At 45.2% G+C, this 67,500-nt stretch overlaps 2 protein-coding genes and 1 non-coding gene across 6 annotated transcripts in view; all 3 read left to right on the plus strand.

The window, feature by feature from the left end:
* The window catches only part of LOC140365199 (tensin-2-like), a 55,437-nt gene extending 54,946 nt beyond the window's left edge, over window positions 1–491 (plus strand). For all 4 annotated transcript variants that reach the window (XM_072451480.1, XM_072451478.1, XM_072451479.1 and 1 more), the window contains one exon: window positions 1–491. This exon is cut by the window's left edge and continues 634 nt beyond it. The gene's annotated coding sequence lies outside the window, so the exon portion shown is untranslated.
* Window positions 492–6,589: 6,098 nt separating this feature from the next.
* trnaq-uug (transfer RNA glutamine (anticodon UUG)) lies at window positions 6,590–6,661 on the plus strand. Its single transcript has one exon. It is a non-coding gene; the product is annotated as a tRNA-Gln (tRNA).
* Window positions 6,662–30,549: 23,888 nt separating this feature from the next.
* Window positions 30,550–58,592, plus strand: LOC140365195 (vitamin D3 receptor B). The gene is made up of 10 exons (XM_072451469.1): window positions 30,550–30,915; window positions 33,650–33,722; window positions 44,430–44,577; window positions 46,668–46,798; window positions 50,121–50,317; window positions 50,641–50,740; window positions 52,300–52,477; window positions 56,223–56,374; window positions 56,443–56,559; window positions 58,317–58,592. The coding sequence occupies exons 3-10, from the start codon at window positions 44,432–44,434 to the stop codon at window positions 58,568–58,570; spliced, it is 1,275 nt and encodes a 424-aa protein (XP_072307570.1). The 5' UTR covers window positions 30,550–30,915; window positions 33,650–33,722; window positions 44,430–44,431; the 3' UTR covers window positions 58,571–58,592.
* Window positions 58,593–67,500: the final 8,908 nt, after the last annotated feature.

The raw sequence follows: 67,500 nt of genomic DNA on the forward strand, positions 1-67,500 counted from the left end.
CGTTTGAATCATTTTAAAGAAATGACTTTTGCACAATATCAAATATGCAAAAACTGGAATATTTATATGTATTTACATTTCTCTTGCAAAACGCTAAGATTTCATTTTCCAAAGCGTTCTTGTAAATAAAGACATTAAATATGTCGACACTAAAGATGGGAAAAGTTTAGTTTATGTAATAATTAGAAAACTGATGCCAAATGTTTAATGATATAGAAATAATAATAATAGAACATGTGTTGAACTCAAAAAGTGCTTTAAAAAGTATAAAACTGGGTCCAAGTGTTAAAACGCATTTATTAAAGTATTTGTGTATTTTTTCTGATGCAGGTTTAAACTGTTGCTTTTTCACTGTTTTCTCTGGCGCAGTATTAGACGCACAGCACACATTATTTACTACTTTCATATTTGTATTTGTACTTTAAGAACCTAATATATTTTACACTTTTGTGGTGGATGAGAATGAATAAAGTTGTTGTACAAACTGTGAATGTACGTCTTAGTATTTTGTCCTTCATACTCTTCTATTTATAAGCTTTATTTAACCTTTAGGCGCTAAGCGCCGAACCTCAGAGCGCCGTGAGCTTCACGTCTATAATAGGTTTTCTCCCCTCAGCGATCACACGCCCGCTGAACACACGAGAGAAACTCTTGTAATCGGGAGTTCTATTGTTAGAGACGTGAAGCTGCCAGCTGCTAGCGTTAGGTGTTATCCGGGGGCCAGAATGGGTGACATCGAAGGAAACCTTAGGATCTTAAAGCGGAGTAGGACCCGTTTCCGGCGAGTCGTGGTTCACGCAGGCGGTAACGACGCCCGGCGGAGACAATCAGAGGTGCTCAAAGTTCAAGTAGCCGCGGTGTGTGACCTAGCGAAGTCGATGTCGGACACTGTAATATTTTCTGGTCCTCTGCCCAATCGGATCAATGCTGAATTGTACAGCCGTCTCTCAGCATTCAACAACTGGTTATCCAGATGGTGCCCTCAAAACAACGTTGTCTTTATTGATAACTGGAGTGCGTTTTGGGGAAAGCCCGGGCTCATACGCAGGGATGGCATCCATCCGACTTCGGAGGGTACATCCCTATTAGTTCGGAATTTGACCGATAGTCTTAGTCGTGTTAAGTGACCATCTAGGGATGAGCCCCGGGCGCAGAGCAGCAGTTTAAGACGCTCCTCTGTCGCTGAACTCTCGCCCGTTCTGTTACATGTGAAGTGTTCAGATTCAAGACAGATAGAGACTGTGTGTGTCCCTCGTGTTCCTCGTACAAATAATGCCAAAAAGTCACATCTCAGAAAAAATATTTCAGGCGTCAGACCAAATAACTTAAGGAAAATAACAATCACAAATGACACAAATACACAAATGAATAAACACGTAAAATGTGGACTGCTAAACATTAGAGCAATTTCCTCCAAATCGCTCTTAGTTAATGAATTAATTAGTGACTATAACATAGATCTTCTAGCTCTAACTGAAACATGGCTTCAACAAGACGACTACGTCAGACTAAATGAGTCCACCCCACCCACCCATGTTAACTTTCAGACTGCCAGGAGCACAGGCCGAGGTGGTGGTGTGGCAGTGATCTCCCACTCAAGCCTACTTATGAGCCCTAAAACTAACAATGCATTTCACTCATTTGAAAGCCTTATGCTGTCAATCACATGTCCAAATATGAAAAACCCAAAAGGAGTTTTGTTCATAGTTATCTACCGACCCCCTGGTCCCTATTCAGAGTTTTTAACAGAGTTTTCTGACTTTATATCAAACTTAGTGTTAGCCTGGGATAAAATAGTTATAGTTGGAGACTTTAATATCCACGTGAACATGAGTGATGACGCTCTCAGTAATGCCTTCAGCGCCTTGTTAGACAGCATTGGTTTCACTCAGAATGTAAATAAACCGACTCACACTCACAAGAACACTCTGGATCTTGTCCTAACGTATGGAACAGAGATTAGTGACCTCAGTGTCCTCCCTCAAAACCCTATATTGTCAGATCATTTCCTAATTACCTTTCAGTTTATTCTTAAAGATCATCCAGTCCCACAAAATAAAGTTATAATGAAAAGGACAATATCTGAAAAATCTATCTCAAAATTCAAAGAAATAATAGAGCCAATATTCAGTGACATGTCATGTGATCCTGCTGAGAACAGCTTTAGTCCCAGTTTAAGTGATCAATGTGTCGACTTGACCATGAATTCTCTGAAGTCTGCTCTTGACGTTGTAGCGCCGTTAAAACAGAAGGTCATTAGGCCAAAGCGCGCCTCCCCATGGTACAACCAAGAACTGCGTTCACATAAACAAAGAGTTAGAAAGTTAGAGGGATTATTTCGTCGCTCTCACACCGAAGAATCCCTAAAAGCATGGAAAAGTTGCCTGCTGTCCTATAAGCAGGCTCTGCGTAAGGCCCTAACCAGATATTATTCAAATCTAATAGAAGTCAACAAAAGTAACACTAAATTCCTTTTCAGCACTGTAGCTAGGCTAACAAACTGTCACAGTGCAGTAGAGCCCTCAATCCCAGCTACACTTAGCTCTGATGATTTCCTCCTATTTTTTAATAATAAAATAAAAACAATCAGAGATAAATTAGATGAAATTACCCCCGCTATTAGCCCTGAACTAGCCCAAGCTGTAAATCTAACGTCCCATATAAATCCACCTGTAAACCTAGAAAGGTTCACAGCTGTTGATCAAGCAGAGATAACTTCAGCCATTATGTCCTCTAAAAGCTCAACTTGTGTCCTAGACCCCATTCCAAGCAGACTCCTCAAAGACATTCTCCCCCTAATTATAGACCCTATTCTTAGTATAATAAATACTTCACTCGAAAGTGGCTATGTTCCACAGTCCTTCAAACATGCAGTCATTAAACCTCTTCTGAAAAAGCCTAATCTAGACCCCGACCTATTGGTAAACTACAGACCTATTTCAAATCTTCCCTTCGTCTCTAAAATCCTTGAAAAAGTTGTAGTAAAACAGCTTTGTCGCCACCTGCAGGACAATAACTTATTTGAAGTTTTCCAGTCAGGGTTCAGAGCCCACCACAGCACTGAAACTGCACTAGTTAAAGTCACAAATGATTTGTTATTAGCCGCTGACGATGGACTGGTCTCAATCCTGGTTCTGTTGGACCTCAGCGCAGCGTTTGACACCATTGACCACAACATTCTACTGCAGAGGTTAGAATGTGATGTAGGTGTTAGAGGAACAGCCCTCAGCTGGTTTAAATCCTATCTATCTGATAGGTTCCAATTTGTTAATGTAAACCAGAGCTCCTCACCAAGCTCTAAAGTAATTTACGGTGTGCCACAGGGTTCGGTACTCGGTCCAATTCTGTTTACTCTTTATATGCTGCCATTAGGCAACATTATCAGAAAGCATGACATTAACTTCCACTGCTATGCAGACGACACTCAGCTGTATTTATCAATGAAACCTGATCAGAGCGATCAAGTAGACAGACTTAGTACTTGTGTGAAGGAGATAAAAACCTGGATGACACTAAACTACCTGCTTCTTAACCCTGAAAAAACCGAGGTCATTGTGCTTGGCCCTAAGCATCTACGAGACGCTCTATCTGAGCAGATAGTCACACTGGACAATGTCAGTGTAGCCTCCAGTTCTACTGTAAGAAACCTTGGAGTCTTATTTGACCAGGAGCTCTCATATAAAGCTCATATAAATCAAGCTTGTAAAACAGCCTATTTCCATTTGCGCAACATCGCCAAAATCAGAAGAATCCTGCCTAAAAGTGATGCCGAAAAACTTATCCATGCATTTGTAACGACTAGATTAGACTACTGTAACTCCCTGCTTGCAGCGTGTCCTAAAAGCTCCATAAAAAGCTTTCAACTGGTTCAAAATGCAGCAGCAAGATTACTAACAGGAACAAAAAGAAGAGAGCACATTACGCCAGTGCTGAAGTCTCTTCACTGGCTCCCCGTCGAGTCTAGAATCAAATTCAAAATTCTACTCTTGACCTACAAAGCCATAAATGACATGGCCCCATCCTACCTCAAAGATGCTATAGAACCATATCATCCAAACAGAGCTCTTCGCTCTCAGAATGCTGGCCTTCTGGTGGTGCCAAGAGTCTCTAAAAGTACAGTAGGAGGTAGAGCGTTTAGCTACCAAGCTCCTGTGTTATGGAATCAGCTCCCGACCCATGTTAAATATGCTGACACAGTCTCTTCATTTAAGTCCAGGCTTAAAACGTTCCTCTTCGAAATCGCTTATGGTCAGAGTAGTTAGGAACAGAAAGATAAACCCACAGCTTCAGCTACGCTGCCCTAGGAGTAACTATGCTGGGGGAAGTATGACAGCTTGAGCACTATCCTCTTCTTCTTCTGACTACTTATGCTATCAAACAATATTTATTTTTTGATTCCACTTGCAAACTGTTCACCGCCTTCTTTTCTTTCTCTCACTCCTGAGGACCTGTGGACCCAGATGCCCCTCTCCTGGTGAAGTGGTCCCTGCCCTGTGTGGACGGTCCCTCATCTGCCTGAAGAGTGGCTCCAGTTCGCCTCAGTCGGTCCCTCTTCTGCCTGAAGAGTGGGTCCAGCTCGCCTCCGACGGTCCCTCATCTGCCTGAAGAGTGGGTCCAGCTCGACTCAGACGGTCCCTCTTCTGCCTGAAGAGTGGGTCCAGCTCGACTCAGACGGTCCCTCATCTGCCTGAAGAGTGGGTCCAGCTCGACTCAGACGGTCCCTCTTCTGCCTGAAGAGTGGGTCCAGCTCCAGTCTCCTCGTGTCCGTCTGTCCGTCTGTGAGAGTCGGATCTCTCCTTCACTGGAACTCCTCCAGGCTTCTACGCTTTTTTCCCAAAGAGGTTTTTTTTGTAGTTTTTCCTGGTCCAGAAGGAGAGTCTAAGGACAGAGGACCCTGGGACATCGTCCCTCGCCACCACAGACATTGTCTGACTTCATCGCCACCACAGACATTGTTGATTCATTTCTCCCTGTGGCCCTCAGAGGCAACTGTTGTTGTGATTTTGGGCCTTACAAAAATAAATTGATTTGATGATGATTTGATTTGACTTTAGTTTTTAGACCTTTTCCACATTGAGGAGCAGAAAACTTTGAGATCTCAGACAAACAGTTGAATAAATGCTCAAAGATCTGGAGGAACAGACCCAGAATTCACTCGTAAACAAACAAACAAACAGTGGTTGAGCCGGAGAGTGTCCTGTACAGACCAACAACACTGATGAATGACCTTCAGTGTGTGATGATGAATGACCTTCAGTGTGTGATGATGAATGACCTTCAGTGTGTGATGATGAATGACCTTCAGTGTGTGATGATGAATGACCTTCAGTGTTTGATGATGAATGACCTTCAGTGTGTGATGATGAATGACCTTCAGTGTTTCATGATGAATGACCGTCAGTGTTTGATGATGAATGACCGTCAGTGTTTCATGATGAATGACCTTCAGTGTTTGCTGATGAATGACCTTCAGTGTTTGCTGATGAATGACCTTCAGTGTGAGATGATGAATGACCGTCAGTGTTTCATGATGAATGACCTTCAGTGTTTGCTGATGAATGACCTTCCGTGTTTGCTGATGAATGACCTTCAGTGTTTCATGATGAATGACCTTCAGTGTTTGCTGATGAATGACCTTCCGTGTTTGCTGATGAATGACCTTCAGTGTTTCATGATGAATGACCGTCAGTGTTTGATGATGAATGACCGTCAGTGTTTCATGATGAATGACCTTCAGTGTTTGCTGATGAATGACCTTCAGTGTTTCATGATGAATGACCTTCAGTGTTTCATGATGAATGACCTTCAGTGTTTCATGATGAATGACCTTCAGTGTTTCATGATGAATGACCTTCAGTGTTTGATGATGAATGACCTTCAGTGTTTCATGAACTCTCTCGTCCTCGTTACGGCAGATTCGTCCTCAAAAGGCAAAATGAGCTGAACCTTTGGACTCTAAACGATTGTGTTTTTGTGAATCTGACTCTGATTTACTCTGATTATACTTTTCACAAGCTCCAGACAAACTGCACATTTTAAATAGTGTCTTTTAGTAAATATAATGGAAGTAAAGCTGCAGTTGAAGGAGCGACAGACTGTAAACTGAGACTTTCAGAGCGGAATACAACAAGATACAACATTTCTGAAGTTTTATTTTGAAGTTCCAGCTTTTGTATTGAAAGGTTACGTCACGTCGCGTCAAATACGGATCGTGGCTAGCGCAGCGGCTAACGTTGTTTATTTACGTTTCACAACCACAGTTTACCACAGTTTTATTTGATTACACCGCGAGTACAAGTGAGAGGCGCATTTCACTTCATGAACGCGGCGTTGGTTTAGTTTGTCGGTGTTTTTAGCGTTTAAAGCGGTTAAAAGAATCATGTTGCAGGTTTAACGCTTTGCGTGAGGCGACGTCAGAGGCGAAGCTAGTTCTCCGACCGCAGATCAATTCTAACGCGTTTCGTCTGAGAAATGTAAAGATATAAACGCATGTCATGAAGTAAACGCGTTCTAAAGACATTCTGCAGGACACAGCGCGGAACATGACGGCGCGATCTTATAGTGTGATTCGTACGTTACGGACGTATCTGGTCCCATGGTGTAATGGTTAGCACTCTGGACTTTGAATCCAGCGATCCGAGTTCAAATCTCGGTGGGACCTCGTCCTTTTGACAACATTTATAGTGTTTTAAAAAAAATAATCACAATTTTTTACATTTTTTAAACAAAAACATTTTGAATTCCAGAATAGAAGCAAAAGTTTCAGTGGAACACAATGTGGTTCTAACGAAGAAACTGGAATTTACAGAATATAACGTTTACAGAGGAGTGATGTTCGTTTTTCACTGTCACTTTCCGAGAACAACCGCTGTTGTGATTTTAGGCGATGCAAAAATAAATATGAAATTGAATATGAAAAATATAAATTGAATGTTAGAGCCTGGTTTATTTCACTTAGTATAAAACTATTGCACCACGAGGATAGCAGTATTCCACATGATTATGACAGTATTGCATATGAGTGTGACAGTATTGCACGTGAGTATGACAAGTATTGCATGTGAGTATGACAGTATTGCACTTGATTATTACAGTATTGCACATGAGTATTGCACATGATTATGACAGTATTGCACATGAGTATAACAGTATTGCACATGAGTGTGACAGTATTGCACATGAGTATGACAGTATTGCACTTGATTATGACAGTATTGCACATGAGTATAACAGTATTGCACATGAGTGTGACAGTATTGCACATGAGTATGACAGTATTGCACTTGATTATTACAGTATTGCACATGAGTATTGCACATGATTATGACAGTATTGCACATGAGTATAACAGTATTGCACATGGGTGTGACAGTATTGCACCGGCGTTTCCGTGTCCGATCACCGGCTCCACCACGAGCGCCACGCACCGCCACGAGCCGCACGCGGCTCCGCTTCTCCTCCGCTGCACCGGCGTTTCCACGCCCGAACACCGGCTCCGCGCTCCCGCACCCGCCGCCCCGGAGGTCTGTACCTGGGCGAAGGTGTGGCCCCAGCCCGCCACAGGAGCAGGCACGGAGAGCGGGGCACCGGCTCCACCCGGAGAAAAGCAGCCCCATACAACCAAGGTACAGCCCCGTTTCTCTGCTTTCCCCGCTCCACAGACGGGGGCGATCTGGTCACAAAACTGGACTCAAATGCGTCTTGATTGGGCTAGAGCAACGCCGGCGTCTGGTATGTGGACTGCCGCTTCTGTCCCAACGTCTTTGTTTTGTTAGTCGTTTCCATTGTTTTGTTTTGTTCCCGCGTCTCTGTGTTGTCTTCTGTCTACATCCCTGTTCCTTAACTTCATCGGACATTACTGCACCGTCCATCACTCATCTCCTCCCTCACTCCTGGACTATCTACTGCCCTAGCTGCCAGCTAACAGCTGGCTTAACACCTGCTGAGGTCCGTCATGGTATCGCTGGGCCTCCCTGCCGTGCAGACAAGGTCTGGGGCAACCAACGCCACTCACTCCACCAGCTTCAACACCCGGTCCACTGCTGCTTTTTCACAACTCTCTGCCCACCAGCTTCTAGTTAACCAGCTTCTAGCCACCGCCAACATACTAACTGGATTACTCTCATCTGCTGCTACGTTCCATCTCCTCCTCGGACTATCACTCCCGCGCCTCCAGGCCACCGCTCCACCAACTTCTCGCCTACTCACCTACACCGCTGCTGACCTTCACCTCCTCAACCATAACCACCGTCTCCCAGCTGCTGCTGCCTCTGCAGCTAGCTCAGCTGGGATCCTTTGCCGGCCCCGCTACATCCACAGGGGCTCTGGTCTCTCCCATAACCACCACTCCAACGACGGCTCACCTATCCCCTCACTCTGGACTAGTTTTCGCCCCCCCGTCACCCCCACCTGCCGCACTGCCAACCTCAGCAACCTCCGCCCCCCCACCCCTGCGCCCCCATCCATCTCCGCGCCCCCATCCATCTCCCTTGCACTACTGAACTGCCGCTCCCTCTCCAACAAATCACCTGTTATATCTGAACTGCTACTGGACAATAACATTGACCTGCTTCTCCTCTGTGAAACATGGCAACAGCCCCTGGACTTCTATGCTCTCAACCAAGCCACTCCCTCCAACTACACTTACACTGCCAAACCCCGCCTCTCCGGGCGTGGGGGAGGTCTTGCTGTTATTCATAAAAAATCTACATCCATCACTGAACTGAACCTCAACCTTCCATCCATCTCATCATTTGAATACCTCGCCTTCTCCCTCCCCAACTCTATCACCGCTATCCTGATCTATCGTCCCCCAAAGCCCCACCCCTCTTTCCTCACTGAATTGTCTGAACTCCTCACCATCGCATCCTCTCTCTCTGCCCGCCTCCTACTCACTGGTGACTTCAACATCCACATTGACTGCCCCAACGCCCCACTGACATCCGACTTCCTCTCTCTCCTGGACTGCTTCCATCTCACCCAACATATTGACTTCCCCACCCATACCAAAGGCCACACTCTGGACTTAGTCTGTTCCTCTCTCCTATCCATATCTAAGCCCCACCCCCTCCCCTTCCCACTCTCTGATCATCTCTGCATCCTTTTCTCCGCCCCCCTACCCTCGCCCCACAACCCCAAAAAACGCACCATCACCTACCGCAATATCAAGTCAGTCAACCCCCTCACGCTCTCCCAGCTCATATCCTCTGCTTTCCCCCCTGACTCCCCCCCCTCTTCCCCCGACGACTATGCTGTCATGCTCAACACCACCCTCTCCGACTCCCTTGACTCCCTAGCCCCCTGGAAAACCTCCTCCGTCTCATACATCAACCCCGCCCCCTGGTACACCCCTGAACTCCGCACCATGAAGCAGACTGGCCGCCAACTCGAACGACTCCTCAAAAGAACCCGCCTCACCGTCCACGCCGAAGCTTTCAAATTACACATCTCCTCCTACCGTGACGCTCTCCAAGCCGCCAAATCTGCCCACCTCTCCACCCTCATCAACAGCTCCCACCGGAGCCCTCGCACCCTGTTCTCCACCGTCAACAAGCTGCGTCAACAAGCTGCTCCAGCCACCGGACATCACTCCACCCTCCTCCCCTGACCTCTGCAACTCTTTCCTCCTTGCCTTCAATGACAAAATTTCCAAAATCAACAGCTCCATGACTGCCGTCTCCATTAACTCCATCACCACCCCCACCCCTGCCCCCCCTCCTCTCCCTGACCACCCACCCTTCCCTCCCCTCACCACCTTCTCCTCTGTTAACTCCTCTCATATCATAGACCTCATCACCGCTTCCAAAACCACCACCTGCTCTCTCGACCCCCTCCCAACGACTCTAACCAAGGCCTGCCTCCCTGCTCTCATCCCCCATCTCACCACCCTCTTCAACCAGTCTTTATCCCTCGGCCATGTTCCTTCCATCCACAAACTGGCCTCCATCACCCCCATCCTCAAAAAACCCACCCTAGACTCCGCCAACCTCTCCAACTACCGCCCCATCTCCAACCTGCCGTTCCTCTCAAAAACGCTGGAACGCATCGTCGCCGCCCAACTTCACACTTCTATGAACCCCTCCAATCTGGCTTCCGCCCACTTCACAGCACTGAAACAGCCCTGGTCAAAGTACTCAACGATCTCCTCACCTCTGCAGACTCCGGGGCCCTCAACATCCTTTTACTACTAGACCTCAGCGCAGCCTTTGACACTATAAACCATTCCATCCTCCTACAAAGGCTGCGCCAACTGGGTGTTGAGGGCTCTGCACTTGACTGGCTCACATCCTACCTCACCAATAGGCAAGAGTTCATTTCCCTCTCCGGTCACTCATCCACCCTCTCCCCAGTAACGCAGGGGTCCCCCAGGGCTCAGTCCTCGGCCCCCTCCTCTTCATCTGCTACATCTTCCCCCTTGGTCACATCCTCCGCCAACTCAACCTGGACTTTCACTGCTACGCTGACGACACCCAAATATACCTCACCACCAAATCCACCCAAAACCCTCCCCTCAGCCACATCGAAACCTGCATCTCTACAATAAAATCATGGCTCACTCTCAACTTCCTCAAACTGAACAGTGACAAAACAGAGCTCCTCCTCATTGGCACCAAATCCACTCTCAATAAAACTGGTCCCTTTTCACTCAGCATCGACACCTCGACCATCACCCCCTCTACCCTGGTACGCAATCTCGGTGTCATCATGGACCCCACCCTCTCCTTCACTCCCCATGTCAGCCACATCGTCAAGACCTCATACTTCCACCTCCGCCGCATCGCCAAAATCCGACACTGCCACCACCTTGCCCCCCCCTACCTGTCTGACCTCCTCATCCCCCACCGCCCCACCCGAGCTCTCCGATCCTCCTCCTCTCTCACCCTGACTGCACCAACATCCCGACTCAAAACTTTTGGCGACAGAGCATTCTCCCGAACAGCACCCCGACTCTGGAACTCCCTCCCCCAACCTGTCCGCCACTCTCCCTCACTCACAACATTCAAATCCCGCCTAAAAACATACCTCTTCACCCAAGCCTATGACCTCCCCTACCCCTAGCCTCCTCTACCCCATTGCCTACTCTTCTACCCCCTGTTACATCCCCATCATTTTCTCTCTACTTCTTCTGTCTTGTTCATTTTATCTGTATATTAATGTGTATTGTACGTGTTGTCCCCCCTGTCTGTAAATACCCCCCCCCTTTTTTTTATTATGTTCAGCGTCTTTGGGTCACTGAAAAGCGCTATATAAATAAAAGTTAATATTATTATTATTATTATTGCACATGAGTATAACAGTATTGCACATGAGTATGACAGTATTGCACATGAGTATGACAGTATTGCATATGAGTATTGCACTTGATTATGACAGTATTGCACATGAGTATAACAGTATTGCACATGAATGTGACAGTATTGCACATCAGTATGACAGTATTGCACATGAGTATAACAGTATTGCACATGAATGTGACAGTATTGCACATGAGTATGACAGTATTGCACATGAGTATAACAGTATTGCACATGAGTATGACAGTATTGGATGTGAGTATAACAGTATTGCACATGAGTATGACAGTATTGCAAGTGAGTATAACAGTATTGCATGTTAGTATGACAGTATTGCACATGAGTATAACAGTATTGCACATGAGTATGACAGTATTGCAAGTGAGTATAACAGTATTGCATGTTAGTATGACAGTATTGCACATGAGTGCAGCACATTTAGATCTTTCTTTAAATGTAAACAAACAAAGACAAAGCTGAAACCCACCACATTCTTACAATCGTCACTTTTCCAGGGACATAAATATATATAGTTAGTCTTTTAAATCTTTTTGTATTTTAATGATGACTGTCTGAACTTTAAAGTTAATATTGGACAATGAATGAAGAAATTAAAGCTGAAAATTTACTTTTACTTATCCGAGCTTTGTTTGTTTTTTAATGCAAAAAGAAGATTATTGTGGTTTATGTGAATGTGGTCATGCTGTATTTATTCGGCAGGGGGCGCCAGAGATTCACACACATAATGTCATTTACTGCTTTTGAAAAAGCTCCAACCAATATTAACCAATTATAATACAATATAATACTTCTTATATATATATATATATATATATATATATATATATATATATATATATATATATATATATATATATATATATATATTACTTCTTTATCCATCTTATGAACAAGAAGCTCCTTCTTATCTTATCTTATCTTGTTGTATTCCGCTCTGAAAGTCTCAGTTTACAGTCTGTCGCTCCTTCAACTGCAGCTTTACTTCCATTATATTTACTAAAAGACACTATTTAAAATGTGCAGTTTGTCTGGAGCTTGTGAAAAGTATAATCAGAGTAAATCAGAGTCAGATTCACAAAAACACAATCGTTTAGAGTCCAAAGGTTCAGCTCATTTTGCCTTTTGAGGACGAATCTGCCGTAACGAGGACGAGAGAGTTCATGAAACACTGAAGGTCATTCATCATCAAACACTGAAGGTCATTCATCATCAAACACTGAAGGTCATTCATCATCAAACACTGACGGTCATTCATCATGAAACACTGAAGGTCATTCATCATCAAACACTGAAGGTCATTCATCATGAACCACTGAAGGTCATTCATCATCAAACACTGAATATTAACTTTAAAGTTCATCATCACACACTGAAGGTCATTCATCATCAAACACTGACGGTCATTCATCATGAAACACTGAAGGTCATTCATCATCAAACACTGAATATTAACTTTAAAGTTCATCATCACACACTGAAGGTCATTCATCATCAAAACACTGAAGGTCATTCATCATGAACCACTGAAGATCATTCATCATTAACCACTGAAGGTCATTCATCATCAAACACTGACGGTCATTCATCATGAAACACTGAAGATCATTCATCATCAAAACACTGAAGGTCATTCATCATGAACCACTGAAGATCATTCATCATTAACCACTGAAGGTCATTCATCATCAAACACTGAAGGTCATTCATCATGAACCACTGAAGGTCATTCATCATCAAACACTGAAGGTCATTCATCATGAACCACTGAAGGTCATTCATCATCAAACACTGAAGGTCATTCATCATCAAACACTGAAGGTCATTCATCATCAAACACTGATGGTCATTCATCATGAAACACTGAAGGTCATTCATCATGAAACACTGAAGGTCATTCATCATCAAACACTGAAGGTCATTCACCAGTGTCGTTGGCCTTAAAGGTTCTGCCACAGTTTGTCACGAAACAGCAGAACGCTTGAGGCTCGTTTCCTGTTTGTCTGTTTGTTGTGAAATACTGTTGGCGTCGGCCTCGGGCGCCATGGAAACAGCCTCGAGTCAATATTGAAAGAAAACAAAGACATTCCGGACGCGCTCGGAACAACGACAGCAAACGATGAGCTTTACTTTGATTCTGTTCTTTTCTTAAACGTTTCTGAGGCAGTTGTGGCTACATAGGAGATGGTGGTGGACTTCCACAGACGCCACTCCACTGCCCTCACCAGTGAACATCCAGGGAATACAAGTACCTGGGTGTTCATCTGAACCACAAACTGGACTGGACTCATAACACAGACACACTGTACAGGAAGAGCCAGAGTCGGCTCTACCTCCTGAGGAGACTCAGGTCTTTTGGAGTGACAGGGCCACTCCTGAAGACCTTCTACGATTCTGTGGTGGCATCAGCTCCTGTAGATGTGGCCTGCTGGAGCAGCAGCATCACAGAGAGGGAGAGGAAGAGGCTGGACAAAGCTCCGTCCTGGGCTGTGCTCTGGACTCGGTGCAGGAGGTGGGGGACAGGAGGGTCCTGGCTAAACTCACATCTGTGCTGGACCATGAGTGTTGCCCCCTGCAGGACACTCTGTCCACTCTGGAGAGCAGCTTCAGTGAGAGACTGATCCACCCTCGCTGTGTGAAGGAGACGTTTCACAGGTCTTTCCTTCTGCTGCTGTCAGACTTTATAACAAACACGGTTAGCCCTAAACACGTGTAACTGTCATACTCATGTGCAATACAGACATATTCATACGCAATACTGTCATATTCATGTGCATATAGCTGCTGTACATAGGGATGCGTACCGCTACGACGGACTGGATCTGGACTTGTAAAAACGTTTGACCGGTGATTCGGTTCTGGACTCACATAAAATATAGCACTGACATACTATATCCTTTTTGTTCTAGAATCTAAACCATCTTAAACCTTCCATTGATCGTGAAATTCGCGCTGGTAAAGACGTAAACACTGCCATGCGCCGCCGTCAATAGTGCACACGGACCCTAATTTGCGACGCACGCGTCTTCTGGGCATAAGTTGAAGCCGGCGAAATAAGTTTAAAGATGCGAGAGACGGGAGCGCCTCGTACGTGTCGCGCGAATGTGAACACTGAAGCCGGTAAGATCGCTGGCTTTGTTTGAACTGTTTTAAGCTGTGGCCGCCGCGTGCGATGTTGTGATGGTTAATGTGCTGCGTGCGTCGCCGCGTGTTAAAGGGGCGGGGTCAGCGTGGTCTTGTCTGGGTCTTTGGTCTTTGTGTAAATATGAATGAAATAACTTAAGTGTTATGTTGTGGTGTGATGTATTTGGCATTAAGTAAATACAAAGTAAAGTCAAAGTAATATTGCTTAATTGCTGAATACATTAATTGGAGTTTATATTTTGTATTTGTATTCTACAGTTGTTAAATATGGTCTGGTGTTTAATGCTGCTAATATGATGTATTATTTTGATGTGTTGTGTAAAATATTTTCATATTCTACTTTTGATACTGCTAAGTTGATTGATTTATAGTGATTCAAGTTGACTTTTATGCTAGTTTTTGTAACTCTGTTATTTTACACTGACTTAATTATTTACACTGGAGTATTGTCTGTTTGAAGGTTTTTACCTGACTTTTGATGCCAATGGATCTGAACATTAAAGAGTGGAAATGTGTCTAAAGGCAAAACGTTGTATCAGATGAAACAGCTGCTTTGACCCTTGACCCCGACTGACTCTGTCAACAATACTCAAAATGCTCTTGTTGTTGAATTGAGTCTTGAGTTGTTCCTCAAGTAATGTGTGTTAACTGTTAAAGGCGCAATGGACGATTTTTCGGCGATTTGAGAACACAGGCGGAAGTGCACATGCGCCCTCCTCCGTGTGGACTGATACAACACACACGTGCGTTTGTTTATTAGCGCGACGGAGCGGATCGCATCTCTCGTCTCCCGTAGAATTCTGTCCACTTCTGCGTCAGCTCGAACTGTCTTTCTCCGTCTTGATTTTGCCCCGTACACTGAGGGAACTATATTATGATAGATCCATGCGCTTAGGCACGCGGAAACGTGGGGACGATTGCAGGTGAGCGGTAGGTGCGTTTTATGATTGATACGTGGCAGGACAAATGATTCATCCACGCCACGAGGAAATATGATTAAAAAAAATTGCTGAAAAAAATCGTCCATTCCACCTTTAAGCCTTGTGTTTGATAGTCGTCCTTGTTCAAGTGTCTTCAACTTAATTTAGCGAAGCAGCTTGTGTTACGCAGTTGTAACATTATGTAAATATGGCATGGTTTCGAATCCAGAGGTTTAGGTTCAGGTCCGGACTCATTAGGTCCGGACCTGAACCTAAACCTCTGGATTCGAATCCGGACTTGAACCTGAACGCGGGTTTAGGTCTGCATCCCTAGCTGTATAAGAGGGTTACTTTTGTTACTATTATTATTATTGAGTGTCTGCTTATGATGTCATAAAGCAGACACTATGTTCTTGTATTTTAGGATTGTAGGAGCTTTGATACGTTTCCACTCCTTGACATTTTCACCGATTTCAACAAGTTATACCTCTTTACGATCGCTTTCACCGTCTTATTGCTGCTGTTGCTTTTGACATTTGTACATCTTGTACTTTTTTCAGTATTTGCTTATATTTTTTCAAGTCCTCAACACTGTCACCGATTTCAACAAGCTATTCCTCTTCACGATCGCTTTCACCGTCTTAGGGGGGCTATTGCTTTACACATTTTTACATACCAGAATATTTTTCAGTATTTGCAAAAGTAAATTGCTAATGCTAACGCTAATGCTAACGCTAATTCCTGCCTAGTAAAGTGTTCCTTGGATACGTGAGCTATGGCGTCAGGCCATATGTTCCGCCGCCCCTGCGTTGCTTTAAGTGCCAGCGCTTTGGGCACGGCTGCCAAGCAACGACATCAGTGGAAATATCAAAGCCTAAAGAATGAAGCCATAAATGGAGAGACGGGAGATGGCGGAGGAGAGTGGATCGGTGGTCGAAGACGTTCTGGACGGCGTGGAGGAGCAGCCTTTTCTGGCTGCACGTGCCCGGAAACGTAAAAAGTCCCTTAGCTCGTCCGAGGGTTCTGGGAATGAGCAGCAGGATGAGGCTGAAGCTATTGATATCCGGAGTGAGAGCAGAGACTGTAAGGTGATCATAAAGCTTGCACAGGATAGTGCATCCTTTAAGGAGTGGAATTCAGTGGCATTGTCAAAGAGCCTAACTGTAGCTGTGGGAGTGATCAAGAGTGCGAGTGTCCTTAGAGATGGCTCGCTGCTGGTCGTGTGCAAGGACGCGGCTCAGCAACGGAAGGCGATTGGAACTAAACGTCTGGGTGGAAAGGACATTCTTGTGTCTGATGCTGAAAGAAACACGGTCAGAGGAGTTATCGTAGGTGTCCCTACGGCGACGTCTGTGGATGAAGTTAAGGAGAATTTGACTGGAGCTAAGGTGGTGGACGCTAGGCGGTTGAAGGTGACCCGGTCTGGGGTAAGATGTGACAGTTTGTCGGTAATGGTAACACTTGAAGGGAGGTGCCTGCCTAGTAAGGTGTTCATTGGGTTCATGTGCCATGACGTTAGGCCATATGTTCCACCGCCCCTGCGTTGCTTTAAGTGCCAGCGCTTTGGGCATATTGCAGCGGTCTGTAGAGGGAGGCAAAGATGTGGTAAATGTGCAGGAGATCACGAGTATGGGAAGTGTGACGTGGGAGCAAAACTGAAGTGCTGTAACTGTGGGGAAGAACATAGCTCTGCCTACGGGGGATGCAGGTTTAGCAAAAGAGCTGCTGAGGTGCATAAAATAAAGGTCTCTCAAGGTGTATCCTATGCAGATGCAGTCAAGAAAGTTTCAAGTAACGAGTTTAGAGTAAATACAGAGAGAGGAGCCAGCGCTGCTCCCAGCCAGGGCGAAATGAGAAGGGCCAGCGTGGCTCCCAAGAAGTGTGAAGGTTTCAAGAGTGGAGGTCCCAAGTGTGCAGGTTCCAGAATTAATGAGAATACCCTGGTTGTGGATAGAGAGGATTTTGTACTCTTTATGGTGGATGTTGTAAACTGTGCTGCTCAGACTCAAAGCAGAACTGAAAGGATCAGGATCATTGCTAAAGCTGCAGGGAGATTCCTTGGAACAAAGGAGCTTGATTGGGCAGATATAGAAAACAGGCTAAAGGCGCTAAATGGGAGTCGGAGTGATGGGGGTCTGCTTTTGGGGAGTCAGGGTGATCAGAGTGACGAGATGGGGGTGGGGGTGGTCTCCTGTCCTCGCCCAGTCTCGTAGACGCACGGCTACCAAGCAGCGACATCAGTGGAAATATTAAAGCCTATAGAATGAAGCCTAAAGAATAAAGCTGTACGGTGGAAGCACCGAACGTCAAAGAAGGAGAGGAAGATGAAGAAGAGTCTCCCTGGAATAAAGCCGGTTGTTGTTGTTGTTGTTGTTGTTGTTGTTTTATGGCGGTTGGCATCCAATTGTTGCATTACCGCCAGACTGTATTCCTCAGACGTTTCGTAGTCCTCAGACTGTCGTAGTCCGTTGTTGTTGTTGTTGTTGTTTTATGGCGGTTGGCATCCGAGTGTTGCATTACCGCCAGACTGTATTCCTCAGACGTTTCGTAGTCCTCAGACTCTGTCGTAGTCCGTAAAAGTACTCCTCCCATTGCTTTGGCGTTACAAAGCCCATGAGGTCATGATGTGTTTTTGTGACTAGAATAGTTGTTGTGTCAGAGACCAACTGGCCTTATTCCAGGGAGACTCTTCTTCACCTTCCTCGCCCTCTTTGACGTTCGGTGCTTTGGAAGTACAAAGCCCATGAGGTCATGGGACGTCTTTGTCGTTTTATCCTTTAGAAGTCCTTCTTCCATCACTTTGGCGTTTCTAGGCCCATGAAGTCCAAGCGCGTTAGAACATCCTCTTGCTCCTCATCCTCGGCTCAGTCTCCAACACCCCCCACCTCTATAAACGTTTACCCAGCCCTGTGCTACATAAGTAAGCAACCACAGCCTGACACAAACCCTGTGACTGGATCGCCAGAACGTTCCGCAGATTGAACTCCCGCCCATTATTCCGAAACCACAAGGCCAACCCGGCCCTTTCCCTATCATAAGCCTCACAGCAAATCAGCACATGCTCGACAGTCTCTGGCACCCGACAGTGACCACACAGACCGGTCGGATGTTTGCCTATCCTACTCAGTGACCAATTGAGTCCAGTATGGCCAATCCTCATGCGGGCGAAGGCCCTTTCCTCCCACGCGTTCCTGCCCATAGACCCGCAAGGACCCACACTACCCTGTATGTGATAGAGATGCCGTCCAGTAACACAGTGGCTCCAAAATTCCTGCCAAAGGCCGACCACATGACTCTTGATAACGGGCTTGATTTCAGACTTGCCCAACTCAACCGCCACATCAATTGATGGCCGCCTAAGGGAACGTTTAGCCAGTGCATCAGCCATTTCGTTACCATCCACCCCCACATGCGCAGGGACCCAAATGAAGGAAACCCTTACATCCTTCCTGGACAGGGAGAGCATCAGACAGAAGATGCCATTCAACACATCCTGTCTGCAATCCGATTTCCCAGATTTAATGCTTTGCAATGCAGAAAGGCTGTCAGAGGCCACCACAATGCCGCAACACTGCAAAGCAGATTCCGCCCATTCCAACGCCAACCGTATCGCTATAAGTTCCGACGTGAAAACAGAAAGGCGATCTGTCAACCTCTTCTTGACCGCTAGCCCCAGGTCAGGCACAAAATAAGCGGCGCCAGTACGCCCACTCTCAGGATCCCTAGACCCGTCGGTATAAATAAACACATCACCTGAGTGCTTATCGATGAGCGCTTGAACGGCAAACTGCGGTGCCCTCCCAGCGACTCCTCTAAGCTTGCCATGCAAGCTAACATCAACAGGAGCCGGGACAAACTTCCACGGAGCTATAGCAGACAAAGCCACCGACGGGCTCACACGCAGATCACCAACCCCCGCAAGCCGCGCCTTCGCATTTCCTACCTGGCTGAAAATCATACCGCCAGCCCCCCCATCAACCCTGAGAAAGTCCCTCACCGGGTGAGAGCTCGTATGACCTTGCACATTCACCCAGTAAGCCAACAGAAGTTCTAGCCTCCGGAGCCGTAACGGCAATTCCCCCAACTCAACCTGCAGCGCCTAGACAGGGGAGGTCCTAAAAGCCCTACAGCAGATGCGCAAGGCCTGGGCTTGCTCCACATCAAGCTTCTTTAAGTTAGTCTCAGCCGCAGACATGTAGGCTATACAGCCATAATCAATAGCCGCCCTCATGACGGCCCGATAAATACCCAGGAACGACCTTCTGCTGGCCCCCCAGTCCTGGCCGGATAGACAACGAAGCAAGTTATTCACCCTTTTGCATTTACCACTGACCTCATCAATGTGCCGACGCCAACTAAGCCTCTCGTCAAAAGTGACCCCCAAGAACCTCACCTCCCTGACCTGTTCGAGCACCTGCCCATGCAGTCGAAGGGAGACGTCCCTATGCCCATTGAAGAAACAGATCACTTGAGACTTCCGTACGGACAGTTTAAACCCCCACTTCAGGGTCCACTGCTCCACCTGCTGTATTGCCCTTTGCAGTTTCGCCTCGTAAAACCGGAGATTCCTCCCTCTCACCCATAGAGCGCCATCGTCAGCATAAAGGCTCCTCCCAACAGACCCATCCACGTCGTCAAAGATGTCCTTAATCATAACATTGAACAAGATAGGGCTACACACACTCCCCTGCGGGATCCCATTCTCCACCCCATAGACCCCAGAGTAAGCAGCGCCCACTCTGGTTTGGATACGCCGGCCAGACAGAAAGCTCCGGACCCAGTTAAACAGTTTACCCTTCACACCACACTTCCGCAGCTTAATGAGGAGCCCATCCTTCCAAACCATATCGTACGCCTTCTCCACATCAAAGAGCACCGCAATAACCTTTTCTTTCTGAGCCCTGGCCAGCTGGATATCAGATTCCAAACACAACACGGAATCCATGGTGTTCCTGCCCCTACGGAAACCACTCTGGTGCGCGGGAAGCAAACCCTGACTCTCCAAGAAGTAATCCAACCACTCGGTAACCATGCGCTCCATCGTTTTCCCGAGCTGCGACGTCAAGGCAATCGGCCTATAACTTGAAGGGTCAGACGCTGGCCTACCCGGCTTCAGAACCGGCACCACCGTAGACTGTTTCCACGCAGATGGAACACAACCTGAATCCCAAACACGGTTGAAAAGACCCAGGACTAGCCCAAGCGTGTCATCAGTCAAATGAGAGAGCATGTCATAGCACACCTCATCTTTACCCGGGGCTGTCTGTTTCGCCTTAGAAAGTGCTCTCCTTAGCTCAAACAAACTAAACGGAAGGTCAAGGTCATCTTGAGTCGAAGGCTGGTGCCCAATCAGCTCAGAATTCTGGGCCAAAGTACTCTCCCTGTAGTGCCTTTCTGCAGGTGAGAGATTGTCAGAGCTGTGCACCGACACAAAGGTGCTGGCCAACAGTTCAGCTTTGTCAACGTCGCTGACTGCTTCAACACCATTCAGTATTAGGACCGGGGTCCCATGACGGCGCTCAACCCCATGCATCCGCTTAATCATCCCCCAAACATCCCCGAGACGCGTTTCTCTCCCAATTTTGGAACAATACCGCCTCCAATAGGCACTCTTGGCCGTTCTCACAGTTTTCCGCACAACAGCGCGGGCCCTCTTGTAGTCAATGAGGGCACCCTCAGTGTGGGCAACCCTTAGCCGGCGAAACGCCGCATTTCTCGCCCTAACAGCATGACCACATGCTTCAGTCCACCACGGCACCCGCTTCCTATGTCCACTACCACCACTCTTAGGAATCGTGCCTACCGCTGACTGCGTGATGAGCGAGACAATTGCACTATTGAGATCATCCACCTGAGTCAATCCTCCTTCCTGCAGAACCCTAGAACCATCATCAGCTTTCCTCAGGAAAGCCCCCCAGTTCGCCCTTGCCAACTGCCACCTCTGGATCCTCGTCCCCCTGACCACACAGCTCCCAAAGCCAATCACGGTGCGGACTAGATAGTGATCGCTACCAAAAGAAAGATTACCAAGAACCTCCCAACTACAAACACCAGCTAACTCCTTGGACACAAGTGTAAGATCTATTGCACTTTCCGCACCGGTCCCCATATCATAGCGGGTCCCACCCCCATCATTCAGACAAACCAACTCCCTTTGATTGATAAAACCCTCTACCACCTGCCCATACCTATCGGTACCACTACCGCCCCACAAAGCGCTATGCGCATTAAAATCCCCACACCACACGGCCTTTCCCCGAACATCCTTACCGATACTATGTAAGGACTCTAGCGTTAACTCACCACACGGATTATAAAGGTTAACCACAGTAACAGCTTCACCACCCAGCCAGACCCTCACCGCCAGGGCCTCCGGCGCTTTACTCACACTGACAACAACGTAATTTAGGTCATCTCGGACAAACACAGCCACACCTCCGCCTCTACCCTGCTCCCTATCATTCCTAACACACACATACCCTTGTATCCCAAAACCCCACCTAGGTCGTAACCAAGTCTCCTGCACGCACATAACGTGAGGTTTGTTCAACAAGGTAGAGACAAAATGCTTAAATTCCTGGCCATTAGCACGAAGACTACGCGCATTCCATTGCAAGACAACCACCGCCATTATGAGCCCCCGGAACCTGACGGCGCATCGGGAGCCCCCCCACTCCCACTGCCAGAATGGGGCAGGGCGCCCTCCCGCAGCGCATCCTCTATCTCCGTCCACTCGGGGCCCCCAGCTCCAAAGTACTTCCCTGCAGCCTTAGCGATGATCTTAGTCTTTTCGGATCTCTTCTTGGTTTGCCCAGTACAGTTAATCACTTCCACTATAAAGAGGAAGAAATCTTTCCTCTTCACAACCAGTACATCCTCCGCACCCACAGGGCCTCTGCCCGTGGAAGCCACACTCACAGACATCCCAGTGGGGACCTCCCCCTGGCCGCGGGCAACGCTGCCCCCTCCCCTGTCGCCTAGGACACCAGCAGCACTGGCAGCCCCCACTGCATCCACCGTCACCTGACTACCAGACACCTTCTTGACCGCATCCGCGTAGGATATGCCTTGAGAGGCTCTAACTTTTTGCACCTCAGCAGCCCTCTTGCTGAACACGCATCCCCCGTAGGCAGAGCTATGCTCTCCCCCACAGTTACAGCACTTGAGTTTTGCTCCGTCGTCACACTTCCCATACTCGTGGTCTCCTGCACATTTACCACACTTCTGCTTCCCTCTACAGACCGCTGCAATATGCCCAAAGCGCTGGCACTTGAAGCAACGCAGGGGCGGCAGAACATATGGGCGTACGCCATAGCGCATGTACCCAACGCACACCACACGAGGCAGGATCCCACCTTCAAATCTAATCATTATCGACAGGCTGTCACACCTTACCCCATCCCGGGTCATCTTCAACCGCCTAGCATCAACCACCTTAGCTCCAGTCAAATTCTCCTTTATGTCATCCACAGATGTCGTCGTAGGGACGCCTACTATAACTCCCCTGACCGTGCCTCTTACAGCATCAGACACAAGAATGTCCTTCCCCCCCAGACACTTAGCTTCAATCGCCTTCCTTTGCTGAGCCACGTCCTTGCACACGACCAGCAGCGAGCCATCCCTAAGGACACTCGCATGCTTGACCACTCCCACAGCTACAGTCAGGCTCCTTGTCAACGCCATCGGATCCCACCCCTTAAAGGACGCATTATCCTGCGCGAGCTTTATGAACACCTTACACTCTGAACTCACATCCCCGACATCTGCAACCCCCCCGCCCTGCTCCTCACTGAGAGAGCCCTCCATAGACGAGCAAGAAGACGCCCTACGCTGCACAGGATTAGTGGCTCCAGGGGAGTCCTCCCCGCTGTTCATATCGTCACCGACCAGGTCACGCTTCCTCTTCTTCTTCCCCGTCATACGGACCGAGGCGTTCCTCTATGTTGCCGTAATATCCAAACTGTTGTCTTTGTTGTTTTTTATGGCAGTTGGCATCCAAGTGCACGAGGTATTGTTGTTGTTGTTGTTGTTGCTGCTCTTCTCAGACTCGGCCTCGTCTTGTCTGTTACAAAGCCCATGAGGTCATGATCGTGCCTCTTGGTCTCTGAAACAACAACAACTATTCTAGTCACAAAGACATATCATGACCTCATGGGCTTTGTAACACCAAAGCAATGGAAGGAGTACTTTTACGGACTACGACAGTCTGAGGACTACGAAAAGTCTGAGGAATAAACTCTGGCGGTAATGCAATAATTGGATGCCAACCGCCATAAAACAACAACAACAACAACAACAACAACAGTCTGAGGACTACGAAAAGTCTGAGGAATAAAGTCTGGCGGTAATGCAACAATTGGATGCCAACCGCCATAAAACAACAACAACAACAACAACAACAACAACAAAGAAGGAGGGGAAGATGAAGAAGAGTCACCCCTGGAATTAACCCGCTCGGACTCTGAAAAATGAAGTCTTAAGAATAAAGTCTGCAGTAATGTAACACTTGGATGCCAACCGCCATAAAACAACAACAACAACAACAACAACAACAGCAACAACAACAACAACAGCAACAACAACAACAGCTCATTTTGGTTATAATCTGAATTCTGTCATAGATTTGAGCACAGAGAAATCTTCCATGGATGAAACGGATCAGGGCCAATCATATTAACATGAGGAGATGCCAGTGAAAGCTGTGAGTAATCGTACAAAGAATCTGACTGAATCTGTCTGAAGCACAGTCTGTTTTACTTTGCACTCGTCTGAATCAACCTGATGAACGTCTAACAGAAGACGTGGTTCCTGCCAAAATACCAAATGTGCCTGTTTCTTAAGTAAATAAGAACACTTTGGGTCATCAACCTGATTTACTCCAAACTGGGAAAAAGGTCTCAAAACACAAAAGGAGGAAATATCAACGCTCAAACGTTCAGAGTCTGATTTTGCAAAAGCGGAAAAGAACAAACCGAAGAAGAGTGACCTGACATACAAGGACGTACAGAAAAAGTACCATGAAAGAAGATACAAAAATGACTCCAAATTCAGAAAATTTGAATAATAGGAATAATATTCCTATTATTCCTATTCTTCATGTTCATACTCGGGCATATGTTTTGTATATATTGATGCGATATATATACTCAAATGATATAATTGTATAATGAACAAAAGCATGTATTCTTAGAAATGCAAGAGCTAAACGTATGTACACCTTGTACATGAATGTAGGTTTTAGACAGTGAGTATAACGTGTAGTAGTACTTTTACGCAAGAATGCAGACACTCGCAAGGGCTTCAGCCATTGCACAGAGTTTTTATAAGAGCTTTTCTATCAAGAGTGTTTGTTTTAAAGTTTTCTATAAGTTATCTGTTCTTTATTGTTTTCTTCTGTACCTACTTAGTGTTGCAACACTAAAATTTCCCCATTTTGGGACAAATAAAGGCTTTTCGTATAACTTTATATAATCAATACATTTTCAAATATTGAACTGTAGAGACACAAAGCCTTTGTTAAATGTACGATATTGTTAAAAAACACGTGCTGAATTACATAAACGGCAGAAGGAAACATTTAGTTCAACAATGGTTTAAACTGTCAGAAACTGTCGCACACTGATGACATCACAGAGGGACTCTACTTCCTGTCATTTTAAACTCTTGAACTGCAACCTAACGGAAGTAAAACTGTGATAAATATTTACCACAGGTTCTTTTCCACCAAACAGAGTGATAATGATAAAACCGCGAGGACCTTCTATGTGGACTTTAAGTGGACACCTTCTGGCCCGCGCATTAGTGGGTCAGTGGTGTGAGTCAGGATTTCCAGTTTCCAAGGTCTCCAGCAGAAACAACAGCTCCAAACTGAATCTGGAATCATTTAAGGACACAAAATGGCCGCTGATCGAGCCTCACAAATCCCAGTTCTGATGGAGCAGGAGAAAGAACCTGGAGCGAAGCCAAAACTGCAAAGGAACTGATCATCTGCCAGAGAAAACACACTGTGTTTAGACCTGTCCTTGTCCAAGCTTAGACCGAGTTTAGTCTGGTCGCTTTTTGGTCTAGGTTTAGTCCTTGTTTAGTCCTGGTTTAGACCTGGTTTAAACCTGGTTTAGACCTGGTTTAGTCCTGGTTTTGTCCTAGTTTAGACCTGGTTTAGACCTGATTTAGTCCTGGTTTAGTCCTAGTTTAGTCCTAGTTTAGACCTGGTTTAGACCTGATTTAGTCCTGGTTTAGTCCTAGTTTAGTCCTGGTTTAGACCTGGTTTAGTCCTAGTTTGGTCCTAGTTTAGTCCTGGTTTAGACCTGGTTCAGACCTAGTTTAGACCTGGTTTAGTCCTGGTTTAGACCTGATTTAGTCCTGGTTTAGACCTGGTTTAGACCTGATTTAGTCCTAGTTTAATCCTGGTTTAGTCCTGGTTTAGACCTGGTTTAGACCTGGTTCAGACCTAGTTTAGACCTAGTTTAGACCTGGTTTAGTCCTGGTTTAGGCCTGGTTTAGTCCTGGTTCAGACCTAGTTTAGACCTGGTTTAGTCCTGGTTTAGGCCTGGTTTAGTCCTGGTTTAGACCTGGTTTAGTCCTGGTTTAGTCCTGGTTTAGACCTGGTTTAGTCCTGGTTTAGTCCTGGTTTAGGCCTGGTTTAGGCCTGGTTTAGTCCTGGTTTAGACCTGGTTTAGTCCTGGTTTAGTCCTGGTTTAGTCCTGGTTTAGACCTGGTTTAGTCCTGGTTTAGACCTGGCCACAAAGTCTGAACTCTGATTGGCCTAGACTCTTTTTTTGAGTTGTTTTTCGTCCTCTCTTCAGATTCCTCTCTCTGTTTTGGCCTCGGTGTTTTCCTGGAGGACCTACAGGATGCACGGGGCCCCTCGCTCTCTGTTTACACTGGACACACCCATGACCTTCACCCGCTGGCCCCCTGCGCCTGACCCACTCTGCAACAACCATTACACGGCTTTAGTCCTCATGGTTCAGTCCAGACCTCCAGACAAGGTTTACAAGTCCTGATGAAGTCCATGAGCAGAAACTAAACCAGAAACTAAACCAGAAACTAAACCAGAAACTAAACCAGAAACTAAACCAGAAACTAAACCTGGGCTAGAACAGGTTTGAACAAGTACAAGAACAGGACCAAACCAAGTCCACCCCGGGACTAAAATGGGCTCAGTTTGGGGTCAAATAACGACATTTGTCCTGGTTTGGTCCTGGTGTGAGCCCAGTTTGAATCCTAATTTATTTAAACCTGTTTTTGTCCTGGTTTTGTCCTGGTTTAGTCCTGGTTTATTCCTGGTTTAGTCCTGGTTTAATCCTGGTCCAGTCCTGCTTTTGTTCTGGTTTAGTCCTTGCTTAGACCTGGTTTATTCCTGGTTTAGTCCTGGTTTAGTCCTTGTTTAGACCTGCTTTAGTCATGGTTTAGTCCTGCTTTAGTCCTTGTCTAGTCCTTGCTTAGTCCTGGTTTAGTCCTGCTTTAGACCTGGTTTAGTCCTGCTTTAGTCCTGGTGCATCATGTGAGCTGTCTCTGTTTGAAGCAGAACATGACAGAAATGTGCACTGATTATTATCAGCTTCTCCTAGACTTCCATCACCCCAGACTCTTCCTCCAGCTCCTCCGGGTGGATCCCAAAGCCTTTCTCAGGCCACAGAGAGACCTCGTCCTTCCAGGGCCTCCTCCCGGTGGGACCTCTCCAGGGAGATGTTCAGGAGGCTCCAGAAGAGACGAGGAAACTCATTTGGACCGCTTGTATCCTCGATCTTGTCCTTAGGGTCATTAAAGCTCATGACCATAGGTGAGGTCAGGAACGTAGACTGACCCGTAAATCCAGAGCTTTGTCTTTGGACTCAGCTCCTTCTTCACCACAACAGTCCCATGCAGCCCGATCTTTAATAATGTTGTTTCTGATTATAAATAACTGTTACTCATGCTTCTGTGTGAACGACCTGCCCATAACAACAAGAGAGAGGGGGAGGAGGGAGGGAGGGAGAGTGAAAGAGGGGAGCGGGAGGGAGAGGGCGAGAGAGGATGGCAGAGAGAGAGGGGGAGGGAGGGAGGGAGAGAGGGAGGTAGAGAATGGCAGAGAGGGAGGGGTGAGGGAGGGAGGAGGGAGGGAGAGTGGAAGAGAAAAGAGAGAGAATAGCAGACAGAAGGGGATAGAGAGTGAAAGAGGGGGGCGAGAGAGAGAGGGCGAGAGAGGATGGCAGAGAGAGAGAGGGGAGAGAGAGTGAAAGAGGGGCGGGAGAGAGAGGGAGAGAATGACAGAGAGAGAGGGGGGGCGGAGAGAGAGAGAATGGCAGAGAGAGAGAGAGAGAGAGAGCATGGCAGAGAGAGGGGGAGGGGTGAGAGAGAGGGACAGGAAGAGAGAGAGAGAGAGAGAGAATGGCAGAGAGGGAGGGGGGAGGGGGAAAGCTCCAGCCTACCACGCGCGGCGCAGCGGACACACCCCTCCTGCACTTCCGCTCCGCTGCACACGCTCCACAAACGTGTCAACATCACGAGTGCGTGTCCCACTTCTCCCGTCCACTGCGACACGGCGCGCGCTGGATGCATGACGGGAAATACGCCCGTACAGCTCAACAGCGCGTGCACGTCACGTACACGTGCGTGAGCGTGGATTCAGACACGTATGTATCACACGCGCTGCTGGGCGGTGACTGCGTTTATTTATGTATTTATTTATCTGCGCAATATTTGACCAGGCCAGTGACCACGTGACCAAGAAACGCAACAAGAAAAACGCAACAAGAAAAACACAAGAAAAACACGCAAGAAACACGCAAGAAACACACAAGAAACACACAAGAAACACGCAAGAAACACACAAGAAACACGCAAGAAACACGCAAGAAACACACAAGAAACACGCACAAATCATAATGTCTTTGAAACATTTGCATGAAATACATAGACGATGCCAAAAATATATATTCAGAATTTTGAGGTCGGAAACTGTACAACAAATAACTACAGTTAATAATAAATGTGCAATAATAAATGTGCAATAAAGCAGTTTTTTAATCCATTCAATCACATTTTACAGAAAGAGAATCTTACCAAACGAAAAAACAAAACAAAGTACAGGTTTATGTGCATGTGTATAAGTATGTGTGTATTTATATGTATAAATGTATATAAACGTGTATATAAGTGTATAAATGTATACATACGTGTATAAATGGCTCTGGCCCTCAGAGGCAACTGTTGTTGTGATTTTGGGCCTTACAAAAATAAATTGATTTGATAAATGTATATATATACCCGATATACACGTGTATAAATGTATATATACACGTGTATAAATGTATATATACGTGTATAAATGTATATATACGTGTATAAATGTATATACACGTGTATAAATGTATATATACGTGTATAAATGTATATATACGTGTATAAATGTATATATATATATACGTATATAAATGTATATACACGTGTATAAATGTATATATACGTGTATAAATGTATATATACGTGTATAAATGTATATATATATATATATACGTATATAAATGTATATACACGTGTATAAATGTATATATACGTGTACATATGCGCGGGTTCACACGGAGCAGGGCTGCGTCGCTTTAACGCTCACGCGGTCAGAGTTGTTTACCTCTCAGTTACCTCTGACGTCAGGACACACCCCTGCTACGGTGGGCGGGTCTGGGCGTGATGGACAGGGCCTCGTCCACTCGGAGCGGAGGAGCAGGGAGAGCTCGTCTGTGATTGGCTGCGGTAGGGGCTGGGTGGAAATCCCTGTTTTTTTCTCTCTGCTCTGGCGCTGAAGCCCAGGCGTTTGGTCCGGAGGTGCGGCGGCGCGTCACGGACTGTTGTTGACATCAGATCGCCTTAGAATGACTTTAATAATGACTTTAATAATGACTTTGACAATTACTTTAATATTAACTGTAATAATGACTTTGATAATCATTTTAATATACACTTTAATCATCAGAGAAGTAACTAAATACACGATGCGCCTAAAATACATATTTAAATGAGGCTTATGACTCTTTCATCTGCTGAATACTTTGTCGAGTTACAGAATACCTGCTTTAAAATGTATTTGTAACAGAGCTGTGTAATCTGAATACTTTTACATTGACTTATTTTATATTATAGTGTCAAAATCACGACATACAATTAAAATAACTGTATGTTTAATCACAGTTTGTGCCTAAAGAGCTGCGTTTTCTCTTTTTTTCTCCTTTAATACTGTGCCGTTTGAACCCAAAAACTGCAGGATGAATTACCACAAAGTACAGAACAGTATTCAGACTAACTGCAGGAAGTTACTCTAAATACATATATCCGGTACATGTATACGTTACTTCCCAAACACTGTTCAGAACACAGCCACTTTTCTCCAATTAAAGGGATTAAACTCGATTATGTCTCAAACTGCACGGTCAGTGAGAAGAAAATAAAACATCAGCTTGTGGTTTGTGCACGTACAATTTCCCCTTCTATAATTAGTCATATAATGTATTTAAAATGATGCTGTTTTAATCCGAGTGTCGCTTTTTTACTCTAATTATACAATGCAAAAGTACTGTAAGTATTCAGACCGTGTGTCACAGGCGAGTATTCAGAGTTCTGTATGTTATTTTAGTATTTAAGTATTCTTCAGTATTTTCAGCCTAATCCAGGTCCTGTCTTTGTTTTAAACCTGTTTTTGTATGAGCTCTATCAAAATAAGCCAAAGATTATTTTAAAAGACGACTAAACCTGGCAATTTCAATGCGGCACTGTCTATCATTGAGTCGTTTTTTACATATAAATATTGCGCTTTACACTCGAGAAAATGCAAAATAGTGCCCTACATTTGCTACAGTTTATTTCTAAGAGCTTCACCACAGCATCATAATATTTCCTCTTTAATGGCGCTCGAGTTGATTTAATATTGTCATTGTCTAGTTTAATTATATTAGTATTATCATTTGAATTGTCGCTTTCTTGTTCCGCGTTTTATTTAAAAAAAAAGCTTTAAAAACACAATAACAAGAGAACGCGCGTCGAATTGCCCAGGATCCAGCGCGTGCTCTCCGGAGAGAAGGGGGCGGGGCTTAGCGAAAGTGTAATGGCCATGTATTTGGGTCGCGCGGAACGAGGGACGCTTCTCCCCGCGCCGTAAGCTGCGTTTTAGAGCCTTTTCCGCGGCACGACCCGCGCGTTACCGACACCGCCTTCAACCGGCGGCCGCTCACGGACGTTTAACCGCCGCCGCGCGCCACGGAGCCGAGTGAAAAGCGACGCAAAACTCCGCCTCAAAGCAGCGAGCTAGCCACGGATGCTAACGTTAGCTTTCCACTACTAGCGCCCCTGGAGAAGAAGAAGAAGGGCGTTTTTCACTTTCCCCCCGCACGTTTTTCGGGGGAAACGCGTGGCTTTTTTGCGGGTTCGCCTCGTCGGGTTTTCCGCGTTTGCGTGGAGCGGCGGGAGACGGTGGTTTCCTGCGGGCATGAGAGCGACCAGAGCGGATTAAAAAGAGCAGCAGCAGCGGCCGAACTCCGGTCCCGATGGGGAAAAGTTGAGCCCAGGTACGGGGGGGGGGACACGCATGCACGGGGACACACGCACCGGGGGGACACACGGGACACACACACACACACACCGGGGACACAGTGGGGGGACACGCGCGGAGTTCGGGGCCGTCTGAAAGTCCCGTCCCAAAGTGTGTTGTTGAGCCGCGTGCGTTTGTTCGTTCCCGCGGGGACGGGCGCGGATGGACCGGGTAAAAGACATTTAAATCTGGCCCTTGACATCGTCTGACGCTTCAGGTCCGTTTCCAGATCACGTTTTACCGGATTAATTACAGCTTTGGCCCAAAAGAAACTGTACTTTAAATCTGCGAGTATCGATTATTTTTCGAAGTCGGAACTAAAACGATTATTTCACTGCGACATGAAAAAAGTGTAAATATCGTGATTGAACGTCTTCTAGAGAGAATATTCACGAACTAAGTGTAAAGTCAAGAACTGTTTATTATTTTTTTGACATTTTATCTTTGTTAAAACGACTTTTCTGTTTTATTCAGACAAAACAATCTCGACAATCTTCAAAATACTGTTATTTTACGAATCGACTTTTGAAACAGTTTATCTAGAAATGTGTTGTTTTAAATCTGATGCAAAACATAAAACTAGGACAAAAAAAAGCAACTAACTCTAATGTGTATTTATAATGATTCTGATTTAAAATGTCTAATTTATTACATTAATTACCACAGTAATAACTTCTTCCTGGTCCAGTTACACAATGACATTTAAAAGTGCATGATGCAATCGTTAAAATGTGTAACTCTGAGCATAATGACTGTAACTCTGATTGTAACTCTGACTCTAGAGCATAACAACTGCAACTCTGACTCTAGAGCATAACAACTGCAACTCTGACTCTAGAGCATAACGACTCTGACTCTAGAGCATAACGACTGTAACCCTGACTCTAGAGCATAACGACTCTGACTCCAGAGCATAACAACTGTAACTCTGACTCTCGAGCATAACGACTCTGACTCTAGAGCATAACGACTGTAACTGACTCTAAAGCATAACGGCTCTGACTCCAGAGCATAACGACTGTAACTCTGACTCCAGAGCATAACGACTGTAACTCTGACTCCAGAGCATAACGACTGTAACTCTGACTCCAGAGCATAACGACTGTAACTCTGACTCCAGAGCATAACGACTGTAACTCTGACTCCAGAGCATAACGACTGTAACTCTGACTCCAGAGCATAACGACTGTAACTCTGACTCCAGAGCATAACAACTGTAACTCTGACTCTCGAGCATAACGACTCTGACTTTAGAGCATAACAACTGTAACTTTGACTCCAGAGCATAACGACTGTAACTCTGACTCTAGAGCATAACGACTGTAACTCTGACTCTAGAACATAACGACTCTGACTCTAGAGCATAACGACTGTAACCCTGACTCTAGAGCATAACGACTCTGACTCTAGAGCATAACGACTGTAACTCTGACTCTAGAGCATAACGACTGTAACTCTGACTCTAGAGCATAACGACTGTAACTCTGACTCTAGAGCATAACGACTGTAACTCTGACTCTAGAGCATAACGACTGTAACTCTGACTCCAGAGCATAACGACTGTAACTCTGACTAGAGCATAACGACTGTAACTCTGACTCCAGAGCATAACGACTGTAACTCTGACTCTAGAGCATAACGACTGTAACTCTGACTCCAGAGCATAACAACTGTAACTCTGACTAGAGCATAACGACTGTAACTCTGACTCTAGAGCATAACGACTGTAACTCTGATTGTAACTCTGACTCTAGAGCATAACAACTGCAACTCTGACTCTAGAGCATAACAACTGCAACTCTGACTCTAGAGCATAACGACTCTGACTCTAGAGCATAACGACTGTAACCCTGACTCTAGAGCATAACGACTCTGACTCCAGAGCATAACAACTGTAACTCTGACTCTCGAGCATAACGACTCTGACTCTAGAGCATAACGACTGTAACTGACTCTAAAGCATAACGGCTCTGACTCCAGAGCATAACGACTGTAATTCTGACTCCAGAGCATAACGACTGTAACTCTGACTCCAGAGCATAACGACTGTAACTCTGACTCCAGAGCATAACGACTGTAACTCTGACTCCAGAGCATAACGACTGTAACTCTGACTCCAGAGCATAACGACTGTAACTCTGACTCCAGAGCATAACAACTGTAACTCTGACTCCCGAGCATAACGACTCTGACTTTAGAGTATAACAACTGTAACTTTGACTCCAGAGCATAACGACTGTAACTCTGACTCTAGAGCATAACGACTGTAACTCTGACTCTAGAACATAACGACTCTGACTCTAGAGCATAACGACTGTAACCCTGACTCTAGAGCATAACGACTCTGACTCTAGAGCATAACGACTGTAACTCTGACTCTAGAGCATAACGACTGTGACTCTGACTCTAGAGCATAACGACTGTAACTCTGACTCTAGAGCATAACGACTGTAACTCTGACTCTAGAGCATATCAACTGTGACTCTAACATTCACGTCGTCGTAGTGAGAATCCAAACTGAGTAGTTCCGTGCGTGGTAACGATGCACATTCCTGTAGGGTTCTGGAGACGCTTGCAGTAGCGTTACGTAAGACCCAGGTCAGATGCAGTGGGGGCCCCCCCCCCGCGCTCCAGAGAACTGCCCCCCCGCGCTCCAGAGAACTGAGCCCATTGACAAACCACTCTCTCTGTTTTTGGTGTGTGTGTAACAGGATTAACACGAGGGATCAACGAAGAACGCTTTCAGGAACGGCCCACGCGGGAAAGAGCATGTCAAACTCTCAGGTAAGTGTCCAAAGCACCCGGATCTGTACCCGGATCTGTACCCGACTGTAAACTGCCCGTATCTGTACCCGACTGTAAACCGCCCGGATCTGTACCCGACTGGATCTGTACCCGACTGGATCTGTACCCGACTGTAAACCCCAGGATCTGCGCCCGACTGTAAACCGTCGGATCTGTGCCTGACTGTAAACTGCCCGGATTTGTACCCGGATCTGTACTCGACTGTAACCGACCGAGTTTTTACTTTTGATACATAGATTTGTGTCAGATTTTCCGATACTTTTACTCTTAGTTACAAAAGCTTGGTATTTGATCGGCAGTTCTGCCTGCGATTGAGCAGCGCGTTGCTATAGTAACGGATGTGACAGTTCTGCCTCTCAAACACAGGAACAGATTGAATTCCTTTATGTCATACGTGTTCTTCATGTGTTTGCATAACGTGCCGCGCCGATGGTCACGACTCAAACGTGCCGCGCCGATGTGATTTTTAAATAAAGTTCATTTGTGCTGGATTGGAATTTCCCCATGTGGGACAATAAAGGATTATCTTATCTTATCTTATCTTATCTTATCTTATCTTATGTCTTACCTTGACCTTGTAATTACGCCCATATTAAACGGGCCATGTCAGGCTTTTAAGATTCTCTCATTGTGACTTTATTTGGTGTATTTATACCTGTTGTACATATATATTATAGTTTTACACCAATCAAGCAGGTATTTGCGGAGAAAACATGTAAAAATGTGTAGAAAATGACAGGAAGTGACATCACACCAGGGACACTTGTTCAAAGTTTATGTAGAATTTACACAAAGAAACAACTTTTTTTACTCTCTAAACATTAATTCAACAAAATAAAGTCGCTCATGTATTTTTATAAATGTAGTCTGGACTAAAGTTTTGCCACTTTTGAAACGTGTAAAGATGATTAAGTCACAGAAGCCTTGATGTACTTTTTACTGTGTTTTAAATAAATATGGTAGTAGTAGTAGTTGTAGTTGTAGTAGTTGTTGTAGTAGTTGTAGTTGTGTTGTTGTAGTAGTTTCGTTGTTGTAGTTTCGGGGACTTTGTAAAGTCTCTTCTTCTTCTGTGTCTATCCTCTGTTCGGTTTGTAAACTGGCCCCGCCTTCTGAGGCTTTGGAGGAAATGATGTCACTTTTGTTTGTTTGGGTCGACAGAGAAGACGCTGAGCTTTGTGCTAGTCTTTGTTTCATGTGGATCGGTCCCTTCATATTGATTGATCGCAATTTTTTCTTTTTTGTGATTAAAAAAAAAAAAAGTATTTCGTGATGATTTTATGAACTCGAATATACATTTATTACACATTTATATTATGCAATTCTTAAATATTTATATGGAAATTTTCAGTGATTTAAGGGTTTAAAATGTGTCACATGTTGATGTTGTAACTGAAGCAGGGTTATGTTTGCGTGGACCTCTCCTCTCTCCCCCTCCTCCCTCCTCTCTCCTCCCTCCTCTCTCCCCCCTCCTCCCTCCTCTCTCCTCCCTCCTCTCTCCTCCCTCCTCTCTCCTCCCTCCTCTCCTCCCTCCTCTCCCCCCTCCTCCCTCCTCGCTCGCCCCCTCGCTCGCCCCTCCCCCCTCACTCGCCCCTCCCCCTCGGTCCTGTTTCGTGACTGCAGTAATTGGTGTCGTCTTCTCACATGTGACCTGACACTCTGGACTCTGAACATCCACTTCTGATGGACCTGAACCAGAACCTGATCCGGGACCTGACCCGGGACCTGACCCGGGACCTGACCCGGGACCTGACCCGGGACCTGATCTGGGACCTGAACAAGGACCTGAACAAGGACCTGAACAAGGACCTGAACAAGGACCTGACCCAGGACCTGACCCAGGACCTGAACAAGGACCTGACCCAGGACCTGAACAAGGACCTGACCCAAGACCTGAACAAGGACCTGACCCAGGACCTGACCCAAGACCTGAACAAGGACCTGACCCAGGACCTGAACAAGGACCTGACCCAGGATCTGAACCCTCACCTGAACCTGAACCAGAACCTGAACCAGGACCTGACCCAGGACCTGACCCAGGACCTGACCCAGGATCTGAACCCTCACCTGAACCAGAACCTGACCCAGGACCTGACCCAGGACCTGACCCAGGACCTAAACCCTGACCTGAACCCTGACCCTTGACCTGAACCCTGACCTGACCCCTGACCTGACCCCTGAGCTCACCGGGTTCAGGTGCGGGGTCAGCTCAGGTCAACCAGGATCTGAACCAGGACCGGGACCCGAACCGGGACCCGAACCGGGACCCGAACCGGGAGCCAAACCGGGAGCCAAACCGGAACCTGAACCCGGACCTGAACCCGGACCTGAACCAGGACCTGAACCTGGACCCTGACCTGAATCCTGAACTGAACCCTGACCAGGACCTGAACCAGGACCTGAACCAGGACCTGGACTTGAAGCTGGACCAGGACTATGAGCTTTAGTATTGCTGGTACAGTGTAGTATCTGTAGTATTGCTGGTACAGTGTAGTATCTGTAGTATTGCCGGTACAGTGTAGTATCTGTAGTATTGCTGGTACAGTGTAGTATTTGTAGTATTGCTGGTACAGTGTAGTATCTGTAGTATTGCCGGTACAGTGTAGTATCTGTAGTATTGCTGGTACAGTGTAGTATTTGTAGTATTGCTGGTACAGTGTAGTATCTGTAGTATTGCTGGTACAGTGTAGTATTTGTAGTATTGCTGGTACAGTGTAGTATCTGTAGTATTGCTGGTACAGTGTAGTATCTGGTGTTTGCGGAGCTTTCAGAGGTAATGGGCTGAACCTAATGCTTCAGGTTCCATTAGCTCCAGGTGAGGTCCAAACCAAACAGAGGTGAACGCTCTTCCAGGAAGCTAGTACTAAAGTATTTACACTCGAAATACAGCGTAACTTGGAGCTGAACGATATGAAGTCACTGCCACACAAAAGTAAATTTTTTAGGTATTTGAATTTGAAAAGTACTTTTTATAGTGGATAGTTTTACTTTACTACATTAGAAAGATTTGCATTTTCCACTACATTTTTTACTGGACTGAAAGGTTGTCATGGATACTGACCTTCTGCGTAAAGTGTTTGAAGTCCCGGCTTAACAACACAAATACACACACCGAAGATCTGCACAATTCTTTAACTGAATTTAACGCGTAAATACACGTCGAAGTCTGTATGAAATGCGTTTTACTTGTTTAAAGTACATTCTTAAACGGGTCCTTCAAAACTTTTACTTCAGTGGATTTTTCAATGTGATATTTTTACTTGAATAATAAAATGTATGGCTCATCATTATCTCACTCAGGTGTATTTAGAGGCGGGGTTTCTCTGAGGTGTTTAAAGAGGCGGGGTTTCACTGAGGTATTTAAAGAGGCGGGGTTTCTCTGAGGTGTTTAAAGAGGTGGGGTTTCACTGAGGTGTTTAAAGAGGCGGGGTTTCTCTGAGGTGTTTAAAGAGGTGGGGTTTCACTGAGGTGTTTAAAGAGGCGGGGTTTCTCTGAGGTGTTTAAAGAGGCGGGGTTTCACTGAGGTGTTTAAAGAGGCGGGGTTTCACTGAGGTGTTTGAAGAGGCGGGGTTTCTCTGAGGTGTTTAAAGAGGCGGCGTTTCACTGAGGTGTTTGAAGAGGCGGCGTTTCACTGAGGTGTTTAAAGAGGCGGGGTTTCACTGAGGTGTTTGAAGAGGCGGGGTTTCTCTGAGGTGTTTAAAGAGGCGGCGTTTCACTGAGGTGTTTGAAGAGGCGGCGTTTCACTGAGGTGTTTGAAGAGGAGGGGTTTCACTGAAGTGTTTAAAGAGGCGGCGTTTCACTGAGGTGTTTGAAGAGGAGGGGTTTCACTGAAGTGTTTAAAGAGGCGGCGTTTCACTGAGGTGTTTGAAGAGGAGGGGTTTCACTGAAGTGTTTAAAGAGGCGGCGTTTCACTGAGGTGTTTGAAGAGGAGGGGTTTCTCTGAGGTGTTTAAAGAGGCGGCGTTTCACTGAGGTGTTTGAAGAGGAGGGGTTTCACTGAAGTGTTTAAAGAGGCGGGGTTTGGCTGTCGATATTGAACGTGTGTATTTTTGGGAAATAGTGGGGAAATTATTGTTTTGTGATATGTTTAATACGATAATCTTTGAGCTGTGAAGGGTTTAATAACGTGTTTGACTCCTAACCATAACCGTATGTGTTTCAGTAGCAAAAAGTACTTTACAGGCTGCGAAATAGACGGGGGCCCGGGACCCGTAAGCAGTCAAATCTCCGGCGGGCCCGCGGTTTAAATTAGGAGGGGGCCTGTCGTGCCCCTGTATCTAAATTCCTCGGGGGAAAAATCTAGATTTAACTAGTAATTCGGCCATATTTGGGGCATTTTCATCGCTTAAGTTTTGTTTTGACAGACATGCCACTTCGCAGTCTTCTCGCTTCTCATTGGCCGAGCGGTGTCCGTGATCTAATTCCGATGAAAGCGGGCATCTGATTGGCCACTGCGTTCGGCCGCGTTCGGTTGTTCTCGGAAATGCCCGGTCTAATTTTGCCCAAAAGTGATCTCTAGGTTTGGCGGGCGTCAATCTACTCGGTCCACAATTCAGTCTTTTTAAAGTTGTTTGCAACAAAAGCTTTAGTTTTGCACATTAGGGACAATGTCAATGTGGAAGTATCCAAGGACCCCAAGGGCCCCGCCCTTTGGAGTTGTTAGCATCGGGGCAACGTATATATGTTAGTAGTTTATTTTGTAGGCTGTGATTTTATATTCCACAAGATCTCCTTGTGTCAAATGCTGTATAGAGTATTTATTTTGTATCTAAGACACATTATATTGAATTAAACAGTATTAAAGATCATGATCTCTGGTTTATAGGAATTCAGTATTTGTGCTCTTCCTTCATATCAAATAAAAGATAAAAGTACTTTCAATTGTTTTACAAGTATGTTGTTTTAAACGAGGTTTAAAACAACACATTTATCTTGTCCTTATGACGACGCGATGCCGTGCGCGCTTGTGGGCCTCTGAAATTGCTGGGGGGCCCCTAACTTTTTTGGGTAGGGGGCCCCCCTGGCCCCTAACTTTGAAAATCTATTTCTCAGCCTGCTTTATATATTATACTTTATCCATTTTACTCTTGCTACTACTAAATATAATACTAAATAATAATTACAAAGAATAATAATTAAAACGAAAAATAATATTTAAAAAACGTATAATTAAAATAATAATTAAAAGGGAATAATAATAAGGAAAAGCATAAAAATAAAAATTTAATAATTAAATTAACAATAATACGTGTCTCTCTTCACTTTTGCTCGGACTTGAACCAGAGTTTGAACCTTTCTCTCCAGGGTCCAGCGAAGGGGCCCAGTGGAAGGGGCCCGGTGTTTTTTGTTTTTGAAAAGGCAAAATAAAATCTAATCGTGATGGATCAATAAGAGGAAAACTGATTCATGTTGAAAAATCAGAACAATTCTTCATCAAAATCACTACGTTCAAACGCTATAAAAGTACACATTTTTCACACAGATTCTATGACTTTCCAAGCTTAAGTCATTGTTTTTCTGGTGTATTTGTACTTGTACTCGAATACCTAATGGACCCGTGAAGTTCTGCATGGACACGGGGCAATGTCACAGACTTTTGGATCCACTTTGGTTGCTTTTTCCGCCTCGCGAGCGTCTGAACCGGTGGTTTTTGACAAGCAGCAGGAGCAGTGTGAGTTTTACAGTGTGCTTTCTAAGGGTCAGTCCAGAGCAGGGCCGTTTCAAGTGTTCTGGACTCGCGCTGACCCAGACCCAGGTATGCCATAAAACACTTCCTCTGGACATGTTCTCACAGTCGGGCCTCGCTCTCTTCACCCTTTCCCCTTCGCTCTGTCTGCGCTCGACTGTAAATACTGCGCGTTTATACTTTTTCACTTGTACTTAATTCACCCGGAGGGAAGTTCCCCGCTCGCACCAGCAGACGTGCAGAGATTTAACATAAACATGGACGATACTCATTCATAAAACCGCTAAACAAGGCGGTGATAACATGCATCTACAGTACAATAAATACAAATATAGATGACGCTCCCCTCCCTTACAAGGAGGCCTCGTGCGGTCTAATAAGTTTGTGTAGAAAGACAATGAATAATGTGTGTTTTTAGCATGTTTCCAGGAAGTAATCCGTCTTCAAAAACATCTGAACTGTTTTAGCGAAATTCTGGACTTAGAGGAAACATGTGAAGGAGCAAAAAGAGCACACGACCAGGGCCTTTTCCTCTGTATCCAAAAAGAGTTGAAGGTTCTAGTTGATATTTGACTAGTACGTGATGGTTACATGTTGTTTTAGTGTACAGACCTTTGCCTAAGAACCGTGGAAGTGTGATAAGGCCTTGAAGCTGAACGCGAGGCGACGATGTAATGGTTTACCACGCGTGATCCTGGTCCAATCGGGACGCTGTAGCCAGAGGCCTGAGAGCGGGGGTTTGTGGACGCTGTAGGACGCTGTAGGACGCAGTAGCACGCTGTAGCCAGCTGTAGCCAGAGGCCTAAGAGCGGGGGTTTGTGGACGCTGTAGGACGCTTTAGGACGCTGTAGCCAGAGGCCTAAGAGCAGGGGTTTGTGGACGCTGTGGGACACTGTAGGACGCTGTAGCTAGAGGCCTGAGAGCGATGCAGGGGTTTGTAGACGCTGTAGGACGCTGTAGGACGCTGTAGGACGCTGTAGGACACTGTAGCCAGAGGCCTGAGAGCGAGGGTTTGTGGACGCTGTAGCCAGAGGCCTGAGAGCGAGGGTTTGTGGACGCTGTAGGACGCTGTAGGTCCCTGTCAGTACTGCAGAGTCGCCACTGAGCAAACTCGCTGCAGGTCAGAGGTCAAGGTCTTGTCCAGTCCATATGATTAAAGAACCTTCATAATAACTGCCCACCCAGCGTCCCTAAAGCCCTTTTATTCTCACCAGCTACTGCGCCCGGCCCCTGTGCCCGGCCCCTGTGCCCGGCCCCTGTGCCCGGCCCCTGCGCCCGGCCCCTGCGCCCGGCCCCTGCGCCCGGCCCCTGCGCCCGGCCCTTCTCATGTATGTGTATTTAAAAATAGAAAAAATGGAGAAATCTTGAGACAAAGGGCTGGTTTGAACACGAGCGCTCGTCAAACACAGTCGTGTAGATTCAGCTCATCTCTAAAGTGTATTTTTAGCTGCTGCTTTTGAAAAACTGACTTTTCATTTAGCTTTGTCCTGCTGTGTCTGTCACTGATCGTTTCTGAAGTTGGTAGTTGAGTTCTCTAATATTTTACTTTCATCAGTGCATCTCCCATTCAAAGGTCTGTTTGATCTTGGGCTGTTTTGTGCTGCAATATCAATATTAGTGCAATATTATAATATATATGTTTTAATATTTGTGTCAAAATCAAAGCTTCTCAGAGACAGCCCCGCGTCTCAAAGCTCCTCCCCCAGAGGCCTCCTCAGACTCACTGTCAAAACGCAAAGTTCCAACATGTTACGCGACAAACAGCCAATCAGAGCAGCCGTACAGCGACAGGCTCCATTGCCTAGTGACAGCTCTTAAAATAGACAATATTGGGCAAAACCAACAGTTTGTGCAAATGTATTCCTTTCATCACGGCTACAGTGAGGTGTAACGGCCCATTGACGATCCACAGAAAAGCAGAGGGCGTGGCTCACCTTTGATCACGTGACACGGGATCGCAAGTGTGTGATGTCGAGACTCCGAGTGCTCGTGTCCGTGGCTGCAATGACTCTGAATCTTCTCGTATTAAATCAACCGTAATTAAAATTTAATAAGAAAATCATAAACTGGACCACGCCCAACCTGGGAGTCAGACCTGGGACCTTCCTGCTGTGAGGTGTCTGTCCTTGCCGCCTTCTCACCGCTAGTCGTACTCTGATCATGTTTATCTGGAGGGACATTATTGAATCTAAATGTCAGAGTCTGAAATGCAGTGAGTTGTGGCTCTGTGGAAGCGTCAGAACGTTCTCAAGCACGTTTCTCTGGCTCTGAAGTTCTCCGTTTGGATTTGGCAAAAGGAAACGTCACTTTGAACAAATCTACAGAGGCGAGAGCTGCCAACAGTCACACTTCTCACTTTTATACCAGAACAAATTGTTTTATGAGGATTATAAGTATTCATCTGTACGACGGCCAAGAGGAGAACGCGTGGAGTGAGTTTGAGTTGTAGTACTTATACTCTGATGCGTTCCCTCTCTGAGCTGTAGTACTTATACTCTGATGCGTTCCCTCTCTGAGCTGTAGTACTTATACTCTGATGCGTTCCCTCTCTGAGCTGTAGTACTTATACTCTGATGCGTTCCCTCTCTGAGCTGTAGTACTTATACTCTGATGGGTTCCATCTGTAGTACTTGTTCCCTCTGGTTGCCGTGGGAGATTGATGGAGGGCTGGACTGTGTCTGTTGCAGAGCCGGTTCGTTTGCTCTAATCAGCTCGTGCATTATTTACTCCGCTCTCGACACTCGCCGCGCTCACAGTAACGGGCTCGACGCCATCAACGCCTTCAACGCCGCTCCTCTGTGTTTCTGCTGCCGAGTACATATCGATTAAAGTAAAAAGAAAATCTACAAAAAGACAAATTAAAAAGGTTTCAAATGAAGGTTTGAAGTCATATTTTACCGCCATTTCACATTTGTTGGATTATTACCGTATTTTCCGGACTATAAGTGGCACTGGAGTATAAATCGCATTTTTGGGGGGAAATGTATTAGATAGACTCGAAGAACAGACATTATTTTAAACTGCTTTTCTAGATTAAATAACAAATGAGAGAACATGGTGAATAGGTGTACGTATGCTAACGCTAACACCGTCAGCTACATGAGGCACAGACAGAACTGTGGTAAGTGTCTGGTATGTTAACGTAACATATGAACAGTTATTCAGATAACTATAGCATAAAGAACATGCTAACAAGTTTACCAAAGCATCAGTTTTACCCCAAATCACTAAATCCATTGAATTCTTCTTCCTCTGTGTCACTTCTAAACAACTCCACAAACTCCAGAGGTAGAGGAAGTGCAGATTCTTCTTCTTCTGCGTCGCTTAGAGCCTAGAGTGCCCTCTTGTGAATGTCAGTGTGAAAATAACAAATAATATCACATATAAATCGCACCTGGCCAAAACTATGAAAAAAGGTGCCACTTATAGTCCTGAAAATACGGTAAACCTCGACTCGTATGTTTAAAGATATGTTTTTATGCATTTCTGTTGGATTGACATAATATTGTTATCGGGAAAGAGATTAAATTTGTCAATATTGCGGAGACTAAAGATAAGAGAATATTTGCTTTATTATTTTTTGATGGAAATACAGTTTTTTAACATGTCTCACAGCGGTCTAAACTCCTAACAGTCCAATGTCTGGTCCTTTGCGCTGTAATTGTGTGGTGCGTCCACGGTAATACTCCCCCGTCGTGTTCCCGGTCTCTGGAGCTCAAATCCTCTTTTCTCCGTCCTCGTTCTGTTTGTTCAAAGTATTGTTTGTGCATGAGCTCTGTTTTCACATTCTGCTCCTGGAACAGCTCGGTCCAGGGACAGAATGATGAAATGATTTGTCAAACTGTGTAAAATATTCATGCTGTGTACCTGCGATGTCGATTTGTGCCGTTCTCAAGGCTCGTTTGCCTCCAAAGTAAAGCCACTTCTACAAACCTGGACTGTGAGCAGTGAGAGAGCCACGGGCCGAGAACCTGATCTGGTCCAGGATCAAAAGCAGGACTTCATCGGGACGAGGACTTGAGATGGAGATGAAGATGGAGATGAAGATGGAGATGAAGATGGAGATGAAGATGGAGATGAAGATGGAGATGGAGATGGAGATGGAGATGGTTTAGAATCCAGACAAACCGAAGGTCTAAAATGTGTGGCCAATATTGAGTCTATCATCTGACTTTCCTGCAAACTCATCCATAAACCTGCTTTATACAAACTGGAAACAAAAGCAGAGAAGTCACAGCACTAAACCAGGACGAAACCAGGACGAAACCAGGACGAAACCAGGACGAAACCAGGACGAAACCAGGACGAAACCAGGACGAAGCCAGGACGAAGCCAGGACGAAGCCAGGACGAAGCCGGGTCTAAGCCGGGTCTAAGCCGGGTCTAAGCCGGGTCTAAGCCGGGTCTAAGCCGGGTCTAAGCCGGGTCTAAGCCGGGTCTAAGCCGGGTCTAAGCCGGGTCTAAGCCGGGTCTAAGCCGGGTCTAAGCCGGGACTAAACTTGAGCCTGTCGGTGTAATGGGAGCAGCCTTGTCCTTGGCTCAGAGAGAGTGATTGTGGCGGATGTTTGTCTTGTGCTGTTGTTGTTTTTGTGGCGTCAGTGAAATGGATCCTGTGACGTTAGTTTCATGTAATGGACAGTAAACAAGCGCCTGGAGAGTCGTTTGTTCCACTGCATTTATTCATCAAACAAACGTGGAGCTGTGGCTATGTCTAGCCTTCAGAGTGTGGACAGAGTGAACTGTGAGGGCCTCCTGGAGCTTCTGTGAGGGCCTCGCGGAGCTTCTGTGAGGGTCTTGCGGAGCTTCTCAACTGCAGATGTAATATCACTGTTGTGGTTCATGTGGTGCTCTGGTGCGCCCTCAGTGATTGAGTCTACGTGTGGCCCCTCAGTGATGGAGTCTACGTGTGGCCCCTCAGTGATGGAGTCTACGTGTGGCCCCTCAGTGATGGCGTCTACGTGTGGTTTGAGTGTGTACTTAATGTGGTGTTCTGGTGCGCCCTCAGTGATGGAGTCTACGGTTGTGAGCACGTCCACGGCGGCGGGGGAGGAGTTCGACCGAAATGTCCCGCGGATCTGTGGCGTCTGCGGCGACAAAGCGACCGGCTTTCACTTCAACGCCATGACCTGCGAAGGCTGCAAGGGGTTCTTCAGGTACAGCACACATGTACACGTATGGGGTTAGAACACACACATGTACACGTTTGGGGTTAGAACACACATGTACACGTATGGGGTTAGAACACACACATGTACACGTATCGGGTTTGAACACACACACATGTACACGTATGGGGTTTGAACACACATACATGTACACGTATGGGGTTAGAACACACACATGTACACGTATGGGGTTAGAACACACACATGTACACGTATGGGGTTAGAACACACACATGTACACGTATGGGGTTAGAACACACACATGTACACGTATTGGGTTGGAACACACACACATGTACACGTATGGGGTTAGAACACATACACATGTACACGTATGGGGTTAGAACACACACACATGTACACGTATGGGGTTAGAACACACACACATGTACATGTATCGGGTTCTAAACACACACATGTACACGTATGGGGTTAGAACACACACATGTACACCTATGGGGTTAGAACACACACATGTACACGTATCGGGTTGGAACACACACACATGTACACGTATGGGGTTAGAACACACGCGTGTACACGTATGGGGTTTGAACACACGCGTGTACACGTATGGGGTTTGAACACGCGTGTACACGTATGGGGTTTGAACACACGTGTACACGTATGGGGTTTGAACACACACATGTACACGTATGGGGTTTGAACACACACATGTACACGTATGGGGTTTGAACACACACACATGTACACGTATGGAGTTTGAACACGTACACGTATGGGGTTTGAACACACACACATGTACACGTATGGGGTTTGAACACACACACATGTACACGTATGGGGTTTGAACACACACATGTACACGTATGGGGTTTGAACACACACATGTACACGTATGGGGTTAGAACACACACATGTACACGTATGGGGTTAGAACACACACACACGTGCACGTATAGGGTTAGAACACACACACACGTGCACGTATGGGGTTAGAACACACATGTACACGTATCGGGTTGGAACACACACACATGTACACGTATCGGGTTGGAACACACACACATGTACACGTATGGGGTTTGAACACACACATGTACACGTATGGGGTTAGAACACACACACATGTACACATATTGGGTTTGAACACACACACGTACACGTATGGGGTTAGAACACACACACATGTACACGTATGGGGTTTGAACACACACATGTACACGTATGGGGTTAGAACACACACACATGTACACGTATTGGGTTAGAACACACACACACATGTACACGTATGGGGTTAGAACACACACACACATGTACACGTATGGGGTTAGAACACACACACATGTACACGGATGGGGTTAGAACATACACACATGTACACGTATGGGGTTAGAACACACACATGTACACGTATGGGGTTAGAACACACACACATGTACACGGATGGGGTTAGAACATACACACATGTACACGTATGGGGGAGTTTAATGTAAAGACAAGGTTCTGTTCAGGAAGACTTGTATTACTCATATATTTTAACGTACGTCTGTCGTATCCTTCTCTGTATAAGAAACGTTTCTAATGTAACTGCAGTTCTATGACACTCCATGACCAGGGGTCTGTTCCCTGCACATGTGCACAGGGTCAGTGGTTTCCGTGGGGATGAAATGGAATCATAAACACATGTAGGAGAGGACCCTTCACGTGGAGCCTAATGGAGTTGTATGTAAATGAACACACTGGCTCACTCCTGCTCACTCCTGCTCAGAGAAACAGAAACGTAATGTCAGCCCACAGTTACATAAGGACTGTTTACTCTGAGGAGGGGGAGTAAAGATGAGAAACAGGCCAAAGGTGACACGACCGCTCACACAAACCTTTAAAGCTCCTATAAAGCTCCTGTGGTCTGATAAACGCGAGCTGTCGCCCTGGTGCAGTGTCTCCATGTCCAAAATATAACTAAAGTTCACATGCAAAGACTTCTGTTACTATCTCTGTGTCCAACAGTGCTCTGAGCAAGTATAAAACCTGCTCCCCTGGAGTTTAGAGCCCACATTTAAGGACAATTGTGTCACACACACGACACATGACGCCGACGTGTTGTCTCGTTACAGGCGCAGCATGAAGAGGAAAGCCTCGTTCACGTGTCCCTTTAACGGCAGCTGCACCATCACCAAGGACAACCGACGACACTGCCAGGCCTGCAGGCTCAAGCGCTGCGTGGACATTGGCATGATGAAGGAGTGTGAGTACCTCGAATACTCTGTGTACATGGAGTGTGAGTACCACGAATACTGTGTGTACATGAAGGAGTGTGAGTACCACGAATACTGTGTGTACATGAAGGAGTGTGAGTACCACGAATACTGTGTGTACATGAAGGAGTGTGAGTACCACAAATACTGTGTGTACATGGAGTGTGAGAAACACAAATACTGTGTGTACATGATGGAGTGTGAGTAATAACTGCCCTAAACACAAATAATAAAATACACAAACACAGTTCATCTGGAACTACAAATCTCTCAACTGTCTTGAATGAAATAATTAAAATGACATTGTAAAATAACATTAAGCGTCTGGAAAGGTTCTATACAAGACTAATGCATCACTATTAGTATTATTAGTATTATAAATGATTGATATTGTAGAAAAAGCTTAAAATGTTTCGACTCGTCCTAGAGTCATTCTGAGTCTGTGGATGGTGATGTGAGTTTCACGCCTCTGAAGCTTTCACCCCGTCAGCGGTGAAAGGTGCGACCTCTGACCTCTGTGTTTGAGCAGGGTCCTGTGCCGTTTGCCGTGGGGCCTCGGCTCCTGTGAATATGATGTAATGTTTGAGATCAGGTCGAGTCTCTTTGGGTCTTTGCCCCTTTCACAGAGTTCATCAGCTTTAGTTTACCACAATACTGTACTACGACGACGACGACTAATAATCAGTGCTCTCCCCTGAATTTTTTTTAAATATGCCTCATATGGGGATGCATTTTCCTCCAAGGATGGTTTAACGTACCTTCATTATTTCCAAAGGTACATCCACCATAAACATACTATTACATGGTGTTTAGGCCTAAACAACATCAATAAACTTGAATATTGGCTACACAAAACTTAATGGAATCATCAAATAAACATAAAGACAGTCATTTAAATGTATTACCAGTGAGCACTGTATCATAATACACAATTTTATTAACAATTTTGGTATGTAATCAAAATGTGTACAGTTTTAGCTCATGGGTGAAGGCAGTAATATAATGCTGAAATAATTTAGAGACATCAACTCTTCTTTTCATCCATTGGACACAGGCCTCAGTCAGGATCATAGAAGATCATAGTCAGATACTTTAGGGGTGTACTTTAGCATAGTTTAGTGAATATATTCATTTGCTCCAAGAGCTGCATCTTGAAGATTAAAAAAAAAATAAAAAAAATAGTGTGTAGCACGTCACTAGAGCGTAATCTGATTGGTTGCTGTCTGCCAAAAAAAAATTCCAACTTTTCTGCGCTGGCCGTGCAGCCATGGTGCCGGCGCTTGCCGCGCAGTCATCATCGACGCTCGCCGCAGGCGGCACGCTCACTCCGACGCTCGCGCCGGGTTTTAGGGATGGTTTATTTTCCCCCTATATCAAACCGGATGGCGGGCCAATTTGATTTATCATGTTAGGGATGGCGGCGAATGTATGTAGCGAGACCTGGTCTGTCCCGCTGTGATTAGTCTGTGCAATACTAAACGTGTATGTGTAGTTTTTATTTATTAACCTTTAGTTCTCAAGTTAACCTGTGGATCAAGTCGTGTTTGTTTCTTTTTCCTGTAACATAAAGACGGCCGATTCAGACATCAAAACGTGCCAAAACGTGCTTGTAAATGTCCTGGTCAGGTTCAAGTGTGACTTTTCTTTCACACCAAAGAAAGCATTGGACCCTCGGAGTAGCACCAGGTCTAAACTTGGTCTCAACCAGGACTAAACCAGGACCAAACCAGGACCAAACCAGGACCAAACCAGGACCAAACCAGGACTAAACCAGGACTAAACCAGGACTAAACCAGGACTAAACCAGGACTAAACCAGGACTAAACCAGGACTAAACCAGGGTCCAAACTCTTGCTTTAAGTGATCTAAAACGGGACCACACATGTGTTTGCGTTACTCGTTCTGAACAAGGACAAACCCAAAAGAGAACAAAAATGCTGCAAAAAATGAATTTATCTTTAGCAAATATTTGAACTGCAGAGGAATCCACGTATCGCCGGAAAGAGCCCGCGCACCACAGTTTGAGACGTCTCCCTTTGAACTCAAAACGGCCCCTGTCATATTTGTAATTTCAATAAATCCCTCCCCTCTGAGCTCTAGATTAAGCAGATTTTGACCCATTCAGTCTGCAAGTCTCATCCTGACCAATTAAGGAGTGTATAATAATAATAAAAATAAACATATGAATTACCTGTTTGTTTTTGTGGCGTTAAAGCGGCGCTCCTCGTGCATAGAGACGCAGGAAGCCGTTTCTAGAACGCTCTTATTTTTCCCCTCGGTTATGACAAAGAGCCCCCGGTTATGACAAAGAGCCCCCAGTTATGACAAAGAGCCCCCGGTTATGACAAAGAGCCCCCGGTTATGATAAAGAGCCCCCGGTTATGATAAAGAGCCCCCGGTTATGATAAAGAGCCCCCGGTTATGATAAAAAGCCCGCTTTTCTGCCCCTCACTGGGCACTTTATTAGGCACACCTGACCGCACCCAGCAGCAGCTGATCTATAATAATGTGCTAATCTGACATCTTTTGACCCTGTTCTGGAGTTTTGTTCAGCTTCATTCACACTTGTTTACGAGCTCCTCTTCTCTGAGCCTCACAAAAACACGTTACAGCTCCGGGCTTATATTATTGCTAACATGCCGTGCTAACACCAATCCTGATGAAGGAGCACCTGCCTGTTAGCTATGTGCATTGTTGCAGTTCAGAGATGGAGAAGGAAAGAGAAAAAGGTGTTCAGTGTAGTCCTGATCTCGCTCTGGAGTTCTACCTGGTTTAATCCTGCTCAAAAACACTGTACTTAAAGTGGTTAAAGTGGTTTTCAGTCTTTTCAAACATAATATTACAGTCAATTCATATTCGCTGATGAAAAGATGTTGCTATGAGGAGGGCAGAGTTCTGTTTTAATTATTAATGCTGTATTAAAGAGTAGGGCTGCAACAATTGTCATAATAAAACTAATAATAATACTAATAATCCAAATAATAAGTCTCTGGTCTTTACAGACTCTAAAACACTTTTTATAACAGACTGTGGCAATAATAAATCAAAATGTCAAAAAGGAATAAACTATTTATGATTTTCCTCAATAATGCACTTCATTTGTAAACACTCTCTATGTAGAAGCGTCACTGCATTTCTAACTTTATTTGGTTGATAATGCATTTTAAAAAGTCTCAAATGTACAATAGTAATAATAATCGTTAGTTACAGCCCTCGTTAAGAGTCGTGTGATGTCATGGGACTTGACTTTTATCGTTGCCTTTCTTTTGATTTCTTTCACGTTTTCTAACGGACACAATTCTTTGTCGACAGTTATCCTCACGGACGAGGAGGTGCAGAGGAAGAAGGACCTGATCCAGAGGAGGAAGGACGAAGAGGCCCAGAAAGAGGCCCAGAAAGAGGCCCGGCGGCCCAGACTCTCGGACGAGCAGAGCCAGGTCATCGCGACGCTGGTGGAGGCGCACCACAAGACCTACGACGACTCCTACTCAGACTTCTGCAGGTTCAGGGTGCGTCCACGAGCCCCCCCGTTTATCTGAGGAGCCCCCCGTTTATCTGAGGAGCCCCCCGTTTATCTGAGGAGCCCCCCGTTTATCTGAGGAGCAAAGTAAAACCAGAGAGGGCTTATCCCAGAGCCTCCCCCCGAGCCTCACCCAGAGCCTCACCCAGAGCCTCCCCCAGAGCCTCCCCAGATTCTCCCCCAGAGCCTCTCAGAGCCTTCCGGAGCCTCCCCCAGAGCCCCCCGCGCCTCCCCAGAGCCTCGTATGTTTAGCGGTGGGCGTTTTAACTCTTTGTAACTCTCCTGCTGTCATGTTTCTCCTCCCTGTCGCAGCCTCCGGTTCGAGATGGTCCGGTGACGCGCAGTGCCAGCCGAGCCGCCTCGCTCCACTCGCTGTCCGACGCCTCCTCGGACTCTTTCAGCCACTCTCCAGGTAAAAGCCACTCTCCAGGTCCAGATGTCCAGAATATTCTCCCGATTATTCAGGTCGAAGTAGAATCGGAAGAACTAAAAATAACAGTTGTGTGACTTTTTTAAGAAAGGGAAAGTTTGTGATTTCAATTCCACCATCACAGTTTATGCAGCTGAAATGTAAAAGAGCTGCTACAGTCTAAGAACAAATATAAAAGTCAACAATTCCAAGTTTTTAGTTTGTACCTGACGTCTAAAAAGTAAAAGAAACTCCAGTAAACAGTTGTAGAAAAGCAGATAAACGACGTCAAACGTATCAGTTGCACTCGTGACTTTTCTCTCGTTAAATGTTTTTGTTTTTGAGGCGAGTTTGAGTTGAAACGTCCTAAAACTCTTAACAAGTAACGAGCAGCTCCAAGGACAAAAATGAAGCAGAACAATGTAAAATCTAAGAAACACATTCAGCCTTCTGTGCTCGAATCAAAAGCGAAATCCTGAACAGTTTTTGTTAAAGAGAATGAACGTGAAAGAAGGATTTGAGTTTGTTCATGGAGTTGACAAACGTGAATATCGTATTTTCCGCACTACAAGTTGCACCAGCAAAAAAAAAGCATATTAGAGAGGAAAAAATACGTATATAAGTCGCACTGGAGTATGAAATGCTGTTGCAAGTGTGAAAATAACAAATAATATCACATACAAGTGTGTGTGCATCTCTCTATAATAAGATAAATAATATCACGTATAAGTCGCTCCGGAGTATAAGTCGCACTTGGGTCAAAACTATGAAAAAGGTGCGACTTATAGTCCGGAAAATACATCGTACAATGGTTCTGTTTCTTCTCACAAACATCATACATCTCTAAAGGTTCATAATGTGAGCGTCCCAATAGTGAGCGTTTGTTTGGCTGCTTACATCACACGTCGACTGTAGGAAGTGAGCTGAACCGAAGCCTTCCCCAGAACAATGCAGTGGGGCCCCAACACTGGCATATTTATAACTTTTATTATTGACTTTAGGGGCCTCATCCTCGACACGGTTTCTAGTGCAACGTACGGCTTACAGCTCGAACACAGATAGAGAATAAATCCAGATGAATGACCTTTAGATACATTCGACACAACTCTGCCAGAAGAGCCAAACCACAAGTGTCAGAAGCATTTCCGTATTTTCTGGAGTATAAGTCACACTGGAGTGAGTATAAGTCGCACCAGCCAAAAAAATGCATAATAGAGAAGAAAAAATACGTATATAAGTCGCACTGGAGTATGAAATGCTGTTGCAAGTGTGAAAATAACAAATAATATCACATATAAGTGTGTGTGCATCTCTCTAACCAGGAAGTACAGCGTTAGCATGCTAGCGTCTGTTAGCTTTGGTTGTGGCTGGTTTATAAAGTCCTCAGGGTGTATGTTTACGATGCTCTGGCTGCATCGGGTGAGAGAGAGTTCTGTTTTACACTTTCTTCTCTCTTTGTAAACGTGGAGGAGCTGTCGAGAAATTGTCGCACACTTTTCACGTTGGCGTCGTACAAACGCCCTCCCCCCGTCGTCACACGTCGGTGCGTTTGCGTGTTTCAGAGTCGGACACCAAGATGAACTTCAACAACCTGCTGATGATGTACCAGGAGCAGGGCAGCAGTCCGGAGTCCAGCGAAGAAGAGGGCTCCAGCCTCTCGATGCTGCCCCACCTGGCCGACCTCGTGTCCTACAGCATCCAGAAGGTCATCGGATTCGCCAAAATGATCCCCGGGTTCAGGTACGAGCGTCGCTAACACCGAGTCCGAACCTGCTCTGTGTCAAAGAATTATTCATAGCGGTTAGATTTAATTTTATTTAAAAAAAATATATTTTCAGTGCTATATAGATCAATACTTTAACGATTCAACATTTTCACTGCTCTTCCCGGTCGCATTTGTGTCGAAGGAAAAGACTTGATATTCCATTAAGGCTGCAACGACTAATCGAATAATTGTGACTAAATTACTAAAAAAGACTCTAAAACGCATTTAAAAACACCTTATTTATTATTCAACCACAAATGACTAAAGAATTTCACTTTATTCGTAAATATTATAATCTAGAAGCCTTGAGTCACTGGTGCATATTTCTGGTCTAATGCTGAAACAAGTGAAGGGATTATTGAGATATTTGTTAGCTTAGGCCGCAGTTATCTTATTACGCTTCTAAGTGTGCAGCCTTAGTCACGGCAAAACGCGCTGGAGAAAATGTGCTAAACGGGTTTAAAATGTGTATTTTCGATATAAAGGTGCGCAGCAGACAGGGAAACGGGCGTGTGCGCCCTCGCTGGGACCGTGCACTGGACGGCGCCGCTCCGTCACAATGCTTTCCAAAATAAATGACTTCCGCAGGATTTTGACGAAAAATTGCTTCATGCGCTCTTATCTTTTGACTTAATACCGCTTTTTATATTTCATTTAGTGCTATTTTGCGTTGTCGGTGGTACTTTATCATTTTTATTTTATAATAATTTATTTTATTTATATAAATAAATTAAATTTATATACATTTAAATAATCTAAGTGTGGCGGATCCGTAAAAAACAAAGAATAAAATACCCGCGGCCTAATAAGTGATCAAATACTCTGGTCTATAACACAGACTCCAGACATGTCGTGCTGATGTTTTAAATGTTCAAATAGGAAACGTGTTCTTTGAGTGGTTTTATCTTCAGGATGTTCTCAAGCGGCTTCACTTTAGTCTCATCTGGGTCAATTTCAGATAAAATCTCACATTTACGAGTTTTAGCAATCCAAGCAACAAACTGAAAGAATAATTGTTAGTTTAACTGAGAAAAAGAATCATTGGCTGCAGCTGTAAAGAGGATGGGGCACCACTTAAATTTCATTTTGTCTTTTATTATAAAAAAAATCATATTCATTTTCTGACATGTTGTATAATCACTTTAATCATTTGAGCATAATTTTAGTATTTTTTGTTTGTTGAACCACAAAAACCCTTTAAACTGGTGCCCCTTTAAACTGCTGCCCCGTTAAACTGCTGCCCCTTTAAACTGGTACCCCTGGGTGCCTATGAGTGACTGTGTGTGACTGAGTGATTGTGTGTGACTGTGTGTGTGTGACTGAGTGACTGTGTGTGACTGTGTGACTGTGTGACTGTGTGTGTGTGACTGTGTGACTGAGTGACTGTGTGACTGAGTGTGACTGAGTGTGACTGTGTGTGACTGTGTGTGACTGTGTGTGACTGTGTGTGACTGAGAGCGACTGAGAGCGACTGAGAGCGACTGAGAGCGACTGAGAGCGACTGAGAGCGACTGAGAGCGACTGTGGGTGACTGAGAGTGACTGAGAGTGACTGAGAGTGACTGGGTGTGACTGGGTGTGACTCTGGGTGACTGAGTGACTGACTGTGGGTGACATAATCTTCCGTCAGAGTCACAGTGATAATACTTTATCACCAAAATTTAGATTTATATTGAATTGTTGTGCCTCAAACTAAACCTCTGTTTGTTCACTTTCACTAAAGCCAAGATCACAGCTACAGTTTTAGCCTTATTTACATGTCTTTCTGGTTGGGACACGGATGTAAAACAGAAGTTCACTCTGTTGTCCTCACTTGTCCCGGGGGTTTCCACACTCTGGAGCTGTAAACACTGTCACACTCTGGAGCCGGTGGTGTTTGAGCGCTTGAGACTGACGCAGTGAAAATAAAAGTACTCTGAACTGCACTCTGTCTGCACAGTTAAAGCGCCCCCTGCAGGTCGGACCACTCATCAGTTAAGATAAATATATTTTGAATTTTGCACACAGAATAGCACATTTTTTAGTTTTATAATTTCACTTCCTGCTTGTATTTGATGACGTCACACTAGGAAATTACCCGGCAAACACTGGGCCAAAACTCATCAAATGTCACTTTTATTATTTGACAAGCGACTTTATTTTGTTGAATTAATTTTTAAAGAGTCAAAAAAGTTGTTTATTTTGTGTAAATTCTGCATAAACTTTGACTAGAAAGATTGTCCCTGGTGTGATGTCACTTCCTGTCATTTTCTACACATATTTCAACGTTTTCTCCACAAATACTTCCTCGTTTGGTGTAAAACTATCATTTATATGTACGACAGGCACAAATACACCAAATAAAATCAAAAATCTTCAGAGCTTTCTCCTCCTGGTGCATTTACCACCGGTGCCTGAAGCCTGTTGTCATGGAAATAGGTTGTTTGGTCAGTTGATTGTCTCTGACGTGGCTCACGGGGGATGAGGAGCGGTGAGTGTGAGTCATGAACATGAAAGCACCACTTAAATGGTCAGTAGCATTAATGCAGTCATAGTAACAGTAACCGCAGTACTCATGAGGATAATGCTGTCATAGTAACAGTAACCGCAGTACTCATGAGGATAATGCTGTCATAGTAACAGTAACCGCAGTACTCGTGAGGATAATGCAGTCATAGTAACAGTAACCGCAGTACTCATGAGGATAATGCAGTCATAGTAACAGTAACCGCAGTACTCATGAGGATAATGCTGTCATAGTAACAGTAACCGCAGTACTCATGAGGATAATGCTGTCATAGTAACAGTAACCGCAGTACTCATGAGGATAATGCTGTCATAGTAACAGTAACCGCAGTACTCATGAGGATAATGCTGTCATAGTAACAGTAACCGCAGTACTCATGAGGATAATGCTGTCATAGTAACAGTAACCGCAGTACTCATGAGGATAATGCAGTCATAGTAACAGTAACCGCAGTACTCATGAGGATAATGCTGTCATAGTAACAGTAACCGCAGTACTCATGAGGATAATGCTGTCATAGTAACAGTAACCGCAGTACTCATGAGGATAATGCTGTCATAGTAACAGTAACCGCAGTACTCATGAGGATAATGCAGTCATAGTAACAGTAACCGCAGTACTCATGAGGATAATGCTGTCATAGTAACAGTAACCGCAGTACTCATGAGGATAATGCTGTCATAGTAACAGTAACCGCAGTACTCATGAGGATAATGCTGTCATAGTAACAGTAACCGCAGTACTCGTGAGGATAATGCAGTCATAGTAACAGTAACCGCAGTACTCATGAGGATAATGCTGTCATAGTAACAGTAACCGCAGTACTCATGAGGATAATGCAGTCATAGTAACAGTAACCGCAGTACTCATGAGGATAATGCTGTCATAGTAACAGTAACCGCAGTACTCATGAGGATAATGCTGTCATAGTAACAGTAACCGCAGTACTCATGAGGATAATGCTGTCATAGTAACAGTAACCGCAGTACTCATGAGGATAATGCAGTCATAGTAACAGTAACCGCAGTACTCATGAGGATAATGCTGTCATAGTAACAGTAACCGCAGTACTCATGAGGATAATGCTGTCATAGTAACAGTAACCGCAGTACTCATGAGGATAATGCTGTCATAGTAACAGTAACCGCAGTACTCATGAGGATAATGCAGTCGTAGTAACAGCAGTGCTCATGTCTATGCTCTTGTGTCTCACAGGGAGCTGACTGCAGAGGACCAGATCGCGCTGCTGAAGTCCAGTGCCATTGAGGTGATCATGCTGCGCTCAAACCAGAGCTTCAGCCTGGAGGACATGTCCTGGAGCTGTGGGGCCCCCGACTTCAAGTACCAGATCAGCGACGTCACTAAAGGTCAGCACATGTCCCCCAGCTGCTTAATGAGGTCCCGCACACGCTCACTCATGTCGTCCTCTGTGCAGCCGGTCACACGCTGGAGTTGCTGGAGCCTCTGGTGAAGTTCCAGGTTGGACTGAAGAAGCTGAACCTTCACGAGGAGGAACATGTTCTGCTGATGGCCATCTGCCTGCTGTCCCCAGGTTCTACTGCAAACACAGCAACTTACAGTGCTACGGGGACACAAGAGGACACACAGGACACAAGAGGACACACGGGGCACAAGAGGACACACGGGGCACAAGAGGACGCACGGGGCACAAGAGGACGCACGGGGCACAAGAGGACACACTGGGCACACGAGGACACACTGGGCACAAAAGGACACACGGGGCACACGAGGACACACGGGGCACACGAGGACACACGGGGCACACGAGGACACACGGGGCACACGAGGACACACGGGGCACAAGAGGACACACGGGGCACAAGAGGACACACGGGGCACAAGAGGACACACGGGCCACAAGAGGACACACGGGCCACAAGAGGACACACGGGGCACAAGAGGACACACGGGGCACAAGAGGACACACGGGGCACAAGAGGACACACGGGGCACAAGAGGACACACGGGGCACAAGAGGACACACGGGGCTCACGTTTTTTATGAGGTCTAGGGGGACATCACTGTTCACTCTGGGCCATGAGGGTGGTCCTGTTATGAGGGTGGTCCTGTTATGAGGGTGGTCCTGTTATGAGGTTTAGGGGGACAAACACGTCTCCACACCTCTGTAAATGACTCAGAAGGCGGTGGTTGGACATTCGAGTCTATGTGAGCGAGAGAGCAAAGCCTCGTCTTCATAACTCGCACTCATTATTCATTCAGTCCACGCTCGCTGGTGCTGAACTCCTTCTGAAGTGTCATTCCCAATGATCTGCCTGATCAGATCTGCGATTGAACCATCAACATCGTGACTATGAAGCCTCCCATGGATCAGATATCATGCATCATATCGCGTGATCATCGGTGTGTTTTGAGCTCGACCGTTCAGGATCCGCTCGGTTCGTGTCGGCGCGGTGGCGGTTCTCTCCGGCGCCGCTCTTTCATCTGGAGCGTTTCTCCGAGGGCGTTGGCGAGCCCATGGTTTATACATGCGGCGGCCTCCTCCACCTGCGACTTAACGAGCCGCTCGCATTCATCTGCAGCGCCGTCATTAACGATGCAGAGGTAAAGCGCGCTCGGGGGACGCTGCGTTTAACGATGACGAGCGCGGATCTGAGTTGAGATGATCGCGGTGAGAAACGGACAAACGTGTGACAATAATGCAGTTTATTTACTTTAGCCTCGTGTAAGTCCGAACATAAGCTCCTCCCCCTTTGTCCCGAACTGTAATCGTCCAGTTTTCTCCCATTCGTGTGACGCAGTGAGCAGCTCGTGTCCAGGGCCAGAGTTCATTGATAAATGTTGCGCAGAGATCTCGGGGTTCACACACATCCTGGAAATCCTTGAAATCCTGCAAAATGATTGGCCTGTTTTCCAGACGTGATAAATGAGAAAAAACATATTTTCCGGAAAGTGTGTATTTTGTCTCCGTCCTTTTCTTTGGTAGATTATTGGAGACTCAGTGTCGTCAGGGAAAAAGAGCAGTCGGATTTTTAAAAGATGTTAAAACCCTCCAAAATGCAGAAAGTTACACAGAAAAAACAACTGTTAAACCTGAGCAGCAGCCTGAGGACCTCGTGTACCACAGTTTGAGAAACCTTCTTTGTATTTGTTATTATAGTGTCCTAGGACATTGTGTTCAGTATGGTATTGACACCATCTGTACTGTTGGTCACTTTGTTTACAAAAGTCTGCACAGTTGAACCACTACCGCCCCCTGCTGTTGTAGGAGGGTATTGCGTACATTTATCTCTACATACTCACCTCTGTCCCCCACCTCCCTCTCGTCAGACCGGCCCGGCGTCCAGGACCACGCCCGGATCGAGGCGCTGCAGGACCGGATCTCTGAGACGCTGCAGGCCTACATCCAGCTGCACCACTCGGGTGGGCGCCTGCTCTACGCCAAGATGATCCAGAAGCTGGCCGACCTGCGCAGCCTGAACGAGGAGCACTCCAAGCAGTACCGCTCGCTGTCCTTCCAGCCTGAGCACAGCATGCAGCTCACGCCGCTCGTGCTGGAGGTGTTCGGCAGCGAAGTGTCCTAGGAACCGCCACAGAGCGAGGGGACCGGGCCCCACGCGCTGGAGGGGGTGCCACAGAGCGAGGGGACCGGGGAGGGGGCGCCACAGAGCGAGGGGACCGGGGAGGGGGCGCCACAGAGCGAGGGGACCGGGCCTGACGCGCTGGAGGGGGCGCCACAGAGCGAGGGAACCGGGGAGGGGGCGCCACAGAGCGAGGGGACCGGGCCCGACGCGCTGGAGGAGAGTTAAACAGAAATATATGATTGCAGAAAGAGCCGGAGCGTCGAAAACGATGAAATGTTGACATTAAACGTGTCAGTGGTTTTCAGATTCAAATCCACAGACGTTCGACCGGCTCCTTTATATCACTGACCGGGAGAAAGTGCGTCCAGACGGAACATCACAACTGTCCAGAGCCGAGTCGTTTATAATCCAAACTGATCAGAATGAATGCAAAAACAATCAAATGAACCTTTTATTATTCCAAAACATGTGAAATCTGAAATCCATACACGTTTTACTCTCAAAATGTGAAAACAAACTCACAATTTGAGTCGTTTGAAAGAGTTCAGTCAACGTTCTGATCAAATTTCAGAAGTCAACATTTCATTTTGATCGATGGGTTTGTGTTTGTCTCGTCTGAGAAATATATTGGAAATTATAGTTAAAATTGCGAGAGAAAAAAGAGTTTAAACCCGGTGGTTCTCAACTGGTGGGCCGCGACCCGGAAGCAGTTTAGTTTCATGAAATAATAAATAAATGTATAACGAAGGTAGTCAAACGTATTAGATCAACTCAAAGTACTTCAAGTTTACAGTGAACGCTGTCATTTCGTCCTAAAACAATGGTGCGTCCTAAAGGGAGCTCTTCACTTTTTCCTCCCGCTTTTCGTGACTTTCAGAAACAGAATATGCACCAGAACATATGTAATCACAAAGAATCAAGTCATTGTTCAGATTTGTACTAAAATAAATCCAGTTTTACAAGAATCGAACTACGGTATAAGTCGCACCAGCCAAAAAATGCATAATAGAGAAGAATAAAACAAGTATAAGTCGCACTGGAATATGAAATGCAGGCAAGTGTGAAAATAACAAATAATATCACATATAAGTTGCTCCGGAGTATAAGTATATAAGTATAAATATAAGTTGCACCCCGGCCAAAACTATGAAAAAAGGTGCGACTTATAGTCTGGTAAATACGGTCTAAAGTGGCTGTTTCGACCTGGTTTACGGTTCATATTTCCCCCTAAAATGAGTTTAAAATGTTCTAATTAATAACCTCTTCCTTTTTTAAAGTTTAAATCCTAAAAGAATAAACCCGTGCGTTGTTATCTTTTGAATATTCCCGGGTCCCGCTCTGAGGCCGCTTGAGAACCACTGGAAACGGGGGCGCATCCTATAAATATACCATCGTTATATATCGGTTATGATTATACATCTTCCGCCTATTTACGTATATTTTAGAGGTATTTAAAAGTATCCAACTTCTGCTGCTTAAAGCCTGGACATCAAAAACCCGTGGACTTTGGTGCGAGTCCACGTCTGTAACACAACCTGCATAGCTCAGTTCATCCTGTCGTTCTACCTCTTTGTGTTTTCGAGTATTATGTGTCGTGAATGTGCGTTTGGGGGCGCGGCTTGGGGGAGGGGGGGCGTGGCTCGGCTCGCCCGCAACATCAGTGCCTGCACGAGATTCTGTGTGTTTTGTTTTCTCGTTACTATGGCAGTGTTTGTGTACGAGTCACACGGCGATCGGCACGACGGCGGCGCTCGACGCGACCACGACGGTCAGCAGGTTCCGTGACCCGCGTGACCTCCGAACTCTGCCCCGTGTCGAGATTATTTGGTCTGAAATGGAGGTTAGGGTTAAAAAAAACTGCCAATGTATTTTCAAAAAATATTTGCTTGAAGACCTGGTTTAGTGGGTTTAGACCTGGTTTAGACCTGGTTTTGTGGGTTTAGACCTGGTTTTGTGGATTTAGACCTGGTTTAGACCTGGTTTAGACCTGGTTAGACCTGGTTTAGTGGGTTTAGACCTGGTTTAGTGGATTTAGACCTGGTTTAGACCTGGTTTAGACCTGGTTTTGTGGATTTAGACCTGGTTTAGACCTGGTTTAGACCTGGGTTAGACCTGGTTTAGACCTGGTTAGACCTGGTTTAGACCTGGTTTAGTGGGTTTAGACCTGGTTTAGACCTGGTTTAGACCTGGTTTTGTGGATTTAGACCTGGTTTAGACCTGGTTTAGACCTGGTTAGACCTGGTTTAGACCTGGTTAGACCTGGTTTAGACCTGGTTTAGTGGGTTTAGACCTGGTTTAGACCTGGTTTAGACCTGGTTTAGTGGGTTTTGACCTGGTTTAGTCCTGGTTTAGTGGGTTTTGACCTGGTTTAGTCCTGGTTTAGACCTGCTTTGGCGTGTCTTTCGTCCACTGGTCGTCGTGTGACTCTAAAATCTGTCACCAAAGGTTTGCTCTTTCTTCCATTTTCTCTGACAAAGCTACGAAAGAACGGAAACCTTTTATTTTGAGTTTTTTTTTTTCACATGTTCTCTTCCCAAAACCTGTAAACACCAACAAGTGTTTGGACTCTGCGTGGCTCGGTGACCACTAACTTTTTACACTACAACTCATGGACAAACCCGCCTGCTTTCTGGTTTCTTTGTACTTTGGGCGCCTTGAGCAGAGCCCGGTGTAAATACTTTACTGCTTCCACTTGTAACGCTGAGCACTGTTAACCACATGTAACTCACGTGCCGACAGCGTCATCTGTAATCGCTATGAACTGCTAAGGGCTAAAACGCCAAATGGAACTGGAAACGTTTGCATCTTTAAGCAGGCCGAGCGCAGAGGCCTGACGCAGCACAGGGGCGTGGCAGGGGCGTGGCACCAGAGACCATGTGGCACTTGGGTTTAAAATGTCAAAGTTAACAATTGTTTTTAGTGCCAATCAATTCACCAACATCACAAACCTATAAACGTCCTGTAACAGACTTTATGAGTCTGGACCGAATCGGGACTTAACCGGGACTTAACCTGGACTAAACCAGGACTAAACCAGGACTAAACCGGGACTAAACCTGGACTAAACCTGGACTAAAAGTGGTCTAAATTTCACAAACTCTGGAGTGTATTTTGAGATCCACATTTACCACGGTTTCCTTTTGGCCCAGATGCCCTTCCTGCCGCACTAAACACATTTGTCATTTTAAACCCGACGTGCTGAAGAAGCAGGTTCTCGACGCGCGTCTGTCCAAACTGAGGCAAAAGCTCTTTGTTTTTCTACATGACATTTTTAATACTGATGCAATTCCATGAATTGTGCCGTTCCGTATACAGTATACTGACCTCTGCATCACGAGGTGTACCGCCCTCTGCTGGCTCTTCTGTAAATACCACGTATAAATATGTAAGGAGCCCGCCGTTGTAAATAGGGCTACAAAGAATATTATTATCATTTCTCAGTTTTATTTTCGGGAAAAATATATATGCAAGTACAATATCAAATCATCACTTTTATGTCGTAAGTCGTGTTTTCTGTTTTCAAGCTCCAAGTGCTGCTCGAAAATAAGCCATAGAGCCACCATTTTTACAGTTTTACAGTTTTACAGTGTAACTAAACAAGGGCCGGCCATTTTATTAGGTACAGCAGACATGGGACTGGACCTGGACTAAACCAGGTTTAAACTAAGGACTTGAACCTGGAATAAACTAGGACTGAACTAGGACTAAACCAGGACTAAACTAAGGACTTAAACCAGGTTTAAACTAAGGACTTAAACCAGGACTAAACCAGGACTAAACTAGGACTAAACCAGGTCTAAAACAGGACTAAACCAGGACTGAACCAGGTCCAAACCAGTTTTAAAGTAAGGACTTAAACCTGGACTTCTCTGGTCCTGTACCTAATAAAGTGGCCTCTGGTTCTGGGGTCGTTTCGTTTGCCGACACAAAGTCAGAAGGTGGACATTGGCGAGAGTGTGTTTTTAAATCACTGTGATTAGAGTTTAAGCCGTTCTTTAGTAAATGTTTGGTTGAAGCCGTTGGTTCTGATGAGGCTGGAGGAGGAGAGGGAACGAGCTGCTTTACACATTCAACCTCTCATTTGAGTTAAACAGCAAAATCAGGCTTTTAGATGGGAATCGAAAACATTGCGCCATATTTTCCGACGCTTTTACTAAATAAAGCAGCGCTTTTACCGCCGTGCGCTCGGTACCGTGCGAGCGCCATGTGCGCTGTCCCTGCACTCGAAAATGCCCGTCCACATTTTAAATTCCTCGTCCAAAATACGGGAAGACAGCCCTCTATCTAAAAGCCTGAGCAAAATCCTGATCCGTTTTTGTTTTTCTGGACAAATGTCGAATTATTCTCTTCATCTACAAACATATCTCATACTTTTTCTAAAGCGCAGATACAATTTCAAAGCCAGAAAAGGTTTTTTTTTTTTTTTTTTTTTATCCTTTTGCAAAAGAAAAGCAGACAAACTGACTTAGAATTGTTATAAACACATGATCTGTGCTGTTGGTTTGAGCCGTTTTGAAGCGCTTCTCGTGTGGTTTTGGTCCGCTCTCTGATTGGTCCATTATAAACAAGAAATCAACTTCAAATGAACTTCAAAGTGAACGTTCTAAAACTCGCCAAATGAATAAAAGTTCTGTTTGATCATTTGGGCGTTTTTGCTTATGAAATATACTATAAACGTAACATATTTTAATCTGTAGTTTCACTTTTGCTCGAGTTAAAGAGTTAAACATTTTCTGAAGCAGATCAGAAAACGAGAAGCACAAAATGTATCTATATTCTATTGTCAAAAAACTAAATGTGTCCATTTAATCTGAGAAATCTTGGCACATTAGCAAGCGCTAGCGTTAGCGCTAACATGCTACGCGCTAACATGCTACGAGCTAACACTTTCCTCTTTCAGCCGCTTCAGCACGTTCAACAATCGCCTTTGGGCCTTTTTAAACTCCGCCTCTCAAAAACGACGCTCTGAAAGTCTCGCGCACCTCCCGTCGTCGCGGCGACAGGGCCGAGGCGTTCTGACGCAGTACCGCTCGTTGGCCAGAGGAGGCAGCGCCATGTGCTCGGTTACTGATCGTCTTGAAGTTCGCCCATGTTTTTGGGGGTCGCGTGCAGTGACGGTATCAAGCGGTTTGTGAAAGTGCCACGCACTGGGGACAGAAGCCAACACCTAAGAACCGGGTCAAAACCCAGCACTTAGGAACCGGGTCAAAACCCAACACTTAAGAACCGGGTCAAAGGACAGAACCCAACACTTAAGAACCGGGTCAAAGGAGAGAACCCAACACTTAAGAACTGGGTCAAAAGACCAAACCCAACACTTAAGAACAGGGTCAAAGGAGGCAACCCAAAACTTAAGAACTGGGTCAAAAGACCAAACCCAACACTTAAGAACTGGGTCAAAGGAGATAACCCAACACTTAAGAACAGGGTCAAAACCCAACATTTAAGAACAGGGTCAAAACCCAACACTTAAGAACAGGGTCAAAACCCAACATTTAAGAACAGGGTCAAAACCCAACATTTAAGAACAGGGTCAAAACCCAACATTTAAGAACTGGGTCAAAACCCAACATTTAAGAACAGGGTCAAAACCCAACATTTGAGAACAGGGTCAAAACCCAACATTTAAGAACAGGGTCAAAACCCAACACTTAAGAACCGGGTCAAAGGAGGATGTGGGTCGTCCGTTTGTAAAAGCAGTTTTTGACAAATGTGGACAAAGAAAGATGATTTTTTAATTTTTTTTACTGAAAAAGCTGAAAATATAAATGTAAAATAGTTAACGATTAATAATGATTGATGTTTTTAAGTTGCGTTTAATCTTAGAGTAATTCATATAATTAGTCGTTTCATTTTAGTTTTATTCAATCCTTGTGTGAAGGAAGTAAATGTTCCAACACACAGAATAATTAAGAGTTTTATTGTGTTAATTTAAATGCGTTTTAAAAAGAAATGAAAAGAAACCAAACGTTTCTCACTTTTAGGACGTTTGTTTGTTTGTGGACCTGGCGTTGCCTCAGAAGTAAACACGCTGCACACGTTCAAATGCAGCAGGTGGCGCTAGCGTCGCGGTACCATTTAGCCCGCTGCTACCGTTAGCATTTGCGCATATCGGTTTTGGACCACGTTATCGTCCGTCGTCGTGGATCCCTGGGAAAGCGCTTCTGCATCGACATAAACGATAAGAATCATTTATATCCTTTTCGCGCCGCGTTTAACGTCGTCCGCAATTCACGTAAACAAACTCGAATGCTGCGTTTGAACCGGGATCTAAACAGGTTTTTAACGTCAAACAAAGTCACAGAATTATCAACACAAATAAAACCATCAAACGTATAAACTCTCTGGACACGTCGTCTGCCTCAGCACGTTTTCCGTCGCCGTTTTAACGTTGGAACTTGGAAAAGAAAGTTGCGGAAACATTTTTTAAAAATTTGAATTGTACGTTTGAACTTTAGTTTTTTTTTGGGTGTAATTTTGGGGATGTTTTGGTTGGATCGGCATCAGAATTACTCAATGCCTGCAATATACTCAGAATATGTACTGCCTCAAGGTACACTATCACCAGCAAGCTTTACGTCATGTTTTTATATCTTTACAAACCAGTCTGGGTCGAGGACGAGAGCATTTTGAATTTTATATATTTTTGCCTTCGTTAAATGTTTTTGGTCATGATTCATTATTAGACAAAAGATTTCCAGAGTAAAAGAAATGCAACCGGCTCTTACTTTGGTGTCTAAAAAAACTATAAAAGTAACAGTCGGGCGTTCCCTTCGCTAGCGCTCCATCTACTGGCAGCGGAGGGAATTGTTGCGAAGGCGATTTATGGACGTTAAAACGGCACGCGAGACTTCCGGATCGCTCTACCGATTTGACATTTGAAACTGAGTGTTTTGTGAGGCTCGAGGGGAAGAGGAGCTCGTAAACCGGAAACGACGTGAAATATGATAAACGCAACTGCGGACGCGTTTTTGATGAGGAAACGATAGAACTGGGTTTGAGAAGCTCAGAAAAGGCAACTTTGGCCTAATATGTGTCCTTTAAGTCCGTAACCATAACAACGGTTTGTATTTTTGTTTTTGCCTCACATTGTGCAAATCCAAAAAAGAGACGGAACATGTCGATTAAGTTTGGACACGTAATTTTCAAGCGAATAGACTTGTCGAAGTAACAGTCGATAAAGTACGTAAACTCAAGTCCATTTTATTACCGTATTTTCCGGAGTATAAGTCGCACCAGCCAAAAAATGCATAACAGAGAAGAAGAAAACATATATAAGTCTCACTGGAGTATAAGTGCAAAAATAATAAGAGATTACAGAACATGGTGAATAGGTATACGTATGCTAACGCTAACACCTTCAGCTACATGAGGCACAGACAGAACTGTGGTAAGTGTCTGGTATGTTAACGTAACATATGAACAGTTATTCAGATAACTATAGCATAAAGAACATGCTAACAAGTTTACCAAAGCATCAGTTTTACCCCAAATCACTAAATCCATTGAATTCTTCTTCCTCTGTGTCACTTCTAAAGAACTCCACAAACTCCAGAGGAAGAGGAAGTGCAGATTCTTCTTCTTCTGCGTCGCTTAGAGTCTAGAGCGCCCTCTTTTGTTTGTCAGATTAAAAATAACGAATAATATCACGTATAAGTCGCACCCCGACCAAAACAATGAAAAAAAACGACTTATAGTCCGGAAAACACGGTAAATTTAAGTCAATTTTATTAGTTTTTCCTGTAATAATGATGTGAGGAATCATAAATGAGCCAGTTCTTTCTCAAACAAGACAATTTCATATTTCTGTCAAAAAACGTCCAGAAAAAAGGCGTTTGTTTCAATCGGAGGTGTTTTCGTTTCACCTCGACTCTGGTCATCTTTTACTGATATTTAAAACCATTTGAAAGTCCGAAACATTTGAACAAAAACCATGTAAAATCCAAAGCGCTCGTTTCTTTCGCCCCGGCGCTTTCTCACGTAGGACAGGGATTGTACCGTTTCCACGGCGGCGTCGCGGAAACGGGTGTAACCACCATTATCTACCTAAGTACAGGAGTTACTACCTCTTTTAGCGCAGAGTTTTGCTTTAGCATCGAGCATTGCCTCTTTTGTAATAAGTATTTGTATCGTGTTATATTTATTATGGAATGAAAACTGCAATGAATACCTCAGATTTCTCACAAAGCTTTGGGAGAGTCCAGTTCAAATGAAGTCTGTCACATTTGGGTTTTATCTCGTTTGTTTTCTTTTGTTTTGTTTTGTTTGTACAGTCGGAGCGTTTTTACCGTCGTTTCTCAGATTTTTGCCTTTTCGAAGCGAAACAGAAACCCGGAGTTTTTGTACAGTGCCTGCACACAGGGGGGCCAAACCGGGCACAACACGGGGGGGGGGGGGGCAAACCGGGCAAAACACGGGGGAGGGGGCAAACCGGGCAAAACACGGGGGGCCAAACCGGGCAACATTTTTTGAAATTAATAATATTTTTGAGTGGAAAAGTATTTGGTTTGTGTCCTGAATACGTTTTAACAGCATTTATATTTGTTAATTAAGACAAAAAACAACAAAAGTTATAATTAAGGCTCAATTTGATCTGAATAAAACTGTAAATTCAAATAAAAACAAAATCGCAAATCCGTAAAATGGCAATGAATGAGTAAAATACCTTTTAAAAACCACAGAATAAACGTGTGACTTAAAACGTCACAGTTGAAATGTATTAAATTATGATTGTGATTTGGTCTCTTTACTCCCCCTTGTGGCCGGGGTTACAAACTGCAGTGAAAGTACTTTTGTGGTACTTTTTGCCCGGTTTGGCCTCGTCCAAACACTTCTTTCAATCCGTCGTTTCCCCTTTTTCTCTGACTGTAGCGCCACCTACTGTCCACCCTTCCGTCGTCCACGGTCTTCACTCCTTTCATTTTAAGATT

Source organism: Eucyclogobius newberryi, unplaced genomic scaffold (genome assembly GCF_026437365.1).
Source record: "Eucyclogobius newberryi isolate DKJ021-1_F unplaced genomic scaffold, fEucNew1.0.hap1 SCAF_19, whole genome shotgun sequence".
Lineage (NCBI taxonomy): Eukaryota > Metazoa > Chordata > Actinopteri > Gobiiformes > Gobiidae > Eucyclogobius > Eucyclogobius newberryi.

Coding starts and splice junctions, on each gene's coding strand:
- LOC140365195 (XM_072451469.1), top strand. CDS start 44,432: ATGGAGTCTACGGTTGTGAGCACGTCCACGGCGGCGGGGGAGGAGTTC. Junction 44,578..46,667: donor GGCTGCAAGGGGTTCTTCAG/GTACAGCACACA, acceptor GTCTCGTTACAG/GCGCAGCATGAAGAGGAAAG. Junction 50,741..52,299: donor CTCTTTCAGCCACTCTCCAG/GTAAAAGCCACT, acceptor TGCGTGTTTCAG/AGTCGGACACCAAGATGAAC.